Source organism: Pantherophis guttatus, chromosome 2 (assembly GCF_059756535.1).
Source record: "Pantherophis guttatus breed Tessera chromosome 2, ASM5975653v1, whole genome shotgun sequence".
Taxonomy (NCBI): domain Eukaryota; kingdom Metazoa; phylum Chordata; class Lepidosauria; order Squamata; family Colubridae; genus Pantherophis; species Pantherophis guttatus.
The window spans coordinates 193,070,050-193,142,138 of NC_142064.1; the positions used below are offsets into that span (position 1 = coordinate 193,070,050).

Genomic DNA, 72,089 nt, shown 5'->3' on the forward strand with positions numbered 1-72,089 from the left:
TTTCATCAAGTCCAAACATTTTTTTTAAGAGTGGCACAACCTTTGGTTTTAATTCTGTAATGCTTTGCATGTACTGAAGTGCTTGCCAAATGTTCTCTCTATGACAATAAATAATACAGAAATAAAATGAAACATAAAACTTACAAATAACATTTGTGTGGGTGTGGGTGCATATATATAGACAGACAAACAAATCAATTCAATTATTAGACACCCTCCTCATCTGAAATATTTGTTTATATGTTTTTCTTGTTAAATAAGGATCGAAAAATTTATAACTATTTAAAGACCCATTAGTCAAGTCAAGTCAAGTAAGTTTATTATAGTCTTTGACTGATAGACCCATTATGTAAAACAGGGGTGTCAAACTCATGGCCTGCAGACAGGCTGCATCACGAGCTGGCCAGCCCATTTTAGCAAAGGGGAAAAAAGTTGTGATATGTCACGTGACAATGTGACACCGCAAGTTTGACTCCCCTGATGTAAGAGGAGGAAAATTTATCAGGTTTTTTATTTATTTTTATTTTCAATGTCCAGCCAGGATGATTTTTTAAAAATATACATTTAATGTTGGAAATTTGGGTCATTTTTTTTTCTTTTTTTGTACAAATTTTTGTTGTTGTTTTGTTACTGTTGGATGCATGTTTTTTTCTATTTTCTTTCTGTTTTGTATTTTATTCTCATATCTATATACATTAACATAAAAGGTAGAAAAAAGATAGACAGATAGATAGAGATATATGGATGGAGAGAGAGAGAGAGAGAGAGAGAGAGAGAGAGGGAGAGGGAGGGAGAGAATGATATTGGGCCTCAGAATAACTAAACTACCAATGTTTGGGAAACAAGATTTAGAACAATGATGAGAAAGCAAGTTACTTGGTGCAAGAAAGCTTCATTAACCAGCAGGATTCCAAGGTCCCCAATGTACTGAAACAGAAACTGTCTTTTCAGAGAAAAATGTCTCAATGAATAATCAAATCAATACTCTATTTTGATTGAATTACATTTTGTTCAGCATACTCCTTGAGAATCAATAGACTCATTCAGCAGAAAAGCATTCCATTCAAGTCATGGAGAAGCCAATCTCCCCATGGCTTGACTAACACAAGTTCAGAACACTGAGGAAATTTAGAAACAAATTTAGAATATTTTTTTTCTTTTTGTCTTCTTGATAGAGGCTCTATAATTCAAAAGATCTCTTTTTGCATCTATAACAGCTGGCAAATTGTGGTCTTTTTCTAAAACAAAACAAAATTCTCAGGAGCAAAGCAATCATTTCATCTTTGCTTATTTGGAATTGTAGAATATAAAGTTTTGGTATAATATATGAAATTAGTTTTAAATCTCCAACATTCATACTGGTACAGAGGACATAAAAAGTGAAGTCTTTTTTCAGCCACAAAACTCAGTGAATGACTTTATATACCAGTCACACTATCTTTTCTAAAGAAATATTTGAAACTTATCTTAAAACATTAAAGGAACCAAATAAATGACTCCATTAAAGGAAAAAAGAAGAAATATTAAAAACATAGTGGATAGAAAATAAAATCTCAGTAAATGAACAAGAATTTACAATTGTAACATTTAAAATTCATCATTTGATTGATTAAATAACGAACTGAATATGTATTACCACTCATTATATCATCTAAATAAATAATTGAAAATCACTAGAAAAGTCTATTAATATTTATTTAGATATCATCACTATTTATCATTATTTATAATAACAAGTGCACAACCTTGTTCAAAAGAAAAGAAAAATGAATAAATGATAAAGAAGAATCAATAAAAACAATTTAAATTCTAAATTACATTCTACTCTGCTTGACTGGTGATTATATCAAATATTCATAAATGTTAAAATTGCATCTGGTTATCACCTTTACATTGAATATTTGTTCCTTAAAAACTGTAATCTAAATGTTTGAAATTGACTTGTTGGGTGATATGTAATATATCGGGAAGCTCTTCTTGCTTAAATTTAGTCAGACCATTAATTTAGCCATTCCAGCATATTCCTCAAGTTTGCTTTCTGACTCTGATATTGTCAACAAGCTATTGCTTTTCCAATGTTCAACCAAATTTGTCTTTGCAGCTATCAGTGTGATCTTAAATCAACTATGATATTTTCTGTTTATTTATTCTGGAAAAATTCTGGTAGAAAAGATGGTGGGGGTGGGGGTGTCAATTCAAATGCTTGTTTTCTTTAAATTTTGAATATTGCTGTGTATTGCTAATATGTCTAGAAATAGAGGAGAGACTGAACATCCTTATCTGGTATCTTTACTGATTGAAAAATCCATAATATTCCATTTTAGCTATGATCTTTGCTCTGTTTTTAACTCACGCTTTAAATTGTACTATGGCATTTATTATTCAGTACTGCAACTAAAAATGACATTCCAAATTCTCAAAAGCTTTTCTGCATCCAAAAAAGTTATTGCTTGTATCCACCTTTTTATTGATAACCTATTGCGTTTTTTATGGATCCACTGCTGTCCTGGCTGCTCCTCTTGAGAATATAACCTGTCTGATGCATTTCTATTGTATCACTTTTTTAGGTGGTTGCTAACACTGCAGTGAAAATTTTGTAATCAAAATTCAATAAGGACTATCTTATTGGTTTCTCTTCTTTACAAACCAAGTAAAGTTATATTTACTTCTTCCCATGTATGTGGTATTGCCTTCACCCAGGGGTGAAATGCTCCCAGTTCGGACCGGATTGCCTGATCTGGTAGCAATGGCGGCGGGTGGTTCGGAGAACCAGTAGCAAAAATCCCTGCCCCCCTCCATGCCCAGCTGAGCCGTGCTATCATCAGAGGCTTTTAAAAAAAAAATTAAAAGCATTTTTTCTACAACCTCTTTGGCCCAAAAAATGCTTTTAAAAGTAAAAAAAAAAAGCCTATGATGATCGTGCAGCTCAGCTGGGATCGTCAGAGGCTTTTAAAAGCATTTTTTTCTACAACCTCTTCAGCCAAAGAGGTTGTAGAAAAAATGCTTTTAAAAGCCTCTGACGATCCCACCTGAGTTGCCTGATCATCAGAGCCTTTTAAAAGCATTTTTAAACAACCTCTTTGGCCGAAGAGGTTGTAGAAAAAAATGGTTTTAAAAGTAAAAATAAAAAAAGTTGGCCAAGCCCACCCAGTCACATTACCCCCCCCTCCCCAAGCCACATCCACAGAACTGGTAGTAACAAATTTTACATTTCACCACTGCCTTTACCTCTGAGATTTCATTCATTTTGGAGGGATTCTAGTAGTTCAATAGTAAGCCCATCTGGTCTTGGTGCCTTCCCAAGCTTAATTTATTACTTCTTTGGGTTTTTTTTTTTTTTGAATAGTTACAAATTAATTTAAGATTTGCCTATGCTGCCTATTAAATTCTTTAAATGCCAAGTCCCAATATATTTATTCAAAATTATACATGAGAATGGAAATTACAGAACTTGCATATATATGTGTGTGTGTACACAGACACAGACACACACATATAAATTGTATGTAAAGGTTCATATTTCATATGAAGATGAATAAGGTAGTAAAAGATCTTTAAAAAAAGCATCAACATATATTGATATATATTGACATAGCATTATGAAAAAATGATGCTAATAATAATGAGAAGTAATTTTTTCAAGAACCTGAATACCTAATAGTGTAAAGTGAAGAAACAAATATTTTTCCGTTTCCTGCTTTAACAGAAATTCATTTCATACACACACAAAAACAAGTGAGATGCTCAGTATAAACATGTAGTCCAAATGCCTGAATACAAAGCACAGGTGTAGTATGAGACTCTCAACACAGATTTGCTTGTTTGAACTCATTATTTTTATCCAGCAATTCAAAATACCTTCATCTCTTCTATCCTGCAACTTTAGTGTGTAGTCTTCCCATTATCCGATTGCTTAGGCAAGTGTTCCTCCATATTTTTTCTGAACTTTCTCAGGAATCTGAACTTAGAAAGGGCCAAGGTCCTTTTTCTTCTAAATGGCAATAGCAGCCAAGATGAAACATTACTTGGACTTTACTTAAGATCTCAGCTGATCACAGATAAGGGCTTGAACAACAGCTGTCTTCCTGAATGCTAACTTACTCTGTACAGTTTGTGCAGTAAAATCTCCAGTGCCTTGGTTCCACTGAATCTATCACAAGTCTTCAAGTATCTGTGTATAATTAAGCCCTGGTTGGCTTATTCAATGTCCTTAGTAAGGCCAAAGCACTTTTATCGAGGACCAGTCTCAGATGATCCATTAAGCAAAGGCTTAATATTTAGGGCACAAATGGAAGGGGGGCCACCACAACTATCATGCTGTTAACTCTTTCATTGTTACACTTAGTTTTATTGTAACTCAAAAACTCATTGAGTTTTACCTCAATCAAGCAATGGAAAGAGTGAAGGGCATCATGATTGGGCTGTGCTTATGGCATCAGTTGGCTTTAATGTGGCCCTGTGGAGTACATTATCTTCAAATTCTATGGACATAAAAGAGTTCTGCTGGATCACACTAAACACCCAGAAAATACTCAGTCAGTTCCCAGTATGAGAAAGAATAACTTGCCTTGTCATGATCTTACAAGGAAAATAGCCACAGAAACAAAGCTGTAAAGTTACTTTGACTTTTGGTTAAAAACAAAAACAAAACAATTACAGGATGCAGGTAGTGGCTTTGCTGGAATCCACAAAATTGTGAATTAGTCAGATTTATTCAATTCTTATTCAGGAATGCACTTCACATTAAGCTAAAATATCCCCCAAAGGGAGAAAAAGTGCAATGCAATGTTTTAATTTTAGAATTGTAGGAAATGAAATTGCAGAATTCAAATAGCTGTTTTCCCTTTGTCATAATATAACAAATAGGATTTGAAGGATGAATACATTGCTGTCTGTATTTCATGTGTATTTTTCATGTATTCTGGCTCTGAAAAGACTCTTTTGATTTTGCCTACCATTTCATAGAAGGAAATCCTATTGTCTTCTTTGTTCTTACTCCTACTCAAGCACCTGAGTATAGCAGTGGATATTGAAAACCCTGCTTACTGGACAAAAACTCTGTTGCCTGTTAAGGCATAGCTTCTGGATATTCAATCCAACATCTGGGATATTTGAACATGCAAAGACAATGCCTGAATGGGGCTAAAGTCACAGCAATAAATCTGCTTAGATTATCCTCCCAGTTGATTCTCAATCACTGGGTGAAGTGAAGAGTAAACAGCATTCAAAATATTTGTATGTGTATATGTTGGAGGGAATGTTGTCAACTATGTGATCAAGCCATAAATATGTTTGAATAGCTTTGTATGTTATTAGTATGTTGCATATAACCTATTGGAAGGCGGGATATGTGAAAAAACATCCTCAACTTTTTACCATGTCCAATAAAGACATGTAAAAACAACAGCCAACCTTTCTCTTGAGAGCGTAAATCAACAAAATAATCCAGCAACCACAAAATTCCTAGATCTTATGCAAACCTCATTATCCTTGTGTAGCTGTTAAGTCCCAATACTTTCATTTTACATGCACAAACTCACTCATTCATTGGGCTAGGTGTGGCTTGGGCCAGTTGGACTTCTAGTGTTTGTGCAAACACTAGCAATTAATTCTTACTTCATGTTCTTTCCCACTAGTAAGATTGAATACAATCCAAGAACACAAGGCTTGTTTTTACTAGATCCAACCAATATCAGTCTGACTCAGCATCTCATTTCTATCCTCATTAAGACAAACACCTCTGCTTACTAACATTTGCAGGGAAAGGCTTTCATCTCTTTTTTTATGGTGGCATATAGTTATGAGAATTATGCTGCATCCATTAGGCTTCCAGGTAATAGGCATTAAGAAAGCCATCCTTTATTAATTTCCACAAGAGAGGTCATAAACAAATGTAAACTCTGTCGGTCTTGTGTAAGGCAATTCTCTTGAGCATATTGCAAATTCTTTCAGCTGGTGGCTCTGGGTGTTTCTGTGAACTGTCATTCTTTTACACTACAAAGCTCCATGTGAGTTTGCTCTCCTACAGAAACTCTGGCAACAGCTTTCTTTCTTTTCCAATGGCCCTGCTTTATCCGACGTAAGAGTAATGGTTAAAAATGGGAGTGGCCAAAAATAAGTACACCAGTTTTATTTATTTATTTGTTTGGTAAATTCATATAGCCCCTCATCTCACATATCTTTTTTTTTTTTTTTTGGACAATATACAAAGTTAAAGCAGTGAGTTGAAGCTGACTGACGAGCTACGTTTTACAAATGGTGAAAAAAAGGAGGCAACCCAAGTTTCTACTGTGAATGTTAGCCCCACAGCATTCGTTGTATTTGTGATCCCTAAAGACAAGTATTGGTGCAAACTGGAGGAAACCCACTCCTGAGAGCTAGACTCTCCCCTTTAGTTATATATAAGTTTTGACTCAACTGTATTGGGTTACTGGTGTGCATGAGAGAAATAGCACACATATCTTTCTGTCAAAGATGTGACTCCATACAAGCATCTGGATATATATTGTAGGCAGGGGTGAAATCCAGCAGGTTCTGGAGAACCGGTAGCGGAAATTTTGAGCAGTTTGGAGAACCGGTAGCGGAAATTTTGAGTAGTTCGGAGAACCGGCAAATACCACCTCTGGCTGGCTCCAGAGTGGGGTGGGAATGGAGATTTTGCAATATCCTTCCCCCTGTAGTGGGGAGGGAATGGGGATTTTGCAGTATCCTTCCCCTGCCACGCCCACAGAACCGGTAGTAAAAAAAAATGGATTTCACCACTGATTGTGGGTATTTTTAACTTCAGCCAAATGTCTGTTTCAAAACCACTTAGGAGTTCTCAATATCCTTACAGTTACAGTCCTTGTAACTGTAGAAATGCACATATGTATCAAGAATGTATTCAGGCTGCAGGATATTATAAACTATATTTTATTCTTTATTGTATTTGAATTGTACAATGAGGCTGGGCTGAAGGAAGAACATTTGCTTTTCATTTACTGGCTAAAAATGATGTAAGACGGCATCCAGTTATTTCACAATTCTGACACCCAATATTATGGTTTCAAATTCTCACACCCGCAGCATTTTCTTCGCAAATAGCATATAAGACATCCAATTCTCCATTTCTGTTTGGAAGATTGCAAATATAATGTTCATCTGAAAGCTACTGACAAACTAAATTTGGCCTCTTATAGGAAATATTCCAAAGCAGTAATTGATATTTTCCAGATTCTTATAATCCCTCTAGTGACATCTAGTGGACTTTACAGGATCAAATACAAGTAGATACCGGTATATAACAGTTTATCCTAGCAAATTATTATTATTTGTTAAATAATCCTCTACTTTTAAATAGATTTTAATGACATTTTGATTGTATTAAAAAGAGTGATATAATCAAAATCTCAATTAATTTGATAAATTATTATATTACATGGGAACTTCCACAATAGTGCAATGTAGCCAAAATTAACAGGCAATTTAAGAGGCAATTTAAAAGCCAACCAGACCCAATTGTGGCCAAGGGATGGGTCAACACGTGAGGTGGCTCCATTGTCATTAGCACCCCTTCATCTCTTTCTTTTTTTAGTTCTGCTTTCATAGTTTTTAAAACAAGTATTATTATATAATGGATTTTAAGTAATGATTGTTTTACATTAATAGGAATTGATTTATTGGATTATTGGATTGTTGTACACAGCCCGAAGTCATTGTCTATGAGATGGGTGTCCATATAAATTTGATTGATAAATAAATAAATGAATGAATGAATACATAAATGGTTGAATTATTTTTGAGAGGTAAGAGAATCTGGCCTACTCTGACCATTAGTGTTTTCTTGTCAAAACAATGGCACTTTGTATCTTGTTATTAAGCCTAACAGGCTAGGCTAGGCTGGCTAAACAATTGCTACCAACCTCCCTTCCATTGAGGACCTGTATACTGCACGAGTCAAAAAGAAGGCTGTGAAAATATTTACAGACCCCTCACATCCTGGATATAAACTGTTTCAACTCCTACCCTCTAAACGACGCTATAGAGCACTGCACACCAGAACAACTAGACACAAGAACAGTTTTTTCCTGAACGCCATCACTCTGCTAAACAAATAATTCCCTCAACACTGTCAAACTATTGACTAAGTCTGCATTACTATTAATCTTCTCATCGTTCCTATCACCCATCTCCTCCCACTTATGACTGTATAACTGTAACCTTGTTGCTGGTATCCTTAAGATTTATATTGATTGTTTCCCTATGACTATCATTAAGTGTTGTACCTTATGATTCTTGACGAATGTATCTTTTCTTTTATATACTCTGAGAGCGTATGCACCAAGACAAATTCCTTGTGTGTCCAATCACACTTGGCCAATAAAGAATTCTATTTTATTCTAAAGGTTATGTGAGCCCTAGATCTCCAGTTCTGATCTATGGGCTGGATCCAGTTTTTAAGAAGCTCCCCTGACTTGAACAGGAGCTTCAATTAGGCACGTGGAAAGGCAGGATTCCATTCTATATTGTTTTTATTGATTTTGCTGAATTTTGGAGTATGCAAGAGTTTAGGCCAACTGGTTTCCAAATGGCTTCAATTGCTAATATATTGTTAACACTAATACCATTGAGAACATTATGAATAATAGGCTATACTTTTGTAATAATAAAAACAAATGCTTTATTTGTGAGAATACCGGATCTTAGGGACAAATAATAGGGTACCACTATTTCAAGTGTAAAATTTGAAAAGCTATAGAGAAATATTGCATAAATTGGAAAGAAGAATTGAACTAGATATTCTTCCATGACACTAAAACCCATTTATTAACTCTGCAGTGGACATCCCAGAATCAATTGGGCGACCATTTTGGAAGAAAGATTCTTGATTAGATGTACACTTTATCCAAATTATTTTGCTTTGTCTCAGAATCAGGATCTCATCTAATGGGCTCTTCCTTTAGAATTCCACTAGCTTAAGGAAGCAACAGACAGGAAAAAACAGAGGAAAAGTGGTATCACTTTGTGTGTGTGTGTGTGTGTGTGTGTGTGTGTGTGTGTGTGTGTGTGTGTCTGTAAGAGAGAGAAAGAAAGAAATCAAGATGCTGGCCATAATCACATGATCAAAACATTTGCCCTTTCTACATGTGTCACACATGCATTATCCTGGCAGGGTTGAAAATGTGATCACTCGGCACAAACCTCCATTCTTTCCATAAGCTATGAGAATTAATATGAGTATTTCACTGCAATATGTTATTACTCAGTCATTGTTTGGTAACATCCAAACAGACTGCTACAGATTTTTAGCTAAAGATAAAGGTAGTTTCCCCTGTCTAGTTGTGTCTGACTCTAGGGGGCAGCGCTCATCTCGGTTTCTTAGCCGAGGGAGCCAGCTATCTTTGGCTGAAGACATTTCAATAGTCATGTGGCCAGCATGACTATACACCAAGGAGCACAGAACGCTGTTACTTTCTCACCAAAGTGGTACCTATTTATCTACTCGCATTTGCATGTTTTCCACCTGCTAGGTGGGCAGGAGCTAGGGCAAGTAACGGGAGCTCACTCCATCATGTGGTGCTCAGGTCTCAAACCCGGGCTGTCAGCTTTCCAGCTGACAAGCTAAGCATCTTTAACCTCTGACCACTACGCCTCCTCACCATTTTTACCTAAGACTTACAAATCATTAATTCAGACAACACCAAGACCATTTCAAACATTTTACTAAATCAATTCACACAAATTCCAAATTGCAAATATAATTAAGGGCAATGGGGTACTTTTCTCCTTGGATTCATCATTAAGACATGAAATAAACACAAATTAGATATGTAGCATTATTTTCTTTCTTTAAAAAGATGAGAAAGGAATGCCACCTGATAAAAGCACCACAACACTGTTACAAAATAGGGTCTGCCGGTTTCTTTCACAAATAAAAGACTATGTACTGCTAACAACTTTCCAATCAATCCATAATTCATTAAAATAAAACTATAAAATCTCCTAGATTACACTAAATTCAGACAATGCCTGGAATACAGTGCATTAAACAGCAGTAATGTCAACTATCAGTGCCAACATAAAACATTTTTAAAAGTAAAAAAAAGCCCATCTTTATTCCCTAGATGAATGAAATTTAAAATAAGGGGCTCTCTGTTTTACAATGAGGAATTTAAGGAGAGGGGCTGGGCAAAGAGGCAAGTATCATTTGCTTTCTAGACTTAGTTGGCATCTAACTTGGCCATTTCTTGCACGTAAATCCCTATACTCTCACTATCAAAGAGAACAAAATAGACTGTCTTGATTGAAGAGGACATCGTTGATACAAAATAGCTGGAAATGGCTTTCAGGATCAGCTGAGCAGCAGTCTGTTTTGGGAAACCATTCCTATTCAAAGAATTTTGGAGAGAAAAGATAATTACAATTAGTTTAATAAAAGTTGAAAGTGGCATATGTATGTTTAAAAAATGTGACAAAATCCTAATGAGGCTTGCAACAAAGTGTAGTTTCCTAGTACCAAAGGTCCTATCAATGAATTTTATAGTGACGTTTATAATGAATTCCTATATCAGCATGCTTGGGAGTACGTCCACTGAAATCGCTGAGTAGACATATATACTATATTATACATTATACAGGCATGTGCTGTGCATCTTGCAGAAGCTTGAAGGAGGAATATATGGGGTGAGATTCAAAAGGAAAAGAGGGAGACCCTGATTCTTTTTTCACTTATCTGAAGAGCAGAGACAAACGGCAGCCTTTTCCTTCCTATCTTTTCTTTGTAGACTGGTTCTTAAACCACCATGGCTTGTAAAGCAGCCACTGCTAATAACCAAACATAAGCTATGGAAAAGCTTGGAAAAGCAGGGCTCAATTCTACTTAGGCAGCAATATATAACAACAACAACAACAACAACAACAACAACAACAACTTTATTGTCATTGTAGGTGTATACACAGTATACCCATACAACGAAATTCACTTAACATCCAAAGACCAGGTCCAACACACATAACAATCCCCAAACACACTCCCACCCCTAGAAATTTATGGTCTATTTCTTCCAAACCTACTCCAAATGTTCTTAATGAATTGTAATCTTTAATGTGACAGAAGGGGAAAATATTCCAAACTAAATTTCAGTTAACTATTTAATGTCATGTTAAATTGAACACGTGTGTTAATTTGAAATAAATTATTATTTTGTGAATTTATTTGTGGGGTCTACAGTATGTCCTTATCCTCTTGGCCTAAAAATGTTGTGTACCATTATGCTACAGTAATGTTGAACTTATGGTTGGAAACAACACACATAAGTTTTTGCATATTTTCAGGGAATCCCTAACTAACTATTGATTGCAAATCCTAAGGAACAAGCAGTGGAGAAAGGGGATTCTTGAGCGGTTCCAATATGAATAGTTGAAAAGGCAAGCTTTAGAGGACTTTGAAGATATGCTCTGAAGTCTACATTTAAACAACGGTACTTATTGCTTTGGAGAAGAGTATATAGAACTTTGAACTTTTAAAATGCCATTCTACAAATTTGGCTTTGCTGAAATTAGACATTGTAGAACATCTGGCATAACGATTATAGATTGCCCATTGTGCCTCCTCCCCCCTTCCCTCTTTTCTTGAAACACACACACTTATAATGAATCAGCCCATGTAAATTCATGTTTTATCCATAAAATTGGACAGAACTGTTTATACAGATTTAACGAGTAATGTCTGGTTGACAGATGTCTGTCCTAGAACAGCTGTGTACATGTGTTGGGACTGAGAGAAACTGCTGCTCTTAAAAACATTTTTATGTTTTAAGATTTTTATTTACCATTTTTCAGATTTGTTGAAATGAACTGACAAGACGAGTATGCTATTCTTTAAAGGGACACATTTTCACATGGAATGTAAATCTGATTCAATACCATTTAAACTCCACTCTATATACATACATAGCCCCACACAAGAGAACTTTATCAAATAGTAAACATTTTTTCATGCTGTAATTAATATTTAAAATGTTAAGAGGGAGGGAGGGAGAAAGAGAGAGAGAGAGAGAGAGAGAGACAGACAGACAGACAGACAGACAGACAGACAGACAGAGAGAGAGAGAGAGAGACAGAGAGATATCCACCATAAGTGGTTAGCAATAAGAAGCCAGCAGAACCGCCAGGGATCATATTGACAAATCATGATTTGCTGAATTTTACAGTTAAGTAATTTATCATGCTAAAACACAATCCTTGGATTATAAACCACAATTTTGCCAAACACAAAAAATAATCACTTTATTGCCTAGCATGTAGTGTGAATATAGATTTGGGGACAAACTGGATGAATTCCAGGTTTACCTGCCACTTCCAATGGAAGGAAATGCAATTGACTTCAGTTTCTTTTCATCTGCCAGTGCTAAGCAGTTTTTCACTGTCTTTTCCAACAACTCTTCACATTTGTCTGAACCCCAACTGGGGCTATTGCAGTGGATGACAAATTTTGCAGGCAATCCATGTCCTGAACTGACAACAGCTGGTTGAGGGGAAAAAATAAGACTGTGTTTAATATTTTGGAAAATACTATTGGAACAGTATAATTCAGCAATGAAGGATACATATAGTTCTTTACTCCAATGATCACCTATACTACACACTGAATGAGACTATATTTATCCCAGTGGTAAATTCGGACATTACATGAAATTATAATTTGATCCTGGGGAGGGGGAGGCAAACATGCCCTGTACCCTACATACTTATACTCTTTGGTCATATTCACATGAATTAGATCAACTGTGAAATACAAATTCATTACAAATTCACACAGATTTTCACCTCGAATGGTATAACGCTTACCATTAATATATAGGTAATACTATATAAGTAAGCTCTACCTACTTATTTTTAATTTTTGATTACCTAGGATTCTATATTCCTTCAATCATTCACACTTCCACATGCAGTTGACTTACATAGGACTAGATGCCTCTATTTTTTAAATTTTTTTTACAAATATAGTAGTTTGAATTAGTGCATATGCTAGTAGCGATTTAAAAGTGAATGTATGCATAGTTTATTTTCTTTTCCCCCATTTCTCGTTTTTATTATTTTCAATTTAGTGTTAACGCCTTCTTATAAACCCAGGTCCGAAGGCTTTTTTGATACAATCCTCATCAATGACATGCTGAGGACATTCTGGCTATTTAAAAGAATCCAAGCTAAACTGAACTACCATCTATGAGACATATATATAAAATGTTCCCCATTTCCCAAGGATTTAAACTGCACCTCCTGCTGTGTCCAATGGCCCGTTCTTTTTGCGAAGTTCAACAACAGCCTCCAGGAATTCTTTTCCACCCCGCTTCTCCAATGTGCTCCCTGTGCAAGAACAGAGCGGTGACTGTTCCACATCCAACAGAGCATTTATCACTTCAGGTGGCTACACATCACAGATTTCTCTGAGCAAAAAATGGGGGTGGGATGGGGGACTGCAAAGTAAGATCTAAACCTTTGAGGACTGGTCCATAAGTAACAATTCCCTCTTGATCTTCCCTCTTTTTAAAAATTTGCCCTCCCACGGGATTTATCCCGATGCAATTTGCAATGCCAACCAGCAGGGCGGTGACATTTCATGCTGCTGCTTCCATAGAACCAACAGTAGATATGCCTTCCGGAGAACGGGCTAATGCAATGAGACTTGACTGTTGTACCAATGCTTTCCCATGGAGGGCAAGTTCCCCCTTTCTGTTACAGACTGCTTTAAAGACAAAGTTGCCATAAGAAGAACTTGAAACTCACCTCATCTTCATCCCTGACCCCAACAGGTGGCCCCCGGGAGTGTAACAGTCTTGTGAGTGCAACTGGCTGCTTTACTTGACAACTGCCCGGCTTGTTGAACCACCTTTAACCAAGAGGAAGAGCCTCAGAAATAAGGAGATTCTCTAGGGTACCCCTTTCCCTCCACTGAATTGCTTCACTACAGCTACGGAAGTGTAACAAATGCTGCTCGAGTTAGGAAGGGAGCTGCATCATTTCCATTACGGGCTGAGGTTTGCGCAAAGGCAGTCCACCATGAACTGGTTTAGATCTTATTTTGCAGCTTTACTTTAATACAGAGGAAATAGAACGTAGCTGGAAAAGGTTCATTCCTAATGAAGCACCCAAATCACATTGCATTTGTTCCATGATTATACAAGGAGCGAGGCAAAGAAACAGTGACAGTGACACTGGATTAATTCTGGATTAAAGCAGTAACTTTGTAAATTGATCTCTGCAGCCTAACCATAAATATATTTACCTAGTAAGTAAGTAACTTGGGGCTTATTTCAAGAGAATTTTGTGACGATACGTAGGAACAATGCCTCAGGTTGCAATCTTTGCCAAATTCAGCGAAGCTTACTTCCAGGTAAACATGTGTAGGGTCAGGCTTTTGGTACTTTAGAACAATATTTCCAAAATGAATTCACTCAACTGATACAGGGAGGGGGCTGTAATTTCTAATGGAAGTCCACATATTATATGCCCGTTGAAAATATTTCTTAACTTGGCAGTGCGTATTGAAACCAAGTATCTAGAACTACTGGGAATCTATTATGCTTTACTTGATATCACAGCCTAATCTTTATTGGTTTTATTGTAGCTGGCTGGGGAATTCTGGGAGTTGAACTGACAAGTTTGAAAAACACTGATATAATATATGCATATCCTGCTTTCCTTCTATCACGGACCCATTCTATCATTAAGGAGGGCCCCAAGTATTTTTTTTCTTCAAACATGGATGAGAGCCATACATCCTCAGTTCCTGGAAAACTGACCTTGGGAGCAGCAGAATCAAGTTATTAAATGAAAAGAATATAAATGACTCACACATTTTAAAAAATTATTAATTGTTAGTTCACAGTCCATAAACTATGGCTCCTGATCCTTTTCGTTTGTTTTTTTGCACTGCTTCTCTGTTCCACAGGAGTTATACTGCTGAACTACAGGTAGGAAACTCCAGATCAACAGGTTGACTCCCAGAGTCACCTTACAGGTGAGACGGGCGGCATAAAAAATTAATAAATAAATAATAAACAGGCTCTTTGAGTTTCAAACAATTTTTGCAGTAGTAACAGCAAATAGAAATGAGGACTGTCTGTCATATGGTAAGGCATATGTTTTGCATGTAAAAGCTTCCATGCTTTTTCCGTATTATCTGAAAAGACAGGGAGACCCTAAGATATGAAATATATTAAGCTCCTGACACTCATTGCACAGAACTCTAAATGAAATGGTCTGACTCAATCCAAGTTGACTCAGTTTCAGTAAATTTGACAGAAATGATTCTGGGAACAGTGACCATTAGGAAGTGATCACACTGACTATAAAGGAACTATGTACTGTTAAGTTCCTCAAAGGTGACTGAAGCATAGCTAGTTGGAGAATTCTGAGAGTTGAAGTCCACAAGTCTTAAAGCTGCTCTACAGCTTTCAGCTGAGTGGCTCTTTGCTCAACACAAGCATAAATATATGTGAAACTCCCATAGAATAATGTCACTATTTCATGCTGTCAAAGCAGGCATTGGTATAATGGTGACAACAGCAGATATCTACAAAATTTGTGAAATATTTCCCCAACATACACTGCAGTTAGAAAGGTCTTTATAGAAATAAAAGTTAATCATTTGAAGCTAAGCATGTATGCACTTCTATTCTTTCTTCCAGCAGCCACAGGCATTTAGAAGACCATATGTTACTGAATGAAACAATTCAGGTCTTCCTCTCCCAAATCAAATATTGATACTCAAGCACATCTTGCTATTTTTTTAGAAATTACGGGTTCTGCAAATCAAAATAAAGGACATATTGCATATGTAAATTTTTCCATCGATTTCAATGGAAATAAGCACCATTAAGATAAAATGGATCAAACCATTACTTTAAAATGTATATGGTTTCTGATCTATGATATTCCATGTGAAATTCTGCACAAAAGTTAGTTCTGGACATTTTTCCTGCATCCTTACAATATACAGGAAAAAATAAGGTGGGAACTGGATATGGTAGCTTAATGAAAATTTACATGGTTCTCAAAACTGTAAATTTGTAACTGATAAATAATAGAACTTTTCCAAATGTAACCAAAGTTATATTCTTTGTATTGAAGAATCAGGTACCTACAGTACTTTACCACAGGGATTCTTTAAGACAAACCTGTGTTTCGTGACCGTATATCGAAAATGTATATTTTATGATGGACTTTTATTTTTAAATGTTTTATTTGCCTCACTGAAATGGCATCCCTGATTAGGTTCTCCTATATTTTCTGAACTAAGAGGCTCAGGTATTAAAGCATTAGAATACCTGGTAGTAAATGCACCATGGTAAGATTGTTAACATAGCTGATTTAAGGAGATTAAAGCTACTGGCATTCAAAAACTAATGTTATTATATATTGATCTTACAGTGGTTCCTAGTATTTCTGGGAGGAAGGTCTTACATCATTGTACTTTGCTATGCTATGAATCCTTGCCTCCAAAATATCATTATTTTAATACTGACGGTCCCTTAATTTGATAATACATTTGTAGGCTGTCATTCCTTGCTTACCACAGGCCCATTACAGTATTAATAATTAATATTGGTGTTGGTTAATACCTATGTGTGGTCTTTTAGAGTCCACACCAACTTGATGTCATATAATCAAACAATCAAAATTGGATTTAAGCTTGTGAAGTTAGCATTCTCTCAAAAAAATTACACTTTGGTGCGATGCTTCTGTTAAATGGTACCTTTCTTAAGTGTTCCACATGAAGCTCTAGTTTTCAGGGCAAGGTCTCTTAAATTGTATGCTCAGAGACTTAACTCTTACTACACAATGAGGCAGAATCACTCTCTATGTAATAGAGATAAAGTTGAAATCTCCCAAAATTAATAAATTAATGATTAGTACCTACAAAAACACCCCTGGATTTTCTTGCCTTGTGTTTTTTCTAGAACTCTTTTTTTATTATTCATTTGTCAGTTTATTGTAGAGAATTGTGGATTTCAGAGGGATTTGCATCTAGGCACCAATCAACTCCAACTTTGCTTAAGTTCCCCCCCTCCCCCCAAGATTGGTCAAGGTTGCTTTGCATTGATCAAAGAGCTTTTTTCACTTAACCATTTGGAATTTGCTCTGGAATTGAAGTGGATTGCTGGAAGTGAGAAAAGAATGCAGCTCTGCAGAGCAGGGACAAGGTTGTTGCTGCTGATTGGTCATGCATACACACACAAAATCTGCAGCACTGAACTCTCCATTACCTACTTCACCACCGGTGTAGAAGTCAGAATTTGTCGGGTGAACGACAGCATCACTGTCGATTGTGGCAATGTCAGCCTGAACAACTTGCAACTACAACAGGTAAACAAATGTGTATCAACCATGTTGGTCAAAGACCCAGAACAGGATCTACATTTATGTACATGCCAACATCCTTCTTTATCCTACCTTTTGGGCTCCAAAATATGTGTAATAAACCATCACAATAAAGCCTAAGAGTCTGTGTACAGGTATGTGCTGAGAAAAGGGAGAATGAAAGGAGAAGGTAGAGAAACATCAAATACATAACTTTTAGTACTTGACCAATAGGTCAAAGACACTGCATTTCAGGAAGGAAGTATAAAGAACAGCTAGCATCTTCTTGGTTTTGCAGAACCTGTAAAAATGTAATCTTAAAAAACATGGTAACACCATCCAATCTGGCTCATCAAATCTAACAAAGCAACTGTTTCTCCATTCTGATATACTATCTTTACAATATTCCTTGGTTTTTATAAATATTGCCAACATGATTTTATTAATCATGTTGGGAATATTTATGCATTAAGACCTACAGAAATCAATGTGTACTTTAACTCCCCAGAGGTTCTGGGAACATTTTCAGCTTGCAATACTATAACTACTTGCTGAATATGTAACCCCATTGAAAGGGGCAGATATCCTGAATGGCATAGGGTTAAGGGATGAAATGAAACATAGTCTTTTGCTTTGACAGTCCTTTTGGGCTCATTCTGGCCTGAACAAGCAATGTCCGTGTTATCCTGAGGCAAAACTCTTAAATTCTCCCTCTGAAACTAATAATAGAAAACAACTATATGACCGAGTGCTGAGCCTTTGAAGGATATAAATAATTTGCAAACAATAGATTATAAGGTGCCTTAACTCTAGAGTTCCCAGTAGCAGTCTTATGACTAAGGAACTAAAGATTCAAGAATGAATATATGTAGAGATTTCAGCATAATATTTGTTCTATAACTTCTAAATAAACAGAAACATAGGACTATATGGAATTCACCATGGTAGTTGTTCTTTGAGAAAAAAGTGCTAATTTCATAATTTCATATTTTAAGTTCCAAAATATGATACTTTTAGATTTTAATTATTTGTGTTTAATTTTATCATGCTACTTCTAAGTTTATTTTTTTAAGTTAAATGTATATTTTAAGTTAAATGTAAGAATAAAAATATTTTTAACCCTATGTTCTGCAGATTAATATACATAGTAGCATTTCAGAAAAATGTTTAAGTACTTAACATTAATTTCATATCTTCATTAAAGTTCAATCAGGATATACAGTAAAATGCACTTGATTACCCTTGGCAATGAATGGGAGGTGGCTTTTTTTTTAAAAAAAGAATCACAAATATCAAGGATTTAGGAACAATATTCTGAAATGGAATGCTCCAATCATAGAATGCAATCTCTCATTCAAGATGGTAAATCTGGTTGAAGAAGTTATTCATAAAACACCTAAATCAAGGCAAACTACTATTTTCACTTTAATCAACTCCCATATAATGTGGGAATTAAATACTCTCTCTCTTACCTCATTTAAATAAAAATTGTGTGCCTAGTAACTTCTCTTTGATAAAATGATACTTAAAACGACAATTAACATAGATCATTTTAACATTAAAAAAGCTATAACACAGCTGATAAGACAGCTGCCTGGAGGAAAAACTCCAGAAGGATCTGGTGCTTATAGTGCAATCCTAACCAATTGCTTCTTACATTTGCAATATGCAAATATAAAAATAAAAAAAAATATTTTAATTCTGCAGATTAATACACATGGTAGCATTTCAGAAAAATGTCTAAGAGTCTGTGTACAAGTGTGTGCTGAGAAAAGGGAGAATGAAAGGAGAAGGTAGAGTAACATCAAATACATAACTTTTAATACTTCTGTGTATGCAGAAACAATTCCCATTGTATTCAATGGAGTTTATTCTCATGTAAGTCTGTGTAGGACTGCATCCTTAACTGTATATGTCTATCCATTTCTGTCTTTAGCTAAAACAAGGAAAATAGAAAACTAAAATCAGAATGGAGAAACTGCTTAGTTTGAAGCCAACTTGATGATATAAAGAGCTATTTCAGTCCTCACGGAATTTATATGCAAAATATTCCCAAGGGAACCAACAGTCACATCTGATTATTATGGAACAACATTTAAATGATTTCAGAGTTACTCAGAGAGCCATTTTCATGCAAGTAGTATCTGGAGAATGCTACACATATTAATAGTCTTTCCATTATATATTTTGAGTACTAGAGATGCACTCTTCTATCTTCTTACCTGTGTTAAGTCCCCGTGCAATCAAATGGGATTTGTATCTGAGGAACATACATTGAGTTGCACGATAAAATATCAAATTTATTACATGAAAATAATCTGCAAATTCCATAATTTTCATGTGACTGTTAGTTATAGCCACCCATTTCCCATTTACCTAGATCATCTTTAAGGTCAATGTCAGCATTGGTGGGATTGATAATGGCCTCCACTTCGAAGCCGGCTAAATTACTGATTTCACTGTGAATTAGGTTCAGCTGAAAAGAAAAGCATGAGGTGGGAAATAACAACAGGACAGTTGGGAAATCACAGAGAAGCTGCAGTAAAAGTAAGCTTTGCAACATAGATGAGGATAGCATCTCCGAAGGCAAATGTGCAAAAATAAACAGCAGGTCATAAAGAAGATTGCTTATAAATAAACATAGAATATGTTTCAAACTCTAGACACTAACATGATTCTCCACGTGGGAAGTCAAAATTTGACAGAACACGGCTTAGTTTACAAATTGTAATGCCAGATGGGGAAGGGTCTCCAAAAGCCCAAGGATGCTAAGTTGCTAGGAATTGCTACTACAATCTCGAGCTTCTTGCTCATGCAACCCAGGGGCATCTTTTGACCATAATAGCAGAATTACGCACAGCATCCATTTAAATTGATGTGAAAATAGCCTTCCTTCACATTGTTTATGTTTTATTTTTTGTGATTGGTAGACAGATCATTTAAGTTCAAATTTTTGGCAGAGTGCATGAGTATAACTATGTAATTTTGAGTTAAACAGCAAAAGCATCCTAAAACACAAGAGTAATTTCAGCTGAAGCCAGTAGGATGTTAATACCCAGTAGATATGAGATGGATTGCACTGTAAACAATTCAGAGATGCCCTGAAAAGTTTGATTGTAGTACTTCCACTCTACAATTTTACTTTTGAATTAAGATGAATGATGTAAATATCCATTCTTAAACATCACCAGAGAGATGGCAAATTTTATTTTATTCATTTCTAATATTTTCTGGTTTTTTTCATGTTCTGTTGTTTGAAACTTGTACTAAGATTGCCACAAAAAAAAAAAAAGTGGGGGAGGAGTAGGAGAAGAAAAAAATCAGACTCATCTAAAAAGAAAATGAAATATTAATGAAGGAAGGGTTCATGCTGTTATATGTGTACAAAATTCTGGCTGGTTTATAGTCTTAATTATTATTTCAATATTCCATTTGTAACTAAATTAAAGGCAAGATAGCAGACTTGCCTAAAGCAAAGAAAGAATGGAAATCCAGTCGTCTATTCCTGCTTTCTGAATTCCAGTTAAATCAACACATGTTATGTCTGAATCAATCCATTGCTTATATTCCACTGTTTTCAAAATGCCACAAGTAATAAGCAGATACTGGAAGACTGCCTACTGTACAAATCCAGTAAGAGCAAGATCTTAATTTGAAAATAAATTTCCAATTATGTATTTAGACTCAATAAAAAAGACAGAGGAAAAGAAAATGTATTTAGTCTGTTGTATGTCTAGTGGAGAGTTTGCACACTTAAGCTTGTAAACAACAAATTGTATTTTGTGCAAAACAATTCTTTTCTCGAAGGAAATGTTCAGTGGGTACATAACATTTCCCTGTCCTCCCCCTCATTAGACAGCAGAACATTTGCCTGCTTGTTGAAAGGAATTCTTTTGAATGGAAGCATAGCAGATGGCAATACTGTCCCTTAGGCTCCCTCCACTGTCACAAAAGACATTTTTCTGTTCAACATTAATATAAATTTATACTGCATAGCACGTGATAGCTATATGGATTGATGATGCCATGGATAAACATTAGTCAAAACCAATACATGATATAATTCCAATTATACAACAACTTTAAAAAGAGGTATTTCTATTATTATCTGCTGCCACCATTTCAGATTACTGTCTTTCCAACAGCCATATATTTCTTAGACTTCTTAAGGGCTTCCATGTATGTTACTAGCAACTTGTGAAACGAATGTGGTTAGAACAACATGAGATTAACAGGATTAAGAGGGCTGAGATTAAGAATTCTCCACATAACAGTCTTTTGATATCACTTTCATTCAACCACTATCAATACATAGCATATATTTTTTGGCCTCACACAGACTAATAAAGTAAATAATAATATAATATAATATAATAGATATAATATAATATAATAATATTGTAGCTCAGTATTCAAAGCTTGTGATAACAAACAATAATACTTAGAATAGCAGTAAGTCATGGAAAGTTTAGGGTTAAACTTTGTAAATATGGCTAAATATATACACAAAGCCTTCTTAGATACACAAAAATTATCTACTTGAATATATGGCTCCTTGCTATGATACAGTCTCATATTATCTTGTATTTCTCCATACATCATTATTTATAAACCAGTATTTATTGTTCAACCTTTAGCAAATAGCTCTTAATATTTATGGATGTGTCTTGATGAAGAATTTCAATTATCATCATGCCACTACAGTAGAATAATATGATTAGAAGCCATATTAATATAAATCATGTTAAAAGATAACTCTTTTCTGTACACATTTACAATCGCCTCTATTCCTGTGAAAATTTCTTTCTGGAGGTTTCTTGTATATATATCAAACTCTACTATTTCAATGCAATATAATTAGCCAATGAAATATGACACTATAGCACCAGAAGAAATCTGTTTACAATTTTTGTAACCAAACATAGCACACTTTATTTTTAATCATTTTTTAAATGTAATTCAGATTGGAGAAAATTGGCCTTAATTTTTCAATTGCAAGGGAAATATGTAGCAACATGTGAATGGTCAAATATGCAGTTTTCAAGTCCACATATGTCTTGAAAAAACTAAGAAGTGGGGATGAACTAGTTAATGTTTTTCTCACCCACCAATCCCTCCAATGTTTTCCTAAATTCTTTCTTTCCTTAGATCATACAGTGTATGAGTTGGGATTGGCTTAAGACTATGTAAAAGTTCTTTGGATTGTGGTTGAAGAATCCTCTTGCAATATCCCCCCCCCTTACCACCACATCTTTTTAAGAAACTGATGCATATTTCTTTTATTGCCCATGCATTCTATTTATGTTAATTTGTGACTCTGGGTTACTATGTCAATCCCCTCCTGTCTCTATTAATGCTTGCAAATTATTTCCAGGAAGATAACCTTAATTCTAAACTTGATTTCAGCCACTTTCCCTTTCTCTTGTGTTAAATTATTGCTACTCTGGATTACTGAAACCTTTTTCTTACAATTATAGTTTAGGCTTTTTATCTCTATGAAATCATTATCAATTTTTTTCAGTTTTATTAATCATTTATTTGGCCAAATGGTGTTTCCCAATCATTATCTTTTACAAGATTCTCATTCTGTTTTATAGCAAAATAAATGCCATGTCTTTACTTTTTCATGGCTGTATTTTCATCTAATTTTTGAAAACTTTCTGCCTAGCCTTTGGTTCCTTCTACTCTGCCAGGGTAATCTACTCGAAGACTACCTTCCTATCTGTCTCTTCTTGGGTTGCTCAATAAATATAAGGCAGTATGTCTTCCTCTTTTGAATGCCTAGAGTAGTGCTCCCCCCTTTTTTGAGCACCAATGACCGGTTCCATGGAGAGCATTTTTCTGTGGACCAGGAGGGAACGTGGTTTCACATGCTGTCCACAGCCCGGGGATTGGGGACGCCTAGCCCTAGAGACCTGTCTTTTCTGAGACTATTGGATTATGAAGTATGCAAACTGTATTTGTTCATATTTATTATTAATCTTATGTCTGTTTAAATTTTACTCTCTTTTGGAGTGGGGCCTTTTAAAAAATCCACTGCAGTTTATAAATTGATGGCATTCTGTACTTAATATATATCATTTACAATGTTTGTAAAATAAGTTGAGAATATTTCCTTTTACTCATAGAAATGTATCTCTAGGTTCAATTAACACACATGTATACACACACACACAGAAAATATTTTGAATAAATGCACAAACCTACCTTTTGCCCAAGAAATAGACTTTTGGTGGATAAGACAGTGAAACCATCTGTTGGGGTGCCTTCTGTTGTGCTGTCAGCACTTGCTGATTTACTGACTTCTCCCTGTTTCTTTTCACATATAAATCAGTTAACCAATCAGCCTATTAGCAAATCCAATTTTAAATAAACATTACATAACTAATGTACACACACACACATACATACATACACACATAAAGATAAAGGTAAAGGTTCCCCTCGCACATGTGCTAGTTGTTCCAGACTCTAGGGGGCGGTGCTCATCTCCATTTCAAAACCGAAGAGCCAGTGCTGTCCGAAGACATCTCCATGGTCATGTGGCCAGCATGACTAAACGCCAAATGCGCACAGAATGCTGTTACTTTCCCACCAAAAGTGGTCTCTATTTTTCTACTTGCATTTTTTACGTGCTTTCGAACTGCTAGGTTGGCAGAAGCTGGGACAAATAACAGGAGCTTACCCCGTTACGCGGCACTAGGGGTCAAACCGCTGAACTGCCGACCTTTCGATTGACAAGCTCAGTGTCTTACCCACTGAGCCATCATATCCCTTAAACACATATACATACACATACATATATACAAAGACTGAGAGATAGCAACTATATGTTGGGATAAGCAAATTCCAGAGAGTAAAGAAAGTTAGCAAAATCCTGATTTTTAGATCTTAAATGCTGAAGTCAGGTCATCCCTTCTACATCTTTTTTCAAGAGCAGCATCTATTTTCCTATGTTAAAAAATAAATAGTAATTGGTGTAACAACACCAAAAATAGCTGGCTTCTTGGACTCTATAGCTAGGAATGAACGTGCAGAAAACCAGAATTGAAAACGTAACTGCACAGCAGTCTATCTATACATCGAAATCTATAAAAGAAGTTGAATTTTTATTACTATGTATCTGAAAAGTCAATATTTCACATATCCACTCTTGAAATACCTAGATCTCATGTAGATATTCTTATGAACCAGAATAAATTCAGTGCAATTGTATTTTACTTTACATTAGATTGGAGATCTTAGGGAGAAGGGCGGTATAGAAATCCAATATAAAAAAAATAAAAAAAAAATATATTTTACTAGTCATGTAGCAACTTACTTACCCTATTTCTGAGCAAAAATGCATGACAGGCAAAAAAACTGTAGGCCAAAAAATTGTAGATACCTTAGACTTTCTTGCTACTTTCTTTGTGCTTGCTTTCTTTGTCGTGGTTTTCTTCTGTGTTGGTGACTTTGCTTTTTTAGCTGGGGGTGGAGTGATGATTGCTTCCAATTTTCCTTTTGAACCCCGCTTTTTGGCCAACAACTCTGGGTGAATATTTGGTAATACACCACCACTGGCTATGGTGACACCTTTCAACAGCTTAAAAGGAAATGGAACAAAAAGGTATCTCTAAGAGATTTTAAAACTTGAAGAAATGAAGACTTTAATTCTGAAGAAAAGGATAATGAAATACCCAAATTAAGAGTTGAGTCCCTACCACGTGATGAGATTCTATGTCAATTTTAGAGTTAACAACTGCTGATATATTTTCTAAAAATATCATTCAAATGAAGCAATTTTGACTTATTTAACAGATCATGAGTTACATTTTTAGACAGAATAAGCAGGAATTTTAAAAAGAAAGAAAAACAAACTCCTAAAACCATGGAATGTATTTTCACCTGATTTAACTCTTCATCATTTGCTACAGCCAGCAAGATATGTCTAGGAGTGACACGACCTTTCTTGTTATCTCGTGCTGCATTTCCAGCCAATTCAAGAATTTCCGCTGCCAAGAAAGATAAAATTGTTTTGATTCTTCTTTTTTATTTTCAAAATAGAATGCACGACGTTATTCAGGAATTTTAAAAAATGTAATCCTAAAATCAATAAAAGAACTACAACTGGTACAACAATATTAAGGATAAATAAATGGGACAAGACATTTGATAAGAATTAATTGCACATAATCTGGTAACATCTTATTTCACCACAGGGATGGAGGACAGTATAGATGCATGTGACATCAGAGGTATTCATCTGTGCAAGTTTTCTCCAAAGATGTTCTCCAAAAATACTTTTAGGAAGTATTTTAAATGCATTTAACACATCTGACAGTCTTGAACATAAACCAGGTTTTTAAGAATTTTGCTAATAATAACTTGATCTGGAAAACGTTAGTAACTGTGTACAGAAATGATAACATATGTTAAGAAAGAGCAAGGATTGTCCAGCTAAATAAACAATGGAAATACCCAAATTTTCTACTTTCGTGGCAATGTACATTAAAAAGCAATTGCAGGTAAAGGAAGCAAGAAGATTAAAATGGAAAGAGCCACACAGATGATTATAAAGATAGTGAATAGATAAAGAATGCAAAATCACCAAGCAAAATATTCAATGGATATAGAAGATTTAATAAATAACTAAAGTATGCATACTGTATACATAAACATATTTAGTTACTAGTATATTTAAAAGCAATATATTTTGTTTAAACAACTTCAAGTAAGCACCCTATTCTACCAAAATTCTGTTCACTATTTTAATGGCTCATTTTAATGTTGCTTTTAGTTATATCAGTTTTCTGGTATCTTAAAGTTATTTTCACTATAAGCTGCTTCAGCATTGGAATATATGAAAATTGAGGTATAAATTCAGTAATAAATGAATATGGAATATATTTAACCATGTCAGAGCGTGTACACAACTATTAGATATTTTTTTGGATTATTATTATTTTTTTACAAATAATCTGGTCATTAAAGTTTATTGGGAAATCTGTGACTGCTTTTAGACAAGCTGTGGGTATATTTCATTAATAACAAAATAATTTTCCAATGCTTTTAAAAAAGCAATGAATACTACTAAAAACTTGATGAACACAGTCAAAATGATGACAGTCTTACTAATTTTATCTTGTGCCTAATTCATACTCCACTATACTTGTTATCAATATCCATTATGATGAATTGCATTGCTCAGTTTGGAGATAAGATTCTCTTCCATAAGTATATTAATAACTACATGCTATTGACCAATTCCATTCATTGCCTTTATTAGAGACTAGGAATAGATTTTTGCTTAACATCTGATATAAACATACAAAAAGTCATATCACAGAGTCTATAAGTATTCTCTAAAATTCTATGGGAATTATTTTTTTGTCCTTCACCCATCTCTTAAGATTTTCTAAGGTTACCTCTGTAAAAAGAACCCCCACCCCAAATAATCATTTTGAGATTTTTTAGATATCTCAATCTCTTGTCAGATACAAGATGTAAATATGCTTGGAAAATTTAAATTGGAGATATAGCAAAAAGAATGTAAGGACAGAAGAGAAACACATGCATCTCTTTCTCACAGTTCTTGACTGACAAAATGTAACAGTACATTTTTCCATCTAGTCTGGGGAATTTTATAGATAGTTTGAGGAACTTTTCTTTTTAATACAAACAAGTGACCAATAGTTAGATTTTACAAAAAGCAAAGCAAACCTGCAACCCACTACTTAAAAACTGAACCCCCAAGCCAGCAAGATAGGAAACAGACACACAGAACTTTTCCAACTTGTAGCAAACAGGAAACTTCACATGTAACTTACACCTGCAACTGTTTGACTGGTTCTCATGAAACCTTCTGGTTTTTATACCAGATTTCCATTAATATAATTTGACACAGGCCTAGCCCAATTTGAAAGTATGTATGAAATATCAGAGCAGGGAAAGCCTACGAGATTTAAAATCCCAAGGTTTAATAGGGGTATATTGGATCACAGGAAAAAAGATACATACTGTACAATACATACATACATACATACATACATACATACATACATACATACATACATACTGTACAAGACACTGTTCCGCAACACATGCCTAAGAATTTTTCAACATGCCTAATAGTTGCTGGGAATTATGATTTCCCTCCAAGTTCTTTTTCCTTGCCCAATTCTGAGGAGTTGGAGGTGGGGGCATTTTATCTTGTTTGGGGCTCTTGAACGGAAAGCAATTAATCAGATCAAATTTGAAGAAAGTCAGTAACAACAGCATTACAGTAGTTGCTCGTATCCAGGGAGACACAAAAATCCAAAACCATTGTCATTGTCAGTTCTCAAATCAACTCAAACTTGAGATCCAAGCTACTAGCAACATACCAGACGAAGGCAAGGCTACTAGCAAATGTTTGAAATGCAGATATTTCTCAATTCCACATAAAACTCAATTGGAGAGTTTCCTACTTGGGAATCAGATAACAATGTCACAATTTTAAAGATTCCATTTTAAAAGGTTAAAATTTGTTAAGAATTCCATGCCTCCTCTTTTAGATGCTAACCTGTTTTTTTTTTGTTTGTTTTTTTAGTCTATCACAGTTTTATTCATTGTTTTAAAAATTAAATAGAAAATACAAAGTGGATATAATCATAATTTGGAAAATTTTGAATTTTCTAAGAAGGGTAGAATTTTTCACAATAACCATGCTCTTATTATTTCCTATAGTCTAAAATGGCTGAGAGAAATAGGCATTTTCTAGCAACTTTGGTCCCATAAATCTGTGATCTTTATGAACATTTTTACATACACAATGGATTTCTAAGCAGCTTCATGATATATGGCATTAACCATGGTCAGAGCTCTGAACAAACTTCATTCATTCTTTTTCACAATGGTGTTCTAAATACTGTAGAACTCCCATGATGTTTTAAAGCAGACATCTTTAAAACATCTATAAAAACATCTGTACTGAAATGGAAGTAACTGATCAATCTCAAAGTTTAACATATATTATGGAAATTTATATGGAATGATTCTACAATTTCATACTTTTGAAATTTAAATGTAGGTTAAATGTCAGCTCTCAAGTCAAATCTGTTGTTCATTATAGAAGACAAGTTAAATGCTAAATTTGCATGATAGTTTCTTTTCTCAATACTTAGTTCAAGGAAAAAGTCCTTGGTAATTGTCAGGTGTTCAGGACATGGACTTTTGCTATGCAAATGTGAATATACCTGACAGCTAGGAATTCTGACTTCATCCAAAGTCTGATTAGATTTTGTTTCCTCTTCTGGGTAGAAATTTTATGTCTTGAGTAAAACCATTTCTCTGATTTCAAAAACATTTGCCTTCCTTTACTTCATTGCAATGAAGTCATAATGTAGAAAATTTAGTTTGTAACAGCTAACAGATGACATGCTGAGCAGTTGCCAGCATTTCTAACACCCCCAAAAGCCAAAAGAGAAAAGTCTAAAAAGTGTGTGAAACTCAATCATTCAGCCAAAAAGAAATTTGAGAAAAACTCCAGAAACTAAGAGAGGGACATTAGCATTCAGAAATTTTTTAAAAAGCAAATGGTAATAGGGAAACCATAAATAGAATAAACAATTTCTAATCCATACAGGTACTTTATTTTTATCCCTTTCTCTGTTACACACATACAAAAATCAGTCTTCTATAAGTGACTAATTGATTAGATCATCTTATAATTTTGAATTATTTTAACAGAATTAGCAGCGTTTTTCTTGAACATTCTTTTATTTTGAAAAAAATGTACTTCTTTTCTCTAGAAATACTTCTTTAAAAAATATCAGGCTTACCTTTGCCATAATTAAGAGTCAATAATTATCACTCCAAGGATGTATCTTGTCAAACCTGTTCACCCAGTTAATTGCCTGGGCATTAAATGTTTAAGGGACAGGTTTTAACAATGCAGCTGACTGAACTGTGTTTCATGGAATTTATAATTTCACTTTAGAAACCTCTTATCCCCCCCAAGTCAAATTTCTATTTCATCCTTTCCTTCAACCTTGCAGGTGTTTCTAAAAGGTAGCCTTCCAGAAAGCAAAAAGGAAGGTAAAGAATAGAATAGAATAGAATTCTTTATTGGCCAAGTGTGATTGGACACACAAGGAATTCGTCTTGGTGCATACGCTCTTGTGTTCATAAAAGAAAAGATACATTCATCAAGAATCATAAGGTACAACACTTAATGATAGTCATAGGGAACAAATAAGCAATCAAATCATATTAGGAAACAGTCAATATAAATTGAAAAGGAAGAACATGTTTTTTAAGGCTGTGCTATAGAATTCAGATAAGTGTTTTACAAAATATGTTGATGTGAACAAAGCACTTCCCTTTGAAGCAGAAAGTAGTATCTGTGAAAGCACACATGCAAACCAACCAGAGGTAGCTTTTGAAGCAGCCATATAAGCCATACAAGGACACGGTTGGTTTAATGCTTCAAAGAGAGTGCTTGCTTCAGGAAAATGTACTTGTTGAAGCACTTCTTTCAAATGCTTTGCTCAGCCGTATTATACTTTCCATCTTAATTAGCTATGGAAGAAGTCGTGGAAAAAATATTAGGTGGAAATCTATTTTAGGTTTCTTGTGTGAATCTCACGTCACTGGGACACAAACACTCCTGTGAACTTTCAACAATAAGCAAGGGCAAGTACATGGTAGAAACTACCTGGAAGAAGCATCACACCAATTTTGTTGGAATCTCAAATTGTACTTCTTTGATATGTCAGATGCTGGGTCTTAATAACTTTACAACAGGAGTGTGACCCTATACATATTTATACATTCAATTATTATTTATTGCATTTCTATCACATTTTTCACCAGAAATACACGATATACAGAAATTTCAAATCCGATTTTTATCCTCGCAACCACCTAGTGTGGTAAATTGGGTTTAGAGAGATCAATTGGCTAAAGTCATCCAAATGGGAATATGACTATTAAAAACCATATTAGTTTAGGAGTTCAGTGGAGCTTCTTCTCTCATAAATTAATTTTGAATTGTAGCTACAAAAAAATACGTAGTGTAGCTATACTGCACTAGAGAGGGAACATTTGGAATACTGCATCCAGTTCTGGTCACCATGATACAAAAAAGATGCCGAGACCCTAGAAAGAGTGCAGAGAAGAGCAACAAAGATGATAAGGGGTCAGGAGGTTAAATCATACAATGAACAGCTAAGGGAGGGGTGTCAAACTCACATCGTCACAGCGTTGTCACGTGAAATATCAGGACTTTTCCCCCCTTCGCTAAATTGGGCGGGGGCGGGGCCAGCACATGACGCATCCGGCCCGCGGGCTGCAAGTTCGACACTCCTGAGCTAAGGGAACTAGGTAGGTTTAACTTAGCGAAAAAAAGGCTCATAAGAGACATGATAGCAGTCTTCCAATACTTGAAGGGCTATCATAGAGAAAAGAGTGTTGATTTATTCTCCATTGCACCTAAAGGCAAGACAAAAAGCAATGGGTGGAAGCTCATTGGATTCAACCTGGAAATGAGGAACTTTCTGACAATAAGAACAATTACTCAATGGAATAGCTTGCCTCCCAGAGTTGTGAGTGCTCCCTTATTGGAGGTTTTCAACAAAAGATTGGACGACCATTTATCCGTGATGGTATAAGGACTCCTGCCTTGGGCAGGGGATTGGACTAAAAGACCTCCAAGGTGCCTTTCAGCCCTATGATTCTATGATTTTAAGAAGATAATTTTTTAAAAAACAGAACTGAAAGGAGGAACAAAACCTGATTAACAAATGTAAATATAAGCTGTTTTTTATAGACCCTAATAGAAGGAAGTCAAAATTTTCATCCATTCATACTGGCCCGATTCTCTCTTCTTCCTTCTCTGAATTAGTCTGTAAAATGGTGTTTCCTTTGCCTACCAGTTTACACTTCATTGTTACTCTTTAACAGTTTACACATGCCTTTCCCCCCTTTTAAACACATCTAAACATGATTAGACTAAGAACTGCCAGATGTTGCTTGAGTGAAAGCAGTATGCTTTCACTAGTTTACAACTCAAGACAGGTCTTGTGCTCTTATATTTGCTCTTGGCTTACATCCTTAAGTTCCAAGGGCATTTGTTATAAACTAGTAATTACACAAATTAGACACCAATCACATTGCATGTGTGTCCCCTGTATGCATTAACATCAATGATTACAAAGTACTAATTTCTTTGGATACAGCGCTGAACAAGTCCTTGTAGCAGACGGTTACCTCTTTCACACTTAAGGAAACATTACAGGTAGAAAAGAAAGTGAGGCCTAACTTTAGCCACAGTCATTCGTTCCTATTATGTGCTTATTTCACGATTTGAACAAATTAACAAATCTCCCAGTAACAAATTTGCCATCACACAATTGGGAATAAGTGGAGTTGTACTACTAATGGCAAGATTTTTCAATAATCTAAGCCTCCTAAAGAAAGGTAGTCTTTGAGCTTCACTTTCTTTTTTTCTTTTTCTCTCAATTAAAATGGAAAAAGAAGTTACCAGTGGCACAATTATGGTTGGCACAGGAAGATCTGGGGGAACTTTATCCACTTCTAACCTCATGGACCTAGTAAAGTAGTTCACATGAATAGGGCTTATAAGTGATTTCTTTACCTTAAGGATCCAGGTTAATTCAAAAGCAGCAGAAAGAGAACATTGAAATGTATAGCTATGAGGCAGGTGTGTGTGTGTGTGTGTGTGTGTGTGTGTGTGTGTGTGTGTGTGTGAGAGAGAGAGAGAGAGAGAGAGAGAGAGAGAGAGAGAGAGAGAGAGATTGTCCCACAGTCTAGTCAATTTTTGAAAAACAAAGAAGAAAAAAACAATGACAACATGAAATATACCACTAAAAATATAGAACATATGGAACCCACTTTAGACTTTTGTTATCAGAAAAATATTCTTGCTGCTTATGAAGGGGTTTGTTGGCTGTACCAATCTGAGAATGTTTCAATAAGTATATTTTGTTTTCAGTTTTAGTTGACTCATTTAACTCAGACACGCAGAACATAAATAGAAATCATACACACAACATATGCAGGAATGACATGTATTCAAAAGTATAGTGTCATTTTTCATTGAAAACTTTTTATTCCTCCTTATGATACATTTTAAGTAATATTCAAAACCTTTAAATGTTATTCATCAAATCAAATTAGTTTTACATATCACAGAGATTGCAATAAACATCCTTTAAAAATTATGTTTTATGACTCGGATACAATTACCCCCATGTTTTTAAATTACTTCAATTTTTCCAGAGAAAGAAAAAAGTAACATTGTGGGTTAAGTGAGTTCAAGATAATGACTTCTGACAACTAACATAATAAGGACTTAAAATGACAAGTAAAACAAACTGGCAGGAGAGAGCTTTATTGTTCAAGCATTCAATGACTTAGCATAAGTCTCCATCCTATTAATGAATTATGATTCAACAGAAATCTGATTTTTTACTACTTCTTGAGGATTTTGGTGATGCAATAACACAGAAAAACAAAACCTCAAAATCAGCAATTCCAATTCCAATCAGCAATTTTTTTTTGCATTGTTTGTTTTAAATTTATAAAATGTACATACTAGCAAGTCATTTCCAATGGAGGAAAATGTTAATGGGCAAAGCCAACAGTTCCAGGATTCTCCCTACTGCACTTTTCTAGCAAACTACATCCAAGTATATTAGAGAAATGTATGTTTTGTACATCGCCTGCAGTTTTATAAACTTCATTTTTTCTTTGTTGTACTTTTCTTCAACTCAGTACAGCAATAAATTAACAGAAACTTCCATAAAGTTCATTTCTGTTGTCTTTAAACTTTCTCTACAAGGTTTTTCTACTTTCTGTCTGCATTTTTTTTTTTAAAATTGTTTTACAAACACATTGGAGGAAGGGTGTCACCGTAAATGGAACTACATTAATACAGTACAGCATTCTAAAACTCCTGTAAAATAAATTTTAGTTTAAAGAAAAAAGCAAAACAGCATCATGTTTGACTTATTCATGAATATAGTATGTCACAAATCTATTCATCATCAACTAATGGCTCTAAGGGCCTCTACATTTTGTTAATGTTCTAGAATTACAATAATCTTAGAAGAAACAGAAAAGGGCATTGGAATTTAATAAACAAATAGACCAAGACTATTTTGAAGCACTTCTTTGAACAAAACTTAAAAACTCTGTAACTGTCATGAGTTCTCAGGTCAAAGAAATATATAGAAGATATTTACAATCACCTTTTCTCATTTCTTGAATTCTTTCAATGTTTCAAATTTTTTAAAAATCTTAAAAATCTTAAATTTACAAGCATCTTAACATGTTCATTAAAATTAGCAGTTTTGTTTAAGGTGTTGGACTAGGAGTAGAGAAATCCAGATTCCTATTTATTCTCAGAGATGAAAGGACAACTGGTTGACCATGGGACAGTCATCTCTGAGTTTGTCCTACTTCACAAGGTTATTGTTAGTTTAAAAATCAAGGGTGGGGCGCCTTCCCATGTTATCCTGTGAAAAGCTGTGGTATAGATGCAGCAAATAATAATTGAATAATTAATATACATAGGCTGCCCAACTCCAGATGGCTACTAGATAACAAAAAGGCCTACAGAAAGCTTGAATTGCCATCTAGAGTTAAACTGGTGCAAAGAGGTGTTTTGGTGTGCAGCAGGTCTGAAGTAAAAAGCAATCCCTATGCTACAGCATAGTGCAAAGCCCAGCCCCAGCTTGACCCTGCAACCAGGCGAGGCCTGCCTCAGCAGCTATAGGAGGGGGGGAAAAAAGCAAAGGTGAACTGGGGTGACAGACTACAGAGTGGCAGGGGTCCCACAGCATAGGGTGACGAGGGTGATTGGGACAGGCTGGGTGGCTGCAGCTCTCAGACATGGCAAGCAGCCCCACAGCCAGATAGTTCTCAGAGTGGCCAAAAGGACAGAGATTGGGAGGAGATAGGTAGGTGGGGGGGAAGTTGGAGGCAGTTCTTTACCTTACTGAGGCTTAGGGCTGGAAGGGACTAAGCTTGAAATGCCTTAGATTGGGATGGTTCTTGACTAAAGACCAGTAACTCTCGCTTAATGATTGCAGTGGGAATTCCCTAGATTGCAGTGGCTAACTCATCCTGTCAGCTGATATTTCGCTTTACGACCGCAACCAAAATTCTGGTACCAACCTTGGCCATAAGTTGATGATTATCCTTAAGAACTCAAAAGATACCATCTAGAGCACGCCTGTCAAACTCCCGGCTCATGGGCCAGATGCGTCATATGCCGCCCACGCCCAAGCCCACGCCCGGTTTAGCAAAGGGGGGAAATATCCCTATACATCACGTGACAGCGCCGTGACGAAGTGAGCTTCACACCCCTGATCTAGAGCAAGTAACAACCAATTCTTTTCCCCAGTGGAAATAAAAAATGAACATCCCTCCTCTTATCACCCAATCCCAAGGTCTGGAGAAAAACCATGGTTTTAATGCCTGTCGGGGTGGGGGGGTCCTGTAAAACTCTTGAGGGGATGCTGTTCCAGAGGACACATGCTGCAACAGAGAATGTTTGTTTGCTTGCTTGCTTACTTACTGCTAGATAATATTGCTTATTTACAGGGAACAGAAGCTGTACAATGGATGAATTTTACTTGATCATTTAGACTAATTTCTTAACCTTGACAACTTTAAGATGTGTGAACTTCAACTCCCAGAATTCCCCAGCCAGCATTCAGCTGGGCATTAATTCTGGGAATTGAAGTCCATGCATCTTAAATTTGTTAAGGCTGAAACACAGTGCTCTAGACTGACATTTCAAAGGACCATGAAATGGAGTACTTCTTGTTTGTTTGTTTTATAAAAGCAAATGACACATTCCCACTGCAAATAAACATCTTCACTTTTGATCATAATGCATTTTAAATGGGCACAGCCATCAGAGTAATCAGTCAAATGAAAGTGTCTTTTTCTGAACTTTGCTTCTTTAAAAAATTAGTTAAACAGAAAAACCATGCAGGCAATTAAGAGAAAACATGTGCACGAATACAAGCACAGAGTAATCACAGTTCCTCATAATGGAACTAATTAGAAGTAGACAATGCCTTCTTCTCAGTTCTTTCTGTAATACCTTCCTTAGTGATTGCAGATCATGTTTACAAATTCCCAAGTTGCCGGATTCTTCTACTCACCCACCTCTATCCTTGCCAACCTCCCCCCCCCCCAAATTTGATCTTCATGCTTCATTTTATTTCTCTGCTCAAGATACTTCAGCTGACAGAAGTGAGGAAAACAGTTACATAATTGGAGGCATGTGTTGTTCACAAACATTTCTAGCAATACATGTTTTTGCAAGTTGTTCTTTTAAATAAGACACACGGTGAAGATTATTTTGTAAAAGGACATGCAGTTTTGAATATTTTGATTTAGATTTCATGTCTGATAGTGTTCCTTTTACTCTCAAGAAAAATGTATAATGATACAAATTTATATATTTAGATCACAATAATATTCTAACTCAAGAATACACTATTTTGATCTCAAATGACATATTTAGAGACTAATAGAAAACCTGACAACCTTAACAAGTGGCAATTTCTAGATGACCGTGGTTGGTTTTGAAAAGTTAAGCAAGATCAAACCTGATTAGTAATTGGATGAAAGACTTAGATGTCAGGCCTGAAAAAGTTGGGGAAAAAAACCATTCCAAAGGCAACAATGGAGAGCCATTTGCATATTTTATCAAGAAATAATATGAATGCATCCATGTAATCAGTAATTGAGTTACATTTAAGGGCACATAAATTGAATAGTAGAAATACTTTAGCTTTATATTTATATTATTTAATGTTAATCTACTTCATATTTAAAAGCAGTTCAGTATTATGTCTTTTTAAAAATAAACATAATTCAGTTTTCTTAAAAGTTGCATGTTTAACTTTTAAAAGCTTACAAAGAACAAAGAATCTGAATCCTGTTAATCCTACCTTCTACCTCACAATAATTTAGCCCAAGTGAAATTAACAAAATTTCATTAAAGATACTTACAATTTTTTTCACTACTGTGCATTTTAAAAAGATAATGTTTTTTTAAAAAATATTACCATAGTTGCTGCTATTTTAAAAAGGTGACTTAAATTTCTATTTGTGGTCTTTTTCTTTTGTAAAATCAAATTATGAGCAGAAACTTTATACACATTAAACATCACTGTTACACTCTGGCCTTGATTCTTATTAGAAGCTTACATACAGTATGGGTTCATGGGTACTTAAACATTACAAACAATTATTCAAAAGCTACAAATCTTCAGAGAAATCTATTGTAAATTCAAATTTTAAAATTTTTTACAACTGCTCAAATTTTATGGTATGATACTTCCAAGAACTAGAAAAAAGAAATCTGGATTAAAACTTGACAAACTGGATTGTGTGGATAATGTTTCTATACCAAACCTCCTCCTCACTTTCTTCATGAATTCCTTTTATGACTATTTTTTATTTTTATTGCTTTCTCACTATTGTCTTATTCAAATGAACTTACCAGTCAAGTATTCAAGTACTGCTGCCATATATACTGGAGCACCGACCCCAATTCTGTATTTTGGATGACCTTTCTTTATATAACGAAGCATGCGTCCAACAGGGAATATGACCCCAGCCTTTGCTGAGCGAGATGTTTTGGTTGACTTTTTCTTTCCACCCCTGCTGGACATTTTTTTTCAAGGGGGTGTGGATCAGCACACTAAAAATAAAGAAGAAAGTAAGACTACCCATGGGTTCCATAATATTTATTCCAAATAATAAGTAAGACCTGAATATTATAAAATATTAACAGCTAAATAAAGTTTCTAAGTGCACTGTGCAATTTCAATTGCTATATTATCACAAATACAGGATTTTTTAGTGTATTTCAACAATGGTAATGGAATTAAGCATTGTTAGTATATAAGCAAAATCAGCTTCCAAAATAATCAATATTTCACTGCATGATGGATAGTAGATTGTTTAGCTTATGTGACAAAGAAGATATAATGGAAGAGAGATTTTAAAAAGGCCTGATAAAATCTCTAAAGCAAAAGTAAAATTTAATTCAAAATTCTCAAAAGACAAACTTATACATATGTGTAGACATGTGCATCAAATACATAAAACTTGCCTGGGGTTTGGACAATGTGCCAATAACATTCCCAACTAATTTCTAGATCAGAAAAGCCTGTTGATACAACAACACTAATTTTCTCTAGCCTATATTTCCACCTATTATTTGTTTCTAGAAAAGGGTAATTTTGCTTCCTGTTTTTATAAAGACATGGAAACTTCCTCTACCAATTGTTGCAAGAGATAGGGAGGGAGGGACGGAGGGAGAAAGGTAGAATATATAGTATGGTTCTGGTTAGTCCCACTTGAATAAAGTTTGCTATAGGCACTTTTCACATGAAAGTACACTAGTCTTCAATATATCTTTTAAGTTTTTGGACTGACCTTTAAAGCAAATTCCAAGGCTAGCAAGGCCTACTTCCTACTAAGCCCTGTAAACAACACTTGCATATACAATATATGGTTCTTTTATCTTTTTGGAAAGGATAAAGAGTTGCAATTAAATTCCTGGAATGTGGAATGGTGGAATTCATCTCCTTACCAACCAGACTTTTATGCCATTCCCCAGATGGAGTTTCATAAACTTCAGTCTGACAACTACTTTCCACAAACGTAATTGCACTTGACACCCATGAAGGATGGCCAAAACCTGCAAGTTAATTTACTACCATGCACAACCTTTTTATGGATAATTCTGCCGAGTGCCTGTAATTTTTACCTTGCATTTTTCTAAGAGTATAGGCATTACCATAAAATGCTAAAAAGCTCTATGGGGAGGTGTAGTTTACAAGCTCAGAAACTGTGGGTCTGCTGGGAACTGGTGGTTTAAAAAAAAAAAATCTTTCCAAAGACTTGAACTTTTGATTTCGCGTTGTGGCTTTTTTCCTTTACTGGTGTGGAGATAAGACAGTTCCATTAACAAAATTTTATAAACCAAAGGAAAACCTGTTGGTATTTATTGGTCTTAAGAAAACTTCTTCTCAGGCAAAACTGATCTGACATCAAATGACATTATTTCACAGTAGTTCTTCTCACTCTTTCTTTTCTCTTCCCTATTATTAAATAATGGTATCTCTATTTTGAATTTTTGATTTGCTTGCTCTCCATTCTTTTTTGTCCCCACTTGGTTCAATTTCACTCACTATGTGTATTTGCAAACAAGAGGATGCAGTGGCTAGGGGACATGGTGGTTCAGTGGCTAAGACACTGAGTTTGTGGATCGAAAGGTCGGCAGTTCAGCGGTTTGATCCCTAGTGCCGCGTAAGGGGGTGAGCTCCTGTTATTTGTCCCAGCTTCTGCCAACCTAGCAGTTCGAAAGCACGTAAAAAATGCAAGTAGAAAAATAGGGACCACCTTTGGTGGGAAGGTAACAGTGTTCTGTACACCTTCGGCTTTAGTCATGCCGGCCACATGACCACGGAGACGTCTTCGGACCGTGCTGGCTCTTCGGCTTTGAAACGGAGATGAGCACCACCCCCTAAAGTCGGGAACGACTAGCACATACGTGCGAGGAGAACCTTTACCTTTTTAACCAAGATCTATCAAAACACAAGTACAGGCATCTCCAAATAAAATAGTTTATTCAGATTGATCCAATATTTAACTATTTCTATGAATGCTTTCATACAAGACTGAAATGTCAGACAGATTGTAGTTAAACTTTTAATTACTCCATATATGGAAATTTGTCTATATTTCAGAACAGACATACTATTTCAACTGAGGCTATCATGACAGTCCTAACTGAATATATTATCTTATCACACCAACAATAATTGTTCAGAAACTTAAGGAAACATTGTAAAAAAAGTTAAGAAGCTTTACTCCATCCCATTATTCTTTTCATTTTGGAATTAAAATAAAAATGAAAAGTGACATTTAATTTATCAAAACATCTGGTTAATTCTGGCTCTTCTACCAGTCTTTAAAAACAATAGAGGCCTCAGTCAATCTGGAGCTTGAGCATTATAAAACCATTCACCGTTAAATAAAATAATACCGGTTGTAATGGATATTTTTAATATTTTGTATTGAAATTTCAATTTAAACCAGGGGTCGGCAACCCACGGCTCCGGAGGCGCAATGGTTTAGATTCTAAACCAGTGGGTCTCAACCTTCCTAATGCCGCGACCCTTTAATGCAGTTCCTCATGTTGTGGTGACCCCCAACTATAAAATTATTCCTAAACCCATTGAAAATATGTTTTCCGATGGTCTTAGGCGACCCCTGTGAAAGGGTTGTTCGACCCTCAAAGGGGTCCCAACCCACAGGTTGAGAACCACTGTTTACATTTTTCATAAAGCTGTCCAATCTATCATTTTCCAACAGAATCACAGAATTGGAACAAGCTGTTTTGGTCAACTAACTTCAAATAATATTCTTAGAGAATCAGCCACGGCTACATAATCTTAGCCTTAAGATGCTAAACTTCTTTTGGTAGCTCAGAAATGAAGACAGGAGATTGAAAGGGGGGGGGGGAGTTGTATCTAATTTCACTGGGAGTGCTACAATGTTGTATCTACATCAGTGACAGCATGCAACTGATCTTAAAAAACTAAGCAAATTGAACTAGGTTAGAGCTTGAATAACTCATGAATTACTAAGCCTCCCAGTCAGATTGGGAAAAAAATGTTGAAGAAAGTAGTATTATTGCCACAAAACTATATGGCAAGAGCATGAAGTCACTAGAAATCAAGCTCAACTAGAAGGATATCAGCCCTGCAAGTAGTCCAGACCAGAAATAGTAGCTGTTTATTTTAAGGTTATATTAACAAAATCATGCAAAAAAAAAGTTATTTTTTCTTCCCTCCTTTCCTTTTATTCTCCAGAAAACTAAGGTGAGTCCCTTCTAAAATATTTCCGATGCCCTCTCTTCCTTTGGGCTGATGTAGTTTTTACACAATGATTGTCCAATCTGCAGCTTTCCCACCCTTCTCTCAAGGCACTTCCACATATCACTACGTTACTTCACGGTCTTAACAAATGAAGACCGTACCAATGAGCAACTGGGGTCACATATTTTACACTGACAAAACTAGCTTCTGAAGTATATTTGACAAGGGAGTTAATTTAATAACAGACTGACAGCTGGCCCTCAGAAGCTGGATGTATTTCAGCTGAGTTCATTTTTCAATGTCTATGTGGCATTGTGGCAGTGGCTTGTTTCTGCTGAGATGCATTTGGACAATGACTTCTTGCATACACGTCTGATTTTGTTACATATGACATTGCTATTAGATAATCAGGTCCTAAGGCTGGATAAAAGCCAAGCCGGACTAGAACTACATTTACATCTTCTTGAACAGCCACCAGACTGTGAATTCATAGCCATCCAATGGCTACCGTTTCAACCTAGCCCATAAGTTATTTTATTCATAATAATAGTATGAAATGAAGGGGATGCAACTACCGCATGATATCTTCACAAGAACCATGTGAAGTTGACTATGGAAAGAAAATATTTCTGCAAATTAAGATTTAAAATTTAGATTCAAGCTTCCACTGTGTAGCACAGTGTACCTATCTATGATACCACATTGATTTCTCTGTTTTATTCAGCTGAACTATGTTACTTTTACAATACACTACTGCCAATCAAGTTCTGCTGTTCAGAATTTCCTGTTTTTTCTCCATAATGCTGTCTCCTGCACTCTTATTGACAGATAAGGTAGAATCCCAGATTAACACTGCACTATAGTTGTGTAACAGCATCAAGAAAGTTACTCCATGTAAAGTGAAGCTGTGTTTAAAAAAATGTAAATACCATTCACTGTTTCCTTCCTCTTTATTCAGCACTTAAAACACAGTGCTTGCTACAGAGACTACACTAGAAGCTGTCGTTCTACCCAAGAATTGTGGAACTTGAAATATTTTGATAGATATATGCTCAGCTTCCTACTACGAAGACTGTTCTACTTCCAACTCTATGCAGAATCATTTGTATATTTAAGGCAGTGAGATCAAAGCAACTTTCAAACCCTATAAACCCTGAATATTCAAATTATTTATAGAATGAGTATATTTGGCCCCAACTAATTATTACGATACATGAAAACTTTGTCTGACCATCATAAATTGGCAATTTCAAAAGAAGATGCATATCTCTTTGATACTACCCATACATACATGTAGTACAGTGGACTAAACCACTATTATTAACATCTGCTGCTTGCAATTACTACAAGTTCAAATCTCACCAGGCTCAAGGTTGACTCAGCCTTCCATCCTTTCAAAGGTAGGTGAAATGAGGACCCAGATTGTGGGGGCAATAAACTGACTTTGTATAAATATACAAAAGTACGAAGGCTATTGCTTAATGCATTGTAAGCTGCCCTGACTCTCCAGAGAAGAGCGGCATATAAATTAAAGCAAAAAAAAAAAAAAAAAGAATCTCCATTTTTCTCCCTGAACTGTTTAAATGCTGACAAAAAGTCATCACCACTGCTGACATCTTTTTATGTGTCCTTGAGAAAATCAAGTAAGAACAGGCTTTAAGAACATACAGTTGCCCTTGCTGAACCAAAAAAACTTATTAGAAATCTTGGTGACCATTTAGATCAGGGGTCAGCAACCTGTGGCTCTGGAGCCGCATGTGGCTCTTTCACCCCTCTGCTGCGGCTCTGTCACTCAAAATATGTGTCACAACTACCAATGTGCGACACCCGCCGGCATGTGATTTATTGAGCTTCTCAACCCCCAGTAGGCCAACCATGGATAAATCCAAGAAAAGAAAAGTTTCAGAAGAAAACAGAATGTTTAATTTAACTATTTATTTATTAATTAATTAATTAATTAATTAATTAATTAATTAAATTTATATCCCGCCCTTCTCCCCGAAGGGACTCAGGGCGGTAAACAGCCGAGAATTAAAATCACATGCAATACAAAAGTTAAAATAATTAAAATAAATTAAATTAAATGGCTGCCCCAATTTAAAACCCCTAGCAATACAATTAAAAACCCATAAAACCTATTCAGGCCAGGCCAGCTTGCTGAAATAAAAACGTCTTCAGGGCCTTACGGAAAGTGCGGAGATCCGGAATCAGCTGTATTCCGGGAGGTAGCTTGTTCCAGAGGGCGGGTGCTCCCACAGAGAAGGCCCTCGCCCTGGGGGCCGCCAGCCGCCATTGCTTGACTGACGGCACCCTGAGGAGGCCCTCTCTGTGAGAGCGTATTGGCTGGTGGGAGGTTATCGGTAGCAGCAGGCGGTCTCATAAATACCCTGGCCCTAAGCCATGGAGCGCTTTAAAGGTGAGAACCAACACCTTGAAGCGCACTTGGAAGACCACCGGGAGCCAGTGCAGCTCGCGCAGGAGAGGTGTTATATGGGAGCGCCATGTCGCTCCCGTGATCACCCGCGCGGCAGCATTCTGGACCAGTTGGAGCTCCCTCAAGGGAAGCCCCATGTAGAGAGCGTTAGCATAGTCCAGGTGAGAAGTGACGAGAGCATGAGTGACTGTGCATAAGGAATCCCGACTCAGAAAGGGGCGCAACTGGCGTATCAGGCAAACCTGATAAAAAGTCCCCCTGGCCACGGCTGTCATATGCTCTTCTAAAGACAGCCGTGTGTCCAGGAGGACGCCCAAGTTGCGAGCCCCCTCTGTGGGAGTCAATGACTCGCCCCCAATAGCCAGCGATGGCACCAGCTGGCTATATCGGGATGCTGGCATCCACAGCCATTCGGTTTTGGAAGGGTTGAGTCGAAGCCTGTTCCTCCCCATCCAGACCCGCACGGCCTCCAGACACTGGGACATCACTTCAAGGGCATCATTGGGGAGGTTTGGGGTGGTTATGCTAGTTTTGTGGCCATTCAAGAAATAGTCAGGCACGGGAAGGGTTTTGTGGCTCCCGGTGTTTTCTTTTCGGTGGGAAACAGGTCCAAATGGCTCTTTGAGTGTTTAAGGTTGCAGACCCCTGATCTAGACACCAAGTTGAAGGTCACAAACTGAGTACAATAGCTCTCAGTCCCAAGTCACTGACAAGAAGATACATAAAATATATCCAGAATGATAACCAAGCATTGGCATATTTTCCATAAATTCTCTATTTTCTTTTTAAAGTTTCCTAGTTCGGTGGAGACTTGCTTCACACACTGTACTTCACAATAAAGTTTGGATATAGCTTAGGGTTTGTGTAAAATCACTGATTCAGGTCAATTGAAAAAAGCCCAGGGTCCCTTAGGGCATCAAATCCAATCCTTTGTTTAGTGCAGCAAGAATTTTAATTAAAGTATCCCTACCATACAAGCATTAAGCTTCTTCTTGAATTTATGTAATAACGGAGATCCCATAACTTCTCCAAGCAATTGGAGATTGTCAATATTCAATCAATATTCAAGCTGAGATCTGATCAAGCATTCTCTTGATGCCACCCACATTGCATTTGCTTTCATGCAGCCACATTATACTGCTGACTCATATTCAATAAACATTCAGCTGCACTACATATTCCAAGAAATCTTTCCTAAGTATTATTTCCAAGGTGAGTAACTTACATCTGAGAATTTGATTTTTTAGTATGTAAACAGATAAGCATAAGTCTCCGTTAAATATTTTGCAATTTCAGCCCGTTTTTTCTACCCCATCAAAATAACCCCAAATTTACTTATGTCTTCTAATACACACACACACTCACTAATTTGGTGTCATCTGCAAATTTGTTAATTTGCATTGCATTGCATTAATTTGCATTTTAAATCTTTTCGTAATCTGGTCTAGAATCTTCCCCAGTATTCATGTGAGCCTGTATTGTGAGGTAGGCCAAATCATGAAACAGTGCAAGGATTAGAGGAATTGTACTGAATCTTGAGACTTTGGCAGAGTTCCCCTCTTCCCCATCTTATGCCAAACAGAATCAAAGTAGGGTTATTTTGAGTTTCTTTTTTACACTTTCCCCTTTTCCAGAACTGAGTTGTCTTTTATTTTTCCTTACTTCTTACCACATATTTTCTTCAATTTGTGGCACACAGTTTGGAATTCTATCAGTAGCATTACATTTTAAAAGACAATTGGAAATGAAAGTGGCACGCCATTTAAGAATTGAAAGAAAGATGTATATGTGCCTGTAAGCGACACACCTCATTATAGTTCCCCCTTTCTCCTGATTTTGAGGAGCTTTATACTTTTCTATTTATTTGGTACTCACCACTTCTGCAGATTTCTGAAAGGTAATATGTAACATTGGACCCAGATTGTTGGGGGCAATATGCTAACTCTGTAAACGCTTAGAGAGGGCTGTAAAGCTCTGTGAAGTGGTATATAAGTCTAAGTGCTATTGCTATTACTATTTCAGGCAGACTATCAACATTCCTTCAGAATCCTAGGATGCACTGAGATTTAAATACATTCACAAGAAACATTCTCTACCCCTGGCTCTGTCAACCTCAACTTTAATTCCTGTTCTTCACAGTTTCCTGATGGAACATAAATTCTCTTTGTTGAAAAAAATTGAACCAAAAACAAATCTGTTTAAATACCCTCATCTTAATTTCCCTTAAAATCAATAAACCACAGTTGAAGAGACTTACACTTGATACTCAACCTAGCCCTTGATTGTTACAGTTTATACATAAAGCTCTTAGGCAAACTTTTTTTTTGAATGAATGTGTAAAGTACGTATAGTCTCACAATCATTTTTAAAACTTAGTATAAATCTGCCTTTTTGAAGCTATTAACGATGCATTAACAACATACACACATGAAGGCCGGAAAGCATTATTTGGTAGAATAACAAAGGTTTGGTTTCAACACAGACAAGTGGAACTGGGCCTTTCCATTTTATTGCTCTCTGCTGAAAGGAAAACATATTATGCTAATAAACATAACGAAGTATAATCAGGGAGGCAAAGTGAAAGAAAATGTTGATGTGGTTGGCAATATTTACGGTTGAAATATATATGCCATGTACTTCCTCATTCTGCAATGTTTTTGTATTTTTCTGTAACTGTGTCATAAAACTGCTCTAGCTGAAGATATATGTTGGCTGCTTGCCTACTTATGTATGCACTTCTTTTAGTGTGAGATTTTGCTTACATATACTCTCAGCACGAGACAACATAAATACATAGAATGCAGGAAAAAGCTAAGCACAATGAGAGTTATTCTATATCCATTCATCCTCCTCCTTGAGTCTGTAAAGTAGTTTTTATTAAATCATTTTGATATTATGGGATGGTGCTTTCATGCACATACACACTTTTGTTTTAATTCTTAAATGGTATACCCCTTTTATTTCCAATTATCTTCTTTTAAAGCCTACTAATGCGACTGGCAGAATTCCAAACTGTATGTCTTAAATTCCAATGACTCTACAAGTGCTGGTATATTCCCTAATCAAAGACTATGTACAGATCTCATTCAGATGCAAACTCTAAATCTGTCACTGGAACCAAGTTATTCAAATTCTGTTCTCAATTACACAAATGTAAAGCTACAGTAGAAACAGTTGAAATATATATGGTAGTTGATAATAATCAATACTCATAATTAAAATTTTAATTATACACAAAGTATAGACATTACTGCACATTTCCTATTTGTAGAATCTGCTTAGAGAGAGAAAGAAAGGTATAGTTTTAGTTAAATCTAAAGAAAGATTTAGTCAAATAAGAAAATGGGTGAATATGTGTCAAGAATAAAATATAGTGCCAATCCACAACAGAAATTTCTTAGTAAATTAATGTATTATCAGACATCAGTAACTACTATTCTAGTTTCTGACTGTCCTAAATATTAGGGTTATGCCATGTTTTGGATATGATTCCAAAAAACTGTTTTGGATTATGAGGATGCATGAATGTAATACTTATTACAACTCTTTAAAGCAGTCACATCTTTTCCAGGGTTCATATAGCAGTTACCAGAGAACAGCCATGCAATACCAGAAGAAAATGCAGCTGCTTCAGAAAGTTGCACACAAATGCTATATTTATTCCTCTGTATGTTCCAAATGGCTATTTTGAAATCAAACCTAAAGTATATAGAGTCCTAATTAAAGATTTCTCTTCACCTACCAAGGCAATTCTTGCCTGATTGAAAGAATGAACTTGTTCTTTTCAAACCTTAAGAAACAGAAGCAGCATGTAAACTAGAGTAGTCCCCATACACCTGTTGCTAAGTGACATCCTCCCAATAGGCGTAAGGCATAAATATTAATATTCTAGTGAGATGAACAAAATCTCAGATCATGAAAAACTGATACAACTCAACACTGCAAAAATCTACATATGGAGTTATGAATTAAGTCAGGGTACAATTTGGTCCCCAAAACAGAAAATGACAACATACGTTTGCCAGGAAGTAAGTTTAAAATTTAATGCATGTACACTTCAGAGAAATATCCAAATCAGTAAGAAGTGTACTTCATACTTTGAACAGATTTAAACCGTATCAGGGGATCACACGTAAACAAGCAGAACTACCTCAATTTGGACTTTATTCTTTTGGATGGGCTATGAGTGGCTTTGATACTTAATTTTTATTTCCACAATTCAACCTTCTTCTAAGGTCTTTTTATAAACTGAATATCATAATTCAAGAAACAGCTCTTCTAACACATTTATTATTCATTTTATTATGGCTGCCCGCTCCAGAAGACAGGGTAAATGTTGCCGCTTCAGCATCACAGCTTTGGTTCAGATTTCTAAAATACCCTCTAGAGGTGTTTTGGGGTTAAATCCTCCCCTCTTTCCTGACGTGGCATTTTCTTCCACATTATTTCATCCATCCCTTTGATAGTATGGTTTAAAAAGCTACTTCTGAGCAAAGAATTTTGGGCCATAGCCTCCTTTGCCCTGAAACAGGGAACATGACCCCCATTAACTCCCCCCACCCCCACCCCCAGCCTTTCTATTTGCAACCCCTGTTCGTTATCTGTTCGTGTCCAATGACCCGAAATGAGATGAAAGAGGAAAGTGAAGGACGGTCGGAGGGAGGGATGAGAAACGTAACCGGAGCAAGCCAAACCATTTTTTTTTTAAAAAAATAATTGTTTAACATTATGGTGCAACGAAGCTGTTTCCCTCGGGATTGGCGGATCCCTTCCCAAGCCGACCCTGCTCGAGCTGAAGTCAAAATGAGAACAGATGCAACGATTTTACGAGGGAAGGGAGAGTTTATTTCCTGGTTGTCTTTTAAGGGCATAGCGGAGAAGTCTTGCAGCTCTCCCTTAATCCTTGTCGATCCCGTCCTCGGGCGGATCGAGAGAGGGATCTTTCTCCTATGCTCCACCCCCCCCCTACTGAGATCCCAGCTGCCAAAGAAAAGTCGCGGCTGGGCTCTCCCAAAGGTCGCCCAAGAGCCGAAGTTAACGGCGACTCCCGGGCAGGCAAGGCAGGTGCCGCCGCCTGCAAAACAGCCACCTCCGGGACTGCAACGGCAAGAGAGCGAAGAGCCAGCCGTTCCCAACCCCACCTTCCCAAGAGACCGAGAGAAGAGCGGCGAGCATACAAAGGACAAGCCCCGCCGCCCGGCAGCGTTCGCGTCCTGGAGGCTCCGGGGAAGAAACGCGGCGTGGGTCACTTACGGCGCAGCGGGGTCGGCAGCGGCAGCGGCAGCAGCAATACGTGCCCCCCCCTCCCCCGGCGTCTCCCGCTCCCCTCTCAGCTCCGTCGCGCGTGAACTGGAACGACTCGGGCGAACGTGCAAGCGCCTCCCACAATGCACAGCGCCCAGCGCTCGTCACATCCCCTCCTCCTCCGCCTCAGGGGCCTCGGTGCGCTCAGTCGGTCGCTCGGCGGCGGTCTCGGCTGCACCGCTCCTTCCTTCTTTCCTTCCTCTCTCCCTCCAATTCCTCATTCATTCCCATCTCTCTGCCTCTCATTCTCTTCCTCTCTCCCTCCCTCATTCATTCCCATCTTCTCCTTCCTTCCTTCCTTGATTCCCATCTTCTTCCCTCCCTCTCTCTCATTTCCTTCCTTCCTCCCTTCTTCCCTCCCTTCCTCCAATTCCCATCTTCCTCCCTCCCTCCCCCCCTCATTTCCTTCCTTCCCTCCCTCCCATTCCCATCTTCCTTCCTCCCTCCCTCTCATTTTCTTCCTCCCTCCCTCATTCATTCCCATCTTCTTTCCTCCTTCCTTGATTCCCATCTTCCTCCCTCCCTCCCATTTCCTTCCTTCCTTCCTTCCCTCTTCCTCCCTCTCATTCTCTTCCTCCCTCCCTCATTCATTCCTCCTTCCTTCCTTGATTCCCATCTTCTTCCCTCCCTCTCACTCATTTTCATCTTCCTTCCTCCCTTCACTTTCCCTCCGTCTCATTTCCTTCCTCCCTCCCTCTTTCCCTCCCTCCAATTTCCATCTTCCTCCCTCCCTCCTTCTCATTCTCTTCCTCCCTCCCTCATTCATTCCCATCTTCTTTCCTCCCTCCTTCTTTGATTCCCATCTTCCTCCCTCCCTCCCTCTCACTCATTTCCATCTTCCTTCCTCCCTTCCCTCTCCCTCCCTGATTTCCTTCCTTCCTCCCTCCCTCTCTCCAATTCCCATCTTCCTCCCTCCCACCCTCCCTCTGTCTCATTCCCATCTTCCTTCCTCCTTTACCCCTCCTTCCCTCTCATTTCCTTCCTCCCCCCCTCCCTTTCCCCTATCTCTCTCTCTTTGGCCCTCCATTCTCTGATGATTTAAGCACTGCAGCCTTGCTGGGGAGCACTGCTCCCTCCTCCTTCACCTGCCTTTCTCCCACCTGGGACCCCCTCCACCGCTTGCCGTCTCTTGAGTCATGAATGGCAGTGGATGCTCTGTGGGCCAGCAGGGGAATGCATTGCAGCCAGTGGTGAGGGGGTGCTGGTGTCAGGCCTCCATGCTGAGGGGGCCGCAGTTAAATCCCCTGCAACGAAGCCTGCTGGGTGCCTCCCTGGCTCTCTACGGCCACCTGCCAATATGTGCTCTAGCAAAGGAGGGAGCACCCATCAAGATGGTGGAAGCTAGCGTACATCACTGGGAAAAAGGTTGAAGTCTGAGAGGCAAAGCAAAATACACATTTTCCCTCTGCTGCAGATTTTCCTGAATCTTTTATTTCCTGAGCGATCTAAGCTGTTTTCTGGAGGATTCTGCTTCTTAGACTCTTAATTGGTCCAGCCCTTCTTGGTTCTGAGTTCTCTTTCAGAATTGGATCTCTTGAACAGCTGTCAAACTTTCATGGCATTAGGACTGGTTCATAACAGCCATGTTTAGTTGCAGTGATATTTTGTAGAAGCAATTTGTTTCATCCCATTTTACTGTGATATGATTACATTCCCCATAGGGTTTCTTCCTACCACAGCATGTCTGTTTTTGGGATCAGCAATAGACATTCAGAACAGAATAAATGGCCCTGACCTATTTAGCCGATATAACATTTGCAAAATCCTGAGGACAGGGCACAACATCAAGATTCTGAGTTTAGATTTACATTGCTACTATTGCAACAAATGAGCATATCCTAAAGTCGTCTCAATATTAAATTGTACATAGTTTAAAAATCCATTTTATACCTATCTAGCTGAAATATATGTATAAACAATACAAATGTTTTGTTTTAAATTGAATGTTTCTAATCTGGTAAGATCTTCAGGTGCTTTTATGTGGCCACGATTGCATTTTTCCACACATGCAGCAGCAGCTCCTGTTATTGAGTGAGAATGCAGGAAATAATATTCAAGAAATAAAAACCTTACAATGTGGATCCATGGCTACTTTCAGGATTTCATTTATAGTAACTTGCAACAAAGAATATTTAAGTCCATTAAGAGTTTATTTATTGATTGATAGACTTGGAGGAGCAAGCGTCATCATCATCAGAACAAAGGCCAAGCAAATGAGGGGCTCAAAAAAAAACAACAACCCCCAACCCATTTAAGGTAAAGAAACATCCTGTACTGGAAGTATTAACAGATTGGAAGCTAATGAAGAAAGTTTTGAATAGAGTCCTGAGGGGACTTGGATGTGATAATAACGCTTTAGGAGTTGTAAAGGACAAACTTTTATCATGCCTGGTGAAAAGAGATGAAAGCAGGGGTGAAATGTAAAATTTGTTACTACTGGTTCTGTGGGCATGGCTTGGTGGGTGGGGGTAATGTGACTGGGTGGGCATAGCCAACTTTTTTTTTTCTTTTAACTTTTCAAAGCATTTTTTCTAATGCTTTGAAAAGCCTCTGCTTTTTAAAAAAATGCCTCTCTGCCGATCAGGCAACTCAGTTGGGATCGTCAGAGACTTTTCAAAGCATTTTTTTACCACCTCTTCAGCCAAGAGGTTGCAGAAAAAAATGTTTTGTAAAGCCTCTGACGATCCCAGCTGAGCTGCACAATCATCAGAGGCTTTTTTTTTAATTATTTTTTAAAGCATTTTTTTCGTCCGAAGAGGTTGTAGAAAAAATGCTTTTAAAAGAAAAAAAAACCTGATGATCGTGCGGCTCAGCTGGGCATCGTGGGGGGGGGGGCAGGGATTTTTGCTACCAGTTTTCTGAACCACCAGCCGCCATCGCTACTGGATCAGGCAATCCGGTCCGAACCGGGAGCATTTCACCCCTGGATGAAAGGTGTGGATATTCCAAATAAGATGAAAGCATGGATGGGGCATGATATGCTTAAAAGTGAGATTTAGCCCTCCAGCCCATGTATAGGTTCTATGCAATTAAAGAAGATAGTACTGGGATTCTGCCAATTCTAATAACTTCCCCAGCCTCTGATGTGCTTAGAAGGAAGATTATTCATATAACACTTTTTGTGCATAGTCAAACACACACTTCATCTTCTTTATGCTATTAACATATTAAGGGGGCATAGAGACCAGTCAGGCTCTTTATTATGTTTTAAGAATGATGCCTTCTATTGTCTTTTGACTTTATTGTTGTGCTTGCTTATAGTATTAGATAGAATAATAAACATCATAAAACTATGTTGTCTCTTTCTTTTTTAATTATGTAACTTATTCTTTTGTTACCCACTATGGGCCAGCTTGCAGGTTGGGAATGTGCAGAATCTAAAGGAACTCACCCATTACATCAAAATAAAAGCTACAGGATATATAGGATAAAAAAGAGTCAATACTAAATGTGAATTTGATATTGCATCTATATAAAGTAACAATATTCAAAATGAATATAATACAGGTAATATTATATGACGAATATAATACGTCATAAATATGAGTCAGCTGCCAAGTGTCTGAATTTTGATCACATGACCATGGGGACGTTGCAATGGTTGTAAGAGCGAAAAATGGTCATAAGTTAGCTTTTCACTGCTGTTGTAACTAAAAGAACGTAAGTTGAAGTTTACCTGGATACAATATGTTATGTTAAAGACTTTCCTTTACCTTGAATGGGGAAATGCTAGCAGAAATGGTGCAGTTATTATTTTCAACCAGTAGAGGGCACTGTGCACACTTGCATATATCATTAGAACATGTTTTCCCCCCACAAATAACAGAATAACAGTTGAAAAGGACCTTGGAGGTCTTCTAGTCCAGTCCCCTGCTCAAGCAGAAGATCCTACACAATTTCGACAAGTGGAACGAAATATAAATTTTAAAAATACAACAGATTTTAAAAGTACATATAATAAACCAGAGTGTAATATTGCCCACAAAAGAAATTAATTGTGTATAATCCAGACTGTGTATTAGAAATGTAATAAGACTTTCAACAATTACTTGCTAGGTTTCATGCACTGTACGGATTTTCTTCAAGTGCTTCAATATTTTGTTCCTTAGCACTAGGTTATTTTTTTCTAGATTTTTTCCATAAACTGCCAAAATTTTGGTGCTGGTGTAACAAATAAAAGGGCATTCTTTTGCATTTAAAATGACACAACTGTGTTGTGATGAAGAAGAAAACATGTAAGTAAAAGGTTCATTATTATGTTAACTCTTCTTGTACAAAACAGCACCTGAAACAAAAATTAAGTGAATATGAGGAACTTTTCAGTTATAGTACTTAGTTTAGTTTAGTTTAGTTTATTTGATTTGTATACCGCCCTACTCCCAAAGGACTCAGGGCGGTGAACAGCCAAACAATAAAATACATAGATACAAAAAATTTAAAAACCGGATAAAATCAAATTAAATCATTTTGGCCCAGACAGATTAAAACACCCCAATAATTTAAAAACAGATTAAAATTTACATATTTAAAAAAGGGAAGAGATTAGGCCAAGCCCGCCTGATGGAATAAAAAGGTCTTCACAGCGCAGCGGAAGGTGCGCAGATCCGGGATCCTCCGTATCTCCCGGGGGAGCTCATTCCAGATGGTAGTTGCCCCCACAGAGAAGGCTCTCCCCCTAGGGGCCGCCAGTCGACACTGTTTGGCTGACGGCACCCGGAGGACTCCCTCTTTATGAGAGCGTACTGGCCGGTGGGAGGCTATTGGTGGTAGTAGGCGGTCCCGTAGATAACCAGGTCCTAAGCCATGATAACCAGGTCCTAAGCCACTTGAGTTCAGGATACAATTTGCTTTAGAGTGTAGGAAGTTAGCACCCATCCCTTTCCTAGAAGAATGAAATATTTTAGGAAATATTAAAAAGGCAGAATATTATGTTTCCCTGGACAAGAAATGGAGAAGCATGTTTTAAAGACGAAGCAGCTCCCACCTTTTGTCAATGGGCCAGAGGCAGAAACTCAATTCCCTCTCATCTTTGTCAATGGACCATCATCTACAACACAATAGGACTCATCTAGCAACAGAAACTAATACAATATAGACCCATGTAGCAACAGAAACTCACCACATGGCACCTGGGAAGATTACATCAGCCAGCAAGGCTAGCTAAGACTCCCACCTCCTGGGAGTCTGACAACCAATCAGGATACTCTTTCGGGGCCCCAGGAAGTTCAAAGCCAGAGAGGTCATAAAACCCGGGGACTCCCAGCATCTCGGCCCCCTTTTTTCTGTTCAGGAACTCAAACCATGTGATCCTGTCCACCATTAAACCATCTTTCCAAGTAGGTTCCATGTTTCCAGTGTCTTTTTCCCCACTTGGAGCTGAACCCAGAAGGATAATTCTTCCTACAATAGGAAGTAAAAAGGAACGAAAAAGCAAAAACAGAAGAAGTTGAGAAACAGCCAAAGACATCACTAACTGAAAGCTATTGTGTACTGTACTCAAATCTAGTTGTTCCAATTTACGTGGATGACACTGATGCATTTCATTTATCACTGACTGGAGAATCCCTTCACAGTAAATTCAGCTTCTCATTTGTGTCCAAGTGATAAAATGGAAAAGATATTAAAGAGACTGTTGGAACAAATTTTAAAAACTGCAACGTGAGCATTGCTACTAAACTAAACATTCTTCTTTCTAAAAGAAAAAATGCTGTGTTCTGCATCAGTTAATACTTGTGAGTGGTTTTCAAGGGAAAGCCTGTTTGGAGCTGTAATCCAACTGGAACTGACTAAGGTGTGAGTCATGGTGAACAACAGGGGTGGGTTCTAAATTTTTTTACTACCGGTTCTATGGGTGTGGCTTATTTTGTGGGCGTGGCTTGTGGTAATGTGACTGGGTGGGCGTGGCCAACTTTTTTTTTTTTTTTTTACTTTTAAAAGCATTCTTTCTACAACCTTAAGAGGTTGCAGAAAAAAATGCTTTTAGAAGCCTCTGACGATCAGGCAAGTCAGCTGGGATTGCCAGAGCCTTTTAAAGGCATTTTTTTTCCTACAACCTCTTTGGCTGAAGAGGTTGCAGAAAAAAATGCTTTTAGAAGCTTCTGAGATCCCAGCTTAGCTGCGCGATCATCAGAGGCTTTTTTTTTTTACTTTTAAAAGCATTTTTTCAGCCGAAGAGGTTGTAGAAAAAATGCTTTTAAAAGTTTTTTAAAAAGCTTCTAATGAGGTGGGCAGAGTAAGTGAGCGGCGACCGGGCCGGGGACTGGTTCAGGGATGTGGCCAGGCAATGTTATTACCAGTTCTCCAAATTACTAAAAAAATTTTACTACCAGTTCTTGTGAACCGGTGCGAACCTGGAGCAACCCACCACTGGTGAGCAAGGCCTTTTGGTCCAGGAATGGTTGCAATTGGCACAAAAGATGTATCTGTGCAAATGCCCCCTAGCTGCTACCTCCTCAAGCAGGAGCTCTGAGTCCAGGAGCACCCCAGATTGTGCACAGGCTCAGTACAGGTGAATGTAACCCTATCCAGTAGGCAGTATGCAAGCAACTGTAATCAATGCCTTTCCATTCATAGAGCTGTTTTCTTCCCCCTTACCATATCCATGAATGTCTGTAGAGATTCTCAGTCATCCAGGTCATGGATGTCCCAAAGGTGCTTTTTCAGGAGGCAACTGGACTTGTTTTTTCTTTTGAAGATGTTTTGCTTCTTCAAGAAGCTTCTTCAGCTCTGACAGGATAGTGGGGAATGACTATCCTGTCAGAGCTGAAAAAGCTTCTTGGATGAGAAGCAAAATGTCTTCAAAAGGAAAAAAACAAGAAAGACCAGTTGCAACCTGAAAAAGTACCTTTGGGACATTTCCATGAATGTTGATGAGCAGAAGAGGATGTCTACTAACTTTGGTGCTAAATAACTCTAGAGGAAGTCACAATGATTCAAGCAAGCAAAATATAGGCGGTTTTGGTTCACATTTCTTTTCTGATCACACAGAAATGATGGCCTGGGAAACTGGTGTTAATAATTACGGGGTTCTACACAAAAACTATGAAAATACAAAGGTGGGGCAGATGAATGGTTTGAATAAAAGTAACTTAGAACAAATCATGTGAAGATTAGAATTTAATTTTGAAAATACTACCATTGCTACAGTGCATTGGCAATTTATTTTGATTGATTGGTGCTTTCTTCCACCTTTGGTGTTTTGTTTTTTTTTAACTATCTGAGGAAATTAAAGCTGAGCTGCAGCAGGAAATTCCATGCACCCAGGTGTTTTCAGTTATCCAACAAATAATTCCTTTTACAGGAGAGTCAAAGTGCCTTGGAATCTATGTGGAGGCTTGTAGCTTAGTACAATACATCAAATGCTGGCATTATGATAGCTTTTTTAGTTCTTAATTCAGGTAGCGGTTATTCTGCTGGGCTAAGCAAAAGATGTATAAAATGAACAATTTAAGGGAAAAGTTTAAATCTTGGTTCATTGAGAAGTTGTCCTTTCCAAACTTAGTGAAAAAGCCCTCATTCTAGGGCGGTCTTCTGCAAAACAGTGGACTTTTGTGATTTGATCCACTGGCCAAATTCACAGATAATGTAATTATAAACTACGTTATATGGAACAAGCTTTATGGCCTTGTTCAAACAACAGTAAAACAAAACAAATTTTATGGTTCAGCATTATGTGTAGGTCGTTCAACATTTGATCATTTCTGCCCATTATGGAACAGAACTGAACAATTAATTACAAAACAATTCTATTTCTCTGAAAAAGCAAAGGGAATCCCAACATACTTGGCTGTCTTCTTTTATTTTAGACTATTGAATTGTAATATGACGTGTTAGATTTTGACATTGTAGGAATGTAAACACCATGCTGCGCAAGCTATGCTTTACGAATTCAAACTGTAGAAGATGCATTCTCATAAGACCAAATGAGAGTTCAACAATTTAACCAAGCTGTTGTGGCCTGGCAGTGGTCAGCATAGCTGGTGGCAGACTCAGACAGTGAGGAGGTTGTGGAGGAACATAGGCCAGTCCTGGAGTCTGGGGAAGGCTCTGGTGAGTGCTCTGCGTCAGAGGCAGAGATGGGGCCAGGGCCGACCGACAATTATCAGCTGCCTTTGGAGTTGGGTATCAGTGAGGCAGAAGAACAGCTGGAGCCTGTTCCCAATGTGCGCATGTGCAGAACTGCCAGGAGAAGAGAACAGCTAAGAACAAGGGCCAATTCAGGAGTAAAGGCACAGGTGAATGGTGAATGGCCCCTCCCATAGGGATTATAGAGGAGAGAAGGGGTGAGGAGTTTGCAGGAATTTGTTAGGGTGAAGATCTGCTCCTGACTTCTTGCCAGGTACCGTATTTTTTGGAGTATAAGACACACCTTTTTACCCCCAAAAAGAGGGTGAAAATCTGGGGGTGTTTTATAGTCTGAATGTAGCCATGCCCACTCCCCATCCCCCACCCTTCAGACATTTTCAGACGGTTCCAGGCGGCGGGGATCTGGGTTGGGGCACAGCCTGAGGAATGGACCTCTTTGGGATGGTCTGGGGTGCGAATCTGCCCAGTGGCTTCAGCGAGGAAGGTGGGCCCCATGGTTCGCGGCTGGTCCCCCCTGTAGCCGCCCAGTGGGCAGCTCAGGGCAGACAATGGCCGTGATGACTTCAATCCCCAGCAATGTGAGGAGCTGCTACCACTGTCACTGCCACTGCCTAAGCCCTCTCCGCGCCCAGGAGTTGAGCCGAGCGGGAGCCCCTAAAGCGAAACCGACAACCATTGGCCCAATTCCCTGATGCAATTCTCAGAGCCACATTTCAGGCGGTAGCAGGTTCACCTGCAATGTGTATTGGGGAATCGGGAACCGCTTTTGGATTCGGGGAGGCAGCGCTGCCACCTGAAAATGCTTTCCTCCCCATTGCACATTGCAGAATCGCGCGCCCTCATCCTCCTTCTCAGCAGACTCACCTTCTCTTTCGTCCTGGCCAGATCCACCACCTGAAACGCAATGCACTTTTTTGGCCTCCGCATGCCCCATTTTTGGAATCGGGAAGGGGATTCTGGGTGTGCTGCCCGAAAACACTTCCCTTCCCAAATCCAAAAATGAGGAATGCAGAGGCAAAAAAAAGTTCAGGTGGCAGATCTGCTGTGATCCCCTCCCCAATTCCAAAAGCGGTTCCCAGTTCCCCGATGTACATTGCAGGGGAACTGGCCTCCCCCTGAAATGCAGCTCTGCGAATTGCATTGGGGAATGGGGCCAATGGCAACGGTGGATGGAAAAGAGGAACGTTTTGCTTTGGAGCTCCCACTCAGCTCCTGGCTGAGCTCCTGGCTGAGCTCCTGGCTCAGCTCCTGGGCATGGAAAGCGCTTAGGCGGTGACAGCGGCGGTGGCTCCTCACATTTCTGGGTAGTGAAGTCATTGCGGTCATTGTCTGCCCTGAGCTGCGCACTGGGCAGCCAGAGGGGGGACCAGCCACGAACTGGGGGCTCACCTTGTTTGCTGAAGCCACTGAGCAGATCCCCCCCCCAGACTGTCCCGAAGAGGTTCGTTCCTCAGGCTGTGCCCCAACTTTCCCCCCAGAGCATGTGAGGGGTCTCTTCGGGGAAATCAAGTAGTCCAGTAGTGGGTTCCTCCCAGTTCGGCCTAGTTCCGCAGAGCCGGTAGTGGTGACGATATGACCCACTCTAGTTAAATGTGCATAAAGAGATAGGGTGCTGCTCATTATCAAAATCGAGTGGAAGAGAGGATGTGGCTGATCCTGGTAGGCAGAGGCAGAATTCTTTTTTTCTTGTTTTTCTCCCCCAAAATTAAGGTGCGTCTTATACTCTGAAAAATACGGTAATTGCTGCTACAATGTGGCGTTTGGAAGAAATTGGCCTGGCCACTCTTCAAGCCTGATAAAGGTCTGTAGTTGTGAAATCTCATGAAAGACTGTTTGCCGGGACTTTGCTGGAGAGGAATTCCCCTTAATCTAAATAAAAGAGGTTTTATTGGGACAAGGAGTCTGCTTCATGATCTTGGGAGGCCTAGGTCAGAACACAAGCCCAGGAAATTACAGTTTATTCAAAAATTCATGAAAAAAAAGTAATTCGGATGTATACTTTTGTGGATTAGAAGTACATTTCCTCTCTGGGTTCTGCCTAGATGCCACCATCATTCATGAATGGGGTGGGTGGGATTGCAATATGTTTGAAAAAGGACAAAATATCAGCCATTGTATTGCAAGTGAAGCCCCTGCTCCTATGTTGCCATCATTTTGCCTGTTTTGTTCCTTCCTTTGCAGAAAGTGTTCCTGGAAGCTCAAGGGGGCATCACAGCTAGTGATGTTTAATATTCGATTCAGTGACTAGCTGTCTAGAGTTTGATAGAACTATAGTTCACTATCTAGAAAAAAAAAGTTATGGAAGATTATCCAGGTTTTCTGATACAGAACAAAAGATCTCCCAGAAAAAAATACGTATTTGTGTATTATTGTATCCCCAAACTCACAAGGTTGCATTTTGTGTTTTGAATTGCCACTGGGACTTTTTGAACTGTCAAGTTGAAGCCAATAAAAATGCAGATAATTCAATTTAAAGTAATCATTTTGCTTAAGGGTTTTGGAAAATTTCTCTAACTACATGAACTACTTGATTTTAGTGCAGAAAAATTTTATATTTCCTTAGATCTCTAGAAATGGCGACTTCAGCCCAGTAAAGTTTAAAAACACTTTCATTTTTAAACAATCTCCAATCTTGAAATGAAAATATAATTGCCTGTAAAGTCAATTAAATGAAGCTGTACAATGGGAAATGTAATTTGTAGCCTTATATCAATTGAGAAGGCATTTTATGACATATAAGCCAATTCTGCCAGCCACATGGAAACACTTTTAACATTTACCAACAAAGGTGATGACTGGTAGAGATTATGGGAAATGTGTAATTTAGTCTTTAACCTCAAATACCAGCCATATCAAGACATATTAAAGGGTTTTGGAGTCCTTAATAATGCTAGAACTTCACTGCAATAATTTCAAGTATAATTAGAGGTTGAGGCAGGGTGAAGAGGTGCTGTAATGGGGAGATTTCAATAAACCAGCTGATATTTTACTTGCAGTACTACATTATGACTGATTATAAGAAAATAATGTTGCATTTGCTACAAATTATCATTAAAATGTGTGGAATAAATCTGCACATTTTCCCATTAATTAAGGTGATATATAAATAGCCATTATTTCTTCTCTGAGGGAAACTGGTCCTCTGGAATTGTTTGCTTCTGGTGGTTCCCGAAAAGATCCATCCTATCCTAAATTTAGACAGAATAGAATAGAATAGAATAGAATAGAATAGAATAGAATAGAATAGAATAGAATAGAATAGAATAGAATAGAATAGAATTCTTTATTGGCCATGTGTGATTGGACACACAAGGAATTTGTCTTGGTATATACATTCTCAGAGTACATAAAAGAAAAGATACATTCATCAAGAATCATTTGAATGCTTTCCAAAATCTTCTCTGCTGAGGCAACTTTCTTCTTCCCCCCATTATATAATAGCAGTCTTCTTTCATTTTCTAGATTACTTCATGATTTAGTTAGACCACAGTTGGAAGACTGCATCCAATACTAGTCACCTTGGTACAAAAAAGATGTTGAGGTCCTAGAAAGAGTGCAGAAAAGTACAACAAAGATAATAAGAGATCTGGAGGCTAAACTATATGATGAACAATTGAGGGAAACAAGTATGTCTAATCTAACGAAGAAAATGACTAGGGGTGATATGATAGCAGCCTTCAGTAGTTGTTACAGAGAAGAGAAGTAATTGAGGGGCCATCACAGAGAATAGGGGGTCAACCTATTCTCCAAAGCACCTGAGGGCAGGACAAGAAGTAACAGAAGGAAACTTATCAAAGAGAGATCCAACCTACAACTAAGAAAAAACTTTGGGAACAATTAATCAGTGGAATGGCTTTGCCTCCAGAAGTTGTGGGTGCTCCATCACTGGAGGTTTTCAAGAAGAGACTGGACAGCCATTTGTCCAGAATAGTATAGGATCTCCTGTCATGGGCAGGAAATTGGACTAGAAGACTTCCAAGGTTCCTTCCAAGTTCCAACACTATTATTCTTATGTTTTATTTTCTAAATAAGTACATAGTGCATAGATATAATCATTTACTTATTCACCCCAACATGCTTTCACAGTATTGGTTTGCCTCTTGAACAAGGGCTCACTGTTAAAGATTTGAATGTAACAAAGAATGATGTAGCTCTGTTTGATGTTTAACTCAAAACAGATGATGAGAATAGTCATCATCAAAACTAGAAGATAGTTTTTGTCAGCTACATGTTTTAAAAAATATATACTGGCATCTGTCTAAGATCAAGCAATGGGAAAGAATATGTAGTATTATCTAGTTAGAATCAATTTTACCTAAAAAAAAAAGTCTTTAACTATTTCAGTAACTACTGAAATGGTTAATTTTACCAAGCTTACAAATTTGAGTTTTGTAAATTTGGTCATCTCAATGGTACATGTCTGGATGAAAAGATGGGCTAGATTAAAGCTCTTTTGATAACATCTTATTTTCTTACTACTTGTAGCTAAATGAATTATAGAGTGTTCAAAAAATTTTGTATGATGGAAATTCTAATAAAATAATGACCATGTTTGTACTATATCCTCTAAAAAAGTTCAGATAATGAATATGTTGCCATTTTCTATCTTTCCCCATCAAATATGGCTTTTTAGTCAATTTGTATGATTTATCACATTGTTAGAACTTGAAATGGATGCCATTCTCAGTTTGCAGAAACAGGCATTTGTAACTTGTGACAAACTGTAAATAAAAACCCAATTTGTCAAAATCTAGAACAATGATCATTTAAGCAATATTAAAGATCCACCTGTGACATAATCAAACTTTTTTTTAGTTTAGCATGTTATGAGAATACATCCAGCATATTGACCTTTTTCTGGACCTAAATATAATGGTTTAGTTTAATGTGTTGAAAATGATCCTCACTATATCATAATCATATGGACAACTGAAACTGCTCCAAGTCTTTCTCCATTCTAATGCAGCATTCTCTATTGCAACTGGCAATGGCCCTTGAAGGTTTTTGAGCGCAGTGTTCCCTGGCCCTTCTACCTAAATGTCAAATTAGTTGTAATAAAATTGATATTGACAGATAGCTGAGTTTGGCTGACATTGTGAAATCCTACAGTGACTGGAAGGGGCTAGACTAAATGACAGCATTGGGGTACTGATCAGAACAGGTACTAAGTTCCGTAGAAACAAGTATCTATCACACTAGACAGGATCTGAAATGCCGACTATGCAGTGAGGCCTCAGAGTTAACACATGCTGGCAGGAACAGCATACACTGAACAGCACAACCGAGCAGTTGGCATTGTGTACAAGAACATCTGAACAGTATATGGATTAGACTCTCAAGTCCAGATGGGAAATTCCACAAAAGGTCCTGAAATATAATAGGGCTAATTTTCTGTGGAACTTCTGGTCCAGATGGACAGTCAAGTACTGGCCAGTCAATCAGACATCGTATTAGTAGACAAGGACCAGAAGACTGGTGAAGGTGTAGCCGTGCTAAGTGACAGCAACATCAAGACAAAGGAGTTGGAGAAACTTGAGAAGTACCGGAGAACTAGAGAGGATGTGGAAGTGAAGCCCAAAGTGGTTCCAGTGGTAGTAGGGGTACTTGGCGCCATGACACCTAAACTGGCAAAATGGGTCCAACAGATTCCAGGAACAACATCAGAGCTATCTGTCCAGAAAAGTGCACTGCTAGGAACAGCTAAGATACTGTGCAAAATCATCACTCCCAGAGGAGCTGAGATTGAGGAATACATACAGCCATCCACAGGGGAGAGAAAAGAGTGAGGTTAAGAAAATTTTGATACAATAAAGGAGAGGCCTGTGGAGTAGGATTATGATCTAAGTTTTTCTGATTGATACACATTTTTGCAAATTCTCCTCTAAATTAGGTATCAAATTATGCCTTAACTGTGCTTACAGCTTATTGAAAACAAGGTAAAAGAACGAAATAGTTATAATATGAATCTGCTTAGATCCATAAATAAAAAAAAAACAACTATGCCTGATGACAAGTATATCAGAGGATATTCATCATCACTGAACCATTGGCACAAGATTGAGCATCATGATGTAACAGTTCTTCCTGTAGAGCAGAGTTGTCAAACTCAAGGCCCGCAGGCCAGATCCGGCCCACGGTTTGCTTAGATCTGGCCCATAGGGCCACCCTGGAAACAGCAAAAGTCTGGCCCGTGGTGCCTCTGCTAGCGAAAACAGAGCTCCATTTTCGCTGGCATAGCACTCGGGCCACCATAGGTGCCCCGACACAAGTGACATCAAGATGGCCACGCCCATCCTGGCCATGCCCACCTAATCCCCCAAGGTCAAAGACAACCCTGATGCAGCCCTCAGTGAAATCGACTTTGACACTCCTGCTGTGGAGGAATCAAAAAAGTCAATATGGTAATCACAGTGGCACAACAAAAGGCCCTTCCCTTTATACTCCTTCGGGAGTAGGGCGGTATACAAATTCAATAAATAAATAATAATATGTACTTCAACTTTACATGCATGTATAGTGGATTGAAACTACTATATAACTGCACTACTGAGACCTTGACTTTTTTTCACCGTCTCGACATGTTGTTTGTGCTTGTATCCCACCCCAATCCCAAAACTCTCTGGGTAGCATATTAAACATGCAATTTTATAATGAATAATAAGCTGCTGACATTCAGTGTTCCTAAAAACACGGTATCTGGAAATACTTTGCTCTTAATTTGTTCGCTATCCCAAATTTTGGACTGACCAACCATCGTATTATTTTGAAATCATCTGTGAAACTGGAATATTTCAGACTCTTGGTGGCATTTAGTGTATTCAATAATATATACCTTCAGTCAAAACTATAAACCCTTTAAATTAATAAATAAATTAGTTATAATAACAGAAGAGAATTCTGAGTCACCAGGGACCTCATTTATTCAATAACAAGGTAGCAAGAATTGACATCTAGGAAGGAAGGTCCAGGTGAAAGAAAGCCCTGCATATGGTTCCAATTATTAGTCATTGGTATAAAAATTTCCCACCATGATCCAGGATAATGATCCTCACATAGATGCATAATGGAAAAGCCCCAGGATGCAAGCAGCTAATGGTATTAATTTATCTTGTGAAATTTTATCCAAACTCTCCATTATGCCTAATCTTATGTATTTATGATCCATCACCCTTCAGTAAATTATAGCAAATAAAAATGTACCTTCAAATTATTTTTTTTAAACTCTGAATATCGTGTCTTTTGCCTGTGTCTACTGTATGTACATGTGAAGATTTACCTTGATATGCTGGGCAATACTGATGGAGAGAAAGTGTATATTTATTTCAATTGCATGCACACACTCGAGTTGTCCTTTTCCCCCTACTAAATTTACCTTTCTGAATATCTAACAGTATAGCAAATTCCATCCCATTATAATAAAAACTAGTATGTAATGGTTCCACGTAGTGCCTTTTTAGCCCAATATATTCACTGAGCAACAAGTTGAAACTGATTTTGAAAATAGACAAGCCACTGATTGGATTGAAACCATTAGTCTATATCTGCCATTGCTTAATCCATCAATTCCTCTGGAAATCCAGGAAAGTCAGAAAGCTAAGAGAGAAGAGCTGAGGGGAAAAAAGTTACAAGTCACTGTCACATGAGGTTCTTGCTTAATGAGCCACAGTTTTTATTTAATGGCAATGGGGACTTCTGGGATTGCCATCACTTAGCAATGGAGTCACATGACATCACACTTCATGACCACATGACTTAGTGATGGAAATTCCAATTATCTTCATTAAGCAAGGATTATCTGTAATAGTATCTTTTCTGATGAGGTTTACATCTGTCCATGAGGAAAATTCAGGAACTCAGTTGAGAGAATGATCCATCTAACTCATTATCTTAACTCCAACACAGGCTGGCAATATTTGAAGCTTCGAAGTCTTGCCCTTTGCCCTATCATCTGCTCTTATTGCCTTAGGGGAAAATGGATTCCAATAATGCATATAGCTGTATAATTCTGAACAGGGGAAACATAATTGACTTCCTGTATGAAAGGTATCTAGAATAGATACTACGTTATTGCTTTAAGATAAAGCTCTTTTATTAATCAGTGCAAATGCCAGATAGATTCTTCCTGTAGTGAGTAGTCTGTAATCTTTTTTTTCCTACTTAAAATATCATATATCCTAAAGTTCTTAAGCTCTCTCCTTGGCCCTCAGTTACTCTCTACTACTCCATTAGCACTCCATTACTATTTTGTAAACCTGATTGCCTTTTAAAGCACATTTTAATAATATTATCAACCAAAGGATATTTTTTTTAAGCCTGTGAAGCATGCTATTCCCATTTTCACAGAAAACTATCAATGTTATAAATCATTTTGTCACAAAGATAAAAATGTATGATATAAAATTAGAAGTGTCTTGACAGCAATTGTACTGGAGTATATGAATCTTTCTTCCATTTATTTTATGTCCTATCATTATTTGACATATTCTTTTATAGCTTTAACAGTTCTTGATCTTTTTCAAACTAGTGAATCCCAACTTTTAAGAAATGGGGCAATTTTATGTACAAGGTGTTTTTTTTTTTAAAAAAAAACACTGTCCAACTTCCAGAAATGTGAAGCTTGCACGTACATAATCTGAAGCTGCTTTGACAACTCTCTACAAGATCCTTTCCCCTTTTCTCACCTATTGTTTTACACTCTTTCTGTCCTTGTTGACCCTGCTAATCAAAAGTTAATTATTCCCAGTGGCAAAATCAGCCATCAAAATTCCTGCTTCCCATGGTGTGACTGACAGACCAGCTGCCATAGTGCTTGTCATAATAAAGCCAACAAAGGCTATGGCTGGATCACTCATTTTCATTGTTCAGGCTTAATGCCACTGAAATATTTAATTTTGTTTACAGAGATCAAAATGATATTGCTTAGGAGAGCTCAGAAGAGGAAGTGCTGAAGAAGGCCAAAAATCTTTACTATAGTTGTCAGCCCTGCTCAGCAATGTACCAATGCTGTTATTTTAAAATACAGTATTATGTAAACATTTTATTCCCAGAGCAAGTGGCAAAGTCTTTGGTCAGTATTGTTCTGATACTCATCAGAAAAACGACTCCTGTTTTAGGTTATCCATTATTTCCTTCGTTTAAAGCATTTATGCACCATACCTACTGAGCCCAGATTGGTAAAAAGAGGGAGGTCGTCCCTTCATCTAATCTATAATCTAAAATATAGAAATAACTAGGTAAGACATATGAGACAATCAACAACATTATCTAAACAAGGACTAGCAGAGTGCATCCACGAACCCCAACTAGCTGCTTTACGTGACTGTTGTAAAAATCTGCTACAACAGCCAATTCTATTGGAATATTTTGAGACAGTGGTGAAATCCAAATCTTTTTACTACCGGTTCTGTGGGCGTGGCTTGGTGGGTGTGGCTTGGTGGGCATGGCAGGGGAAGGATAGTGCAAAATCTCCATTCCCATCCCACTCCAAGGGAAAGATACTGCAAAATCCCCATTCCCACCCCACTCCTGGGGGAAGGATATTGCAAAATCTCCATTCTCACCCCACTCTGGGGCCAGCCAGAGGTGATATTTGCCTGTTCTCCAAACTACTCAAAATTTCTGCTCCATTCTCCAGAACCTGTCAGAACCTGCTGGATTTCACCCCTGCTTTTGAGGGATAGGATAAAGTGGATAAGAAGGTATGCCATGTTGTTAAGAGACTATAATTCTAATATTTAAGAGTCAAGTATTCCACCAAATTTCTTTCTCAGAGAAAGGAGATTCTGCAATAAGAAGAAAGTAGGGGATGGGCTACACTTTCTGCCTGGGTTGTAAAATTTTTCAATATCCTCTTTCAGTGCATTTTGCTGTTTATCCTGAAGTGTAAAAGGACCACTGGAGGGAGACTCTCCCAGCTATGCAGAACTGTTACCTTTCCTTAAACAGAGCATCTGTGGTGCTCAAGTTCTTTGGCTCTCCATTATCCATAAGCTTGAAAGGATATGTAACTAAATTGTTTTGGGAAAAGCATAATATTAAAGCATTTTGGTGAACGGGTATACTGTAGGTTTCAAATTAAAAACCTGCTCAGCAACTTTATGTGAAGGAAATGTTCCTATTGCTTGGTGTGAATCATAGGATGGTTACCATAATTAGTCCTGGCAGTATCCTTGAATTGGGTAACTAGTGGGACAAGGAATGAACAATATGGAGAAAGTAATCCTTTGAGTCAAGTTAGGTAACTAGACTTGGATTATTAAGAACACTAGCTTATTTTTATCAGGGTGTAAATCAGTGGTGGGTTTCTACCGGTTCGCCCCGGTACAGACAAACTGGTAGTGGCAGCAGCGGGAGGCTCCACCCACCCGCCCAGATGTCATCATGAATGCTCTGTGCATGTGCAGAAACGCTGTGCATGAGCCAAGTGCATGCACACGCGCTCACAGTTCCGAACCGGTAGTGAAGGTAAGTGGAATCCACTACTGGTGTAAATGCCAGACAAAATTATTTGCCCCTTTCAGAAGGTACAGTAGATACTGTAGCTGACAGATGTGTCAGCTCCATGTCTTTCGGGTTTTCTACTTTATTATTTAAAGACTGTCCTTAAGTTGGTATAAGTCAGTAGGCATGCTGTAATTTCCCAATTTCTCCTTCTTAAACTAAACCTCTGAGTTGAATTGACTCAGGACTGATCGTTAGCTTTCTGGCTTTCTTATCCTTGAGTTTGAACTTGTCTGTTCCATTATAATTTTCTTTATCAAGAATAGTTATCACTTTTTTTTAAAAAAAAATTATCTTCCTCTTTAATTTGCAAGAGTTTCATTCTTCATGATTTATTTTAAACTTCCTGATTGGTTTAAACTTACTTGATTGGCTATTTGTTGTTCAGATGTTCCATAGTTAATGATGGAGTCAGTGAAGGAATAGTCTTGACTGGTGTCCTTGCTCCACTTTTCACAACTTATGTGTCAATGGATCTCACCTTTTTGTAGTCATCTCAGCTATAAAGGCTGGCAAAGCTCTGCATTCTTCCAGACAAGATTTTAGCAGTGGTTTTTCCAGGTCCCAAACTGAAACAAGTCCCTTAACACTTGTCTGTTGCTTCTCTATATACCAGTATGATAGATGAACCCATAAACATGATTGTTATACATGTTGTTCTTCAGACTGAAGAGGAGGCTCAATCAAAGACTTCAAGGACTTATTTTCTAGTTCATCTGTCTAATTCTGATCACTATTCATTATTCCATCTTGCAGCTGACTCATTAGAGCCAGGCAATACTAGGCAAGATGATCCTTAAAGTGTAAAGCAGATAAAGAAAGGAGAGTAAAATACTGATCAGTAAAAGGTTGACAAGGCACTGCCTCCCTCATCATTACTTTACCAAGAGTTTCCATTTTCAAGTAGACAAAATATTTTTGACAGAGTTTTTAAGAAAACAGAACCAGCACAAGTAATAAAGAACAAAGCTATTCAATTTAATTTCATTTAAGGTATTATAAAAGGAGGTATACCCCTGTAAAGAATTAAACCATACAATGCACATCAAAAAGAAGAAAAAAACAAAACAGAAATGTTTAATATTTTAAGAAAACATTAAAATGATATCAGAAAAATTCAATATTACAAAAAATGCTGTCCAATTAAAATTTTTGAAATTGTGGGGGATTCTCTATGAAACTTAACGTCATGTTAACTTTGCCTCCGATTTCCCCCGTGGCCTAAAAGCTTTATTATTTTTATTTCTTTGGTTTTTTTTTTTTTTTGTCTATATCTGGTTTTTTTTTTTTTTTTTTGGAACATGGGCGAGAGGGTCTGCCATGCTGCCTCCTACTTCTGTTGGGAAACAGATAAGAAACAAATAATATCATTCAAATAAATAAATAACTTTTTCAGTCTTTTGTGGAGTACTATCTTGGAAATTAATTAAGCTTCCAATAAGCTTTTTTATGTTGTTGCAAGGTAATGTGGGTTCCTTTTCCCTACCATGTATTTTAAACATTATTTCAAAATAGGATCCCATGGCAAAAGAGAAAACAGAAGCTCTTTTATCATATAGTCTCATATTTGATTCTTCTGGTTGCTATTTTCTTTTCTGAACCTGTGGGAGTGTTTCTATATGAGAAACCTGTATCAGCTTCAATCTCAATCGACTCTAAGAAAACAATGATTCAACCATAAAATAAACAAGGATACAATAGAACAGAGTAAAATAAACATTTCCTCTCTGTGCATGTATACAGGTACAGACACATAGAAACACATATCCCTGACAGCTAAGAGAAATAGGAACTGAGCTCCATGGAAACTTCAACTGCCATAAATAATGCTAAAAGGAATTTTGGCTGCTGCAAAACTCTTTTGAATTAATCACATTGCTGTTAAGTATTTGATTATGCACTTTAGAGCTGTATGTACAAGGCTAATCCTAGAAAATGCAACAGGTGCCCATAAATAAACCAGGTACAATTGTATTGTTTCCAAAGGGTGTATTTCCAACACCTTTGGAGGTCATATATTTGGAATACCAAAAAAAAAAAAAAAAAAAGGCAGCCAGAGATCTTTAGGGACAGCAATTAGTACCGGCTTTTGACCTCTCTGACTCCGTTATCAAAAAGGGTCATCCCTGCAAGCAGTTGCTATTAAAGGGGAGGGGCAGGGACAGGAAGGAGCATGACCTTGTCCATTAGAGGAAGGCCCTTGCCTAAAGATCAAGGGAAGATTCCGAATAGCTTTAGTTGTCAGCCTGTCTGATTGTTGATGTTACCATTAGGCAGAAATGCTACTCCAAAGATGAAACGTGGATCATAGACTGAGATCTGCATAAAAATAATCCACATTACTTGCATTATTGGTGCCCAGGATCCAGTGGTCTCTTTTTAGCTAACCGGTAAAAATTTTTAGCTGGTAAAAAATATTGAAAGTGCTTTTTGATACTTTAGAGGTGGTAGAACTGTCCAGTCTTCCGTGTCATAAGAAAAATTGCTATCCAAGGGGAAATGGAATGAAACTGTCAGATTTATATATTTCTCCTTCTGATCCTTTTTCTCTTGTTAAATTTTGACCCTTTTTAGTTTTTAAGATATTTCATTTAAGGTACCAATGTCCTTCCTTTGACAGAAAGCTTAATAAGAAATTAGCTCATTTCTCCTATGTCTTCCACAATCTGTTCTACAGGTGTCTCCATTCTTATGATACAAAGGTCCATAAATAGATACCCACAATTGGTAAAGGCTGAGAATTTCAAGTTATGCCCTCTGGATTAATGTTACTAGATACAAGGTTTTTCCTAAAACAAAAACAAAAAACTTATATTTACTAATATTAATCGAGAGGACATAACTTGAATTCTCAAACCTTTACCAATTGTAGGTATCTGAGCCAGTAAACGTTCAGCTCCATCTAATCTCCCTCACCCTGCCCCAAATTAAAGGATTACAGGGTCATTAAAGGGAGTTCTTAAAGCTTTTCTTAAAAAAAGAAAAGAAAAGAAGTATCTTATGAAATGAGATGATGGACACATCCTTTTCATTCCAATGTATCACACATTCTATGTCATGGACTGCATAGACAAAAATGTGGACCAGAGAGGAATGAAGCTGTAACTATTCAGAAGTTGTGGGTGCTCCATCACTTGAGGTTTGTAAGAAGAGATTAGACAACTGTTTGTCTGAAATGTTATAGGTTCTCCTCCTTTAGCAGGAGGTTGGAATAGAAGACCGCCAAGGTCCCTTTCAATTCTGTTATTCTGCTCTTCTATTATATCTGTAGATTCTCGGTATGGATGTGTACTCCATATAGATTTATGTCCTTTTAAATTCATTTTGTGGCTACATCTGGACAGAGCAGTTCTATTAAATGATTCCAATAACTCCAGTGTTCAATAGAATCAACACTGTTAAGAACATTCAAAATTTGTTGAAGACAGAGGTGAGGGTGTTACTCACTACTCTTTCTGCCCTTTCCTCCAAAGAAAGTCCTCAGGGTCTAGTCCAGATTTTCCCCCTGGATTATAATCTTCCACAATGGAAGGCTGGAAAGTCTTTGGCTCCTTCAGATGTACCATCTCTCCTATTTCTATTTATGGTATGAGCCCTGTTTCTCCTTCTTCTTCTCTCTGATACTGTTGAGGGCTGACATTGTAATGGGAAGAAAGAATAGCCTTGAGGGGCAGAAGGAAGCACCACAATCAAAACAACACTCAAATAAAAAAAATCTGAGTCCAGGATAGAAATGTAATTTGAGAAAGCATCTCAGATACTGTATAGCCCACCCTATTTCTCATGAAGATACAAAAAAGCGAGGAGACACAGAATTACAAGATTCTGTTACTGTAACCTTATAATAAAAACAACACTAGCATCGATAACTTTGCTTTCCTAGTCTGGTCTACCTTGAAGGGCTGACCAATATAAGGATAGATTTTAGAAAAGCTTCCATCTCTAAATTTTCCAAGATCACTTAAAAAGTAATTTAGCCTTGGAGAAAAAAAATCTGATCTATGCTGTGGCCCTGGGACAAAATGATGGTTGCCTTTACGACCCAAGGTCATATAGTTTTAATAATTTAAAATATAGGCAGTCCTAAACCTATGACTGTGATTGTGCCTGGAATTACAGTTGTCATTGCATAATGACATAAACTGAGGCATCACATGCCTGGACCCAAAAATGGGACATTTTTTTTTGGATGGTTATTAAATGAACACCATGGTTATTAAATCTATTTTATCAATGGGTATTTTTTTGCCCCAAACCAGAAGTGAGCTCTTTAAATCAGCAAAACATGTTAAAAAGTGTGATCATGTGACCCGAGATGCTGCAAACAGCCACAAAGGTGAGTCAGTTGCCAAGCACCCAAAATGCCTTCATGTGATTGCAGATGTCTTTATGTGGCCATCAATGGTACAAAACTTGGTCATAAGTAGCTTTTTTTTGTAACTTTGAATAGTCTCTAAGTGATGGCTTATAAGTCAAGGACTATCTGCATTAATTCCATTCTGATTTAGCATTAAATTATTGTTTTGATTTTATTTAAATATTCAATTATTCTTTGAGTTTGAACAAAGCAGAAAGTTTTTCATGATTTTTCATGATTATTTTGGCAAAATAATGTTTATTGCCTCATTCCCCTTTGCACTCATTAGAAACAACTCTACACACTCTGGCTTTTTAAACATCTAAATATCTAATTCATGATTTAAATTATAGAGAGGAACATGAAATGAGTCATATGCAACTACAACATCTAGAATGACAGTCCGTATATTTTAGAGGCAGGTTTCTCATTTCTGTCACTAAATGATGATGGTTTTGTATGCCAAAAATAACACAAACAATTATAGCTATGGGATGACATGAAGACAAGATTCATTGAAGCACTAATCTTATTGGGATATGGCATGTGGTTTGCTTTTTGTTTTCAAAAAGCAATAATTTGTTTTCAAAAAGCAATAATTTTTGGTTCTGCATTAGTGTGTGTGTTTGTATATTTATATCTATCCATCCATTATAGCTCAGACATGATTTTCTCCTTTTTAAATTCTTGTTTGCTTTGCTATTGAAGATCATTTAGATACCTCAGTGCTCGAGGTGCTTCATAAACTCCCAAATGTTATTAGCAGTCATCTGTTAGGAGAAAGAATTAGGGGAGAGAAATGCTTCATTGGATCAGACCAGTTGTAGGTTGCCCCCAGTTTGGACCGGTTTGCAAGAACGGGTAGTAAAACTGGCGGGAGGCCCCACCCACTGCCCCGGATGTCATCATCGGTGATCTGCGCATGTGCAGAAGCAAGGTGCACATACGATGCGAGCGTGCACGTGCGATCCTGTTGCGAACCGGTAGTAAAGGTAAGTAGAATCCACCCCTGGATCAGACCAAGGTTTTATCTACTGAAGAATCTTCTTCTCAGTAGTAACTAGCTAGTGGGGAAACCCATACACAGAATGATGGCGGCATCCCAAATCAGCAAAAGAGATACTACAGGTAGTCCTTCACTTATAACTATTCATTTAGTGATTGT

The 72,089-nt window shown here is 37.4% G+C and overlaps 1 protein-coding gene across 2 annotated transcripts; it reads right to left on the reverse strand.

Moving 5' to 3' along the window:
* Nucleotides 1–9,684: 9,684 nt before the first annotated feature.
* On the reverse strand, nt 9,685–48,085 carry MACROH2A1 (macroH2A.1 histone). Of its 2 annotated transcripts, none has more exons than XM_034403725.3 (9): nt 47,932–48,085; nt 36,854–37,054; nt 25,234–25,340; nt 24,734–24,931; nt 23,554–23,661; nt 17,253–17,343; nt 13,261–13,350; nt 12,331–12,505; nt 9,685–10,365 (listed from the first exon to the last, which is right to left on the reverse strand). In XM_034403725.3, exons 2-9 carry the CDS (start codon nt 37,023–37,025, stop codon nt 10,200–10,202), a joined length of 1,107 nt encoding a protein of 368 aa, XP_034259616.1. In that variant the 5' UTR covers nt 37,026–37,054; nt 47,932–48,085; the 3' UTR covers nt 9,685–10,199. The 2 variants fall into 2 exon arrangements, with proteins under 2 accessions (XP_034259616.1, XP_034259606.1); XM_034403715.3 differs by lacking the exon at nt 17,253–17,343 and adding an exon at nt 19,723–19,822 and having other exon boundaries at nt 47,932–48,078.
* Between the last annotated feature and the right edge of the window lie 24,004 nt (nt 48,086–72,089).

Coding starts and splice junctions, on each gene's coding strand:
- MACROH2A1 (XM_034403715.3), bottom strand. CDS start 37,025: ATGTCCAGCAGGGGTGGAAAGAAAAAGTCAACCAAAACATCTCGCTCA. Junction 23,662..24,733: donor AAGTAGCAAGAAAGTCTAAG/GTATCTACAATT, acceptor ATATGTGAAAAG/AAACAGGGAGAAGTCAGTAA. Junction 13,351..19,722: donor TGACCTTAAAGATGATCTAG/GTAAATGGGAAA, acceptor GTTCTTGCACAG/GGAGCACATTGGAGAAGCGG.